This window comes from Urocitellus parryii, chromosome 2 (assembly GCF_045843805.1).
Source record: "Urocitellus parryii isolate mUroPar1 chromosome 2, mUroPar1.hap1, whole genome shotgun sequence".
Taxonomy (NCBI): domain Eukaryota; kingdom Metazoa; phylum Chordata; class Mammalia; order Rodentia; family Sciuridae; genus Urocitellus; species Urocitellus parryii.
The window spans coordinates 150,454,915-150,515,862 of NC_135532.1; the positions used below are offsets into that span (position 1 = coordinate 150,454,915).

General features: G+C 36.0%; 3 protein-coding genes and 1 long non-coding RNA gene across 5 annotated transcripts in view; 2 read left to right on the top strand and 2 right to left on the bottom strand.

Moving 5' to 3' along the window:
• Pcnp (PEST proteolytic signal containing nuclear protein) overlaps nt 1–17,741 on the top strand; it is a 22,186-nt gene extending 4,445 nt beyond the window's left edge. Inside the window, exons 2-5 of the mRNA XM_026403555.2 lie at nt 2,277–2,491; nt 4,102–4,176; nt 13,756–13,811; nt 16,275–17,741. Of these exons, the coding sequence (XP_026259340.1) occupies nt 2,277–2,491; nt 4,102–4,176; nt 13,756–13,811; nt 16,275–16,401 (473 nt within the window). The 3' untranslated portion in view covers nt 16,402–17,741. The remainder of the gene's footprint in view (nt 1–2,276; nt 2,492–4,101; nt 4,177–13,755; nt 13,812–16,274) is intronic.
• An 8,557-nt stretch (nt 17,742–26,298) lies between these two features.
• Nucleotides 26,299–52,622, bottom strand: Zbtb11 (zinc finger and BTB domain containing 11). Of its 2 annotated transcripts, none has more exons than XM_026403544.2 (11): nt 52,073–52,622; nt 43,469–43,704; nt 42,204–42,435; nt 37,382–38,226; nt 36,950–37,126; nt 33,827–34,072; nt 31,562–31,706; nt 30,909–31,026; nt 29,436–29,594; nt 29,150–29,325; nt 26,299–28,458 (listed from the first exon to the last, which is right to left on the bottom strand). In XM_026403544.2, the coding sequence occupies exons 1-11, from the start codon at nt 52,620–52,622 to the stop codon at nt 27,941–27,943; spliced, it is 3,402 nt and encodes a 1,133-aa protein (XP_026259329.2). In that variant the 3' UTR covers nt 26,299–27,940. The 2 variants fall into 2 exon arrangements, with proteins under 2 accessions (XP_026259329.2, XP_026259330.2); XM_026403545.2 differs by lacking the exon at nt 52,073–52,622 and adding an exon at nt 51,429–51,447.
• Nucleotides 52,623–52,653: 31 nt separating this feature from the next.
• On the top strand, nt 52,654–55,654 carry LOC113193161 (uncharacterized). Its single transcript, XR_003302110.1, has 2 exons — nt 52,654–52,738; nt 54,070–55,654. It is a non-coding gene; the product is annotated as an uncharacterized LOC113193161 (long non-coding RNA).
• Nucleotides 55,642–60,373, bottom strand: Rpl24 (ribosomal protein L24). Its single transcript, XM_026403546.1, has 6 exons — nt 60,270–60,373; nt 60,080–60,155; nt 59,422–59,532; nt 57,247–57,383; nt 56,268–56,331; nt 55,642–55,763 (listed from the first exon to the last, which is right to left on the bottom strand). Exons 1-6 carry the CDS (start codon nt 60,272–60,274, stop codon nt 55,683–55,685), a joined length of 474 nt encoding a protein of 157 aa, XP_026259331.1. The 5' UTR covers nt 60,275–60,373; the 3' UTR covers nt 55,642–55,682.
• Between the last annotated feature and the right edge of the window lie 575 nt (nt 60,374–60,948).

The following is a 60,948-nucleotide window of genomic DNA, read 5'->3' on the forward strand; positions in this document are numbered from 1 at the left end:
TGTGAATGGGATTATGTTGTTACCAGTTGATTATGAAATGAATAGTAGAATAGTTCTCCATGCTACCTTTTTCTGAAGCAATCTCCATGGAAATCTCTAGAAAGATTTCTTCTAATGGGATTGGACAGTATTGTAGTCCATTTATTACACATCCAATTTCAGCTAGCTGACACATTTAACATTATAATAAGAATCTTTTCCCTTTTTCTTATTTATACTTTAAATTTTCCAAGTTGCCTGTTCTAAGATTATTTTTAGAAAAGGAAACTAAAAGAAAAGATAGGCTGTAAAAGAATTGGAAATCTTAACTAATTATGGCCTTTGGGTCATGATTCAAAAAGAAGAGTTACACTACAGTCAGTCTAAAGCGTTCTTTATGCTCTTTATTTTAATGTTTTCCAATTTTGTTTGCACACAATTTGTGCCTTTATAGGCTGTAATATGTAAAGCCAATGGGTTTTCTGTATGTTTAAATATGTATAGCCAGATTTCCAATTTTAACTATGCATCATCACAGTTTTGCTTGAGTTTTATTATGAAATATCATACTTAAAACTAACGTAAGGTAAAATTAGTATAAATGCTTTTAGTTGTAAACATAGAATGAAAAACTTAATACTTACATCATACTATTTTTAGAGATTCTATATTTATTAAAAAGTTCTACTTCTCACAATAAAAAAAAGTTCTACTTTTCAGCTATTGAATAACAGTCTTTAACTCTTTAGATGCTTTTGTAATTTCACATATAAATAAGTGAATGGCACTTAAAACAGTATTCCAACACTATATTTCCCTTTTAGATAAATCCCAAGCTTAATCCTGCTTAACTACTCCTCCCTACATTGTCACTACAACTTTCACCCTTTGCCCAAAGAGAATAAATTTCCTTTTATTTTTTTGTCTAAATAAAATCAAAGTTTCTATTCAAAGTGCTATCATTCCAAAACTATACAGATCTAGATCTGTAACTTCAATTCTTTCTATCTTTTGGTCATTGGTCTGTTAATGTTTGGTTCCCCCACCTCCTGCCTACCCCATTCTAACTTTTTGTCCCATTTTCTTTAGACTGTGCCCCAAAGCATCTTCTCTTTACTCACAAGTGAACTCTTTATCCAATGTAACAATACATTCTATGGGGTGAATTGGCATATTAGAGAGAGAAAATAAAATTTTTGATGGTGATGATGAATTGATGAATGATGTCTTACATCCCTGTTGATGTCTTACATCCCCGTTTGGTTTGGGTTGTTGTTGTTTTTGTACCAGCGATTGAATCACATCCCCAGCCCTTTTTACTTTTTATTTTGAGACAGTTGCGGAGTTGCTTCAGGCTTCACTAAGTTGCTGAGGCTGACTTTGAACTTGTGGTCCTCCTGCTTCATTCTCCCACCTGCTGGGCTTACAGGCATGGACCACCATGCCCTGCGTCATAATTAGTCTTCTTATGTAAGAGATCTAAGATATTCTAGATGCAAACTCACAATTGACTGAATACAAATACAAGCAAAATTACTAAAAGACAACATACTTCCAAACCTATATATGTATGCTTTCTACTGTTTGAAGTTATTAGCTCATCTTTGATGAGAAAATGTAATGTGTAAACCAAGACTTGTATTAGTGCTTACAGGTAGCTTAAAACAGATGATAACCATGCTTTCAGAGGAGAATTAAATTACTCAAGAGGAGTTGACTAGACTTTTTGAAGTTCTTTTTCAACTCCTAAGATTGTGTGAGATGTACATGAAGAACACATCAAAAATATAACTAGGCTGTGTTAATACTGAAGTTTGGATAATAATGGTCCTTTACATGACAAGATACTTTGTGTGACTCATACACATTATTGAGAATGTTAGAATTTATTAGCCAAATGTATTATCTTGCCACATGACTGATTCCTCACAGATTAGTTTGCAAAAAATAATTTATAGATCTTGATTTCTAAAAAGCAGAATTCCACAAATAACTATATTATTGTATGATGTCTGTGGTAGTATTTAGTTGAAGGGTCTTTACTTTTTTGTGAACTCTATGTTTATAATTTTAAATTGCTCTGTATTTTATGCTAGTTAATTCATGGGAGCCTCTTCTACTGCCACACAATCTCAGTTCCTGCTATATACTCTAACAAACAGTGGAAGAGACTGTTGGGTCAGTAGGTGACAACTGCAGAGGTATCTTCCTTATAACGATGCTTTTTGAGGTTGCTGCTCCCATCAATCTGCTCAGTAAAAATAGCTCATCTTGGTAAGTTGTTTCGACTTCACCAGGACCTGAAGAAGAAGCAGAAAAACCTGTGAAAACTAAGACTGTTTCTTCCAGTAATGGAGGGGAAAGTTCCAGTCGCAGCGCTGAGAAGCGATCAGCTGAAGAAGAAGCTGCAGACCTCCCAACAAAGCCTACAAAGATCTCCAAGTTTGGATTTGCCATAGGTAGTCAGACAACAAAGAAAGCATCAGCCATATCCATCAAACTTGGATCAAGTGTAAGTTACTTTATGTATGATATTTGTAATGGGTATTAAGGATTTGTTTTGGAAACCTGCTTTTACTAGGTTATGGTAAATTAAGTATAAAAAGTTGCATTTCTCCGGGCTGGGATTGTGGCTCAGTGGTGGAGTGCTCACCTAGCACATGTGAGTCATTGGGTTGGATCCTCAGTACCACATAAAGATAAGTAAATAAAGGTATTGTGTTCATCTACAACTAAAAGAAGTTTTTTAAAAGATGCATTTCTTAATCTTTCATGTATTAACTTATATGTATTTAAGAAGTGATTAGCACTCTTTAGGGAAGATCAAGATGAATTATCTCAATAAAATCAGTTTTTAACAAAGATGTAGGATTTTAGAAGGAACAATATTATAGAAAATGCATGATTTATAAAGTAGTGAGTTTGTATCAGTTAAGACCTCTGAAAGATATTTTGAGAAAGAATTTCAGTTTTTTTTTTTTTTTTTTAATCTTTCAGTTTCAGTAACAATATCTATGGACTAGGGGATAGCCCAGTGGTAGAGCATGTGGTTAGCATTTGGAAGGCTTTTGCTTTTATCCTTGGTACAACATAAAAAAGTAATATCTCCAGAAATCAGTTATTTGTATCTTAAAAGATTAGTTTTAGTAAGATATTGCTTGATAAGAAAAGCTTTCTGATTATCTTTGAAACTAAAACTGGACTTTGAGTACTATGTACTTTAAAGCAATTATCTTTTAAAGATCAATGTTCGATCCCTTGTTTTTAAGATATAAACCTCAAATTAATATTTTTTTAACCATGGAACCTATGGAAAATGAATGAAACTATGGAAATGAATGAAATTGACCTGGGAAGTACAAAGAATGAAAGGTTGCTACCAGTAGTAGAATCCTAGGTATCTGTATTGTTAAGTGAGGAGCAGCAGGGAAGGGGGAGAGAAAACAATAGGTCAGAGAATTAGCAGACTAACCAATTAAAAAAATATATATATTGTTCCAGAAGACATGGGAGAGATGTTTTCAAAAAGAAGCTGGTGATTAGAATCAAATGTAGCACACCAGTTATTGGTGACCTCATAAAGAATAATTCTAGGGCGATGGTAGATGGTTAGGGTGGGAGCTAGATTGTAGTAGGGTAAAGACTAAATGGATGGTGAGAGAATGGAGATAGAATAGTTTATTTTGTTAAAAATTTAGGTCATATAGAAATGATCACTTGTCTGAAGCCCAAAGGGTAAAAAGGATAGATGTAGAGTTTTAGTAAAAAGGGTAGAGGAATATGAGTCATGATGCCTTGTATGTTCTCAAGGCACTTTTAAACTAATTCTTACTATGAGAACATATTATTTATCATTTTGTATCAAATACCCTTTGGCTTAAGTAATATTAAGTTATAGATCCTAGCTGGAGAATTATTTTTTCTAATAGGTAAACAAATGGATATAATAAATAACAAAGTTAAACCTACCCACAGATAACCTGCATTTTCAGACATAGTGCAAATACTAGGTTCCTTACTATATAAATTTATGAAAACAAAGTTGAATTTTTCAAGATTTATATCAAACAGTTCTGTACAAATGTGACTCATCTAGTGTTCTTTTTAACGTTTCTTCTTCAGAAGCCTAAAGAAACTGTTCCAACTCTTGCTCCAAAAACCCTTTCAGTAGCAGCAGCTTTTAATGAAGATGAAGATGTAAGTTAATATCTCTTATTTTACTTTAACCAGTTCTTTTAGGAGAGTGTTAATGACAAATTATAGGTTATATTAATGGTGTTTCTAAATTGTAGCACCTACAAAAACTGGATATTTCTATTTTGTATTTATTTTGTTTGGTTGTAGGATTATTTAAAAATGTTAAGTTTGGGGGCAAGAAACCTGAGAACCAAAACAACAAATGCTTATTATGAATATATGTGCTAGGAAATAGGTAGGATATAGTTGGGGTCTTCAGTGATGATGTATTGTGCTTTCAGGTTACAGAAGGCAGCTGTAGTAACATGCTTTCCATAGGAGATGGAAATAATACAGGTGATTCTGCCAGCACTTCTCAGTAGGCACAGAGTGAGCTTGAGATGCTTATTAGATTGATCAGTTCCAGTTCTCTCATGCCTGTCTTACCATGCTTATGGATAACCAGTGGAGTTTTCAAACACGATTTGATTATGATCTATATTAGGCTGTGACTTGAAAATCTAATCCCCATATAAGATGAGAACCCTGTATATGGAACAATCAAGTATTATACAATATATAAGTAATTGTTTCCAAAAGCTACAAGGATAAACATCATATTATTCAAGCTGAACATGGGAGCATACACTTGTAATCCCAGCTATTCAAGAGGTGATGCAGGAAAATCTCAACATAAAATAAAAAGGGATAGGATATATCTTAGTGGTAGAGTGCTTGTCTGATATTTTCAAGGCTCTGGTTTCAATCCCCGGCACCTGGGCAGGTAGGGGTAGGGATTATACATTCAGAGGGGCCCAAACACTGGGAATAGAGTGATTTCAGAAGAATATATATAAAAGAAGTAATACAAATTTTATATTAAAACATTAGAGTCAGGGTTTCAGTAAATCAAGGAAGACTTATAAACTGAGACATCAGTTTTCAAGTCACAGGTAGCAAATAGCACCATTTGGAGAGTTGTTATTTTGTTTTTGATATTTTTTAGTTGACGTACCTTTAGTTTTTATTTATATGTGTTGCTGAGGATCGAACCCAGTGCCTCAGTGGCAAGTGTTCTGCCACTGAGCCACAACCCCAGCCTCTGGAGAGTTTTGTTAGAGGAGTATTGGACAAGGATAAATGTGGAACCATTGGAGCCTGAATCAATAGGGAAAGAATCACTGTGGTTATTACTGTGTTCTCCTTTACTCATTTACACATTTGATTGCTTTGTATGTACTAGGCACTATGACATTACAAGACATCAGACATGTTCCTCTAGGAACTAGTCTAGTAGAAGGAGACTTACATGTAAATTAGTGAGAGATAAAAATGAAAAATACCTGAAGAGGTGAAGTACTGTGGACATTCAGAAAAGAAATAAACAGGTACTGGATGTAGCAGCATAGAAAGACACCTGGACTAGCAATTGAAAGACCTGAATTGTAACCATGTCTTGACTAGTTATTAACCAGTAGAAACCTGAATAAATCATTTTTATTTTTCTGGAGCCTTAGTTTTCTCAACTATAAAACAAAGACTGTAACTTGCCAGGCAAGGTAGTGTACACCTGTAATCCCAGAGGCTCAGGAGGCTGAGGCAGGAGGATCGCAAGTTCCAAGCCAGCCTCAGCAACTTAGCAAGTCCCTAAGCAATTCAGTTAGACCCTATCTTTAAGTAAAATATAAAAAAGGGCTGGGGAAGTAGCTCAGGGGGTTCAATCCCCAGTACCAAACAAACAAAACAAAAACAAAGGCTGCATACATTCTAGGGAAGAACCTGGGGTCCTGCCCATGCTAAGTACATCTTCTAACACTAAGCTATACTCCTAGCAGACTGTTTTGGTGGGGAGAGTTTGTTTTTTTGAGATAGTGTCTCACTATGTTGCCCAGGCTGATATCTTTCCTTGTTTCTCCTGAGTTTTGAGATTCCAGGGATGCATGGTCTCAATTTAGTTGATAGATTTTTTAAAATATTATTTTTAAAGTTGATAGAACTTTATTTTTATTTTTTTATGTGCAATCCTGAGAGTCGAACCCAGTGCCTCACATATGCTAAGCAAGTGCTCCACCACTGAGCCACAACCCCAGCCCCTAGTTCCTAAATTATTAAAAACTACTCAAGAGTTCTTGGATCCTATGGCAGTTATAGTGGTATGGGAATCTGATGTTTAACAAGGAGGACTCTGGTGTTTTGCCCTTATTTCACTTATAAGTTGTACCTCTATCTGATATTTGGAAACCCAAGTAATTTATTGAGGGGGAAAAAAAGTATTCTGTTGCCCAGAAGAAAAAAAAAATTAAAAACAAAAAACGCTAATCTAAATAATATCTGGAACATTCTTAAAGAGAGTAGGTAGCAGATTATAGCATGGAAAATGATATAGGAAGAAGGAAAAATGTGAAGTACATAGGCTGGAAGCACCTGCATTATATAATAAAACCTTACCTTGAATGCCTAACTATTTGATTATCTTTTAACATTGTTTTACATTCTATATGTCCCTGTGGATTGTACATGTATTCATATTTTACAAATGGAGAAATTAACCATTCATGATTATATGGTAATTCATACACATTTTGAACCTTAGGTTTTCTGGTTTCTTGTCCTATAGTCTTTGCATCATACTTTAATGTCTTTCATTCATATATTTATATATTTTTTGGGCGGGGGATGATATTGGGGATCGAACCCAGGGCCTTGTGCATGTGAGGCAAGCACTGCATCAGTCCCCAGTCCATGTCTTCCCTGTTTTAAAAAAAGTTTTAGAGAGATTCAAACAATATTCTTTCTGCTACAATACTATAATGGTAGTAAACAATAGAGGGCTGAGGTTGTGGCTCAGTGATAGAACATTTACCTAGTATGTGTGAGGCACTGGGTTCAATTCTCAGCACTTCACATATAAATAAATAAAATAAAGGTCCATGAACAATTAAAAAATGTGTTTTTAAAAATTGTCTCAAATATCTAAAATCCTTATCTACTTAATTTTTAAAAAAATATTTATTTGGGCTGGGGATGTGGCTCAAGCGGTAGCGCGCTCGCCTGGCATGCGTGCGGCCCGGGTTCGATCCTCAGCACCACATACCAACAAAGATGTTGTGTCCGCCGAGAACTAAAAAATAAATATTAAAAAAAAATTAAAAAAAAATATTTATTTTTTAGTTGTAGTTGGACACAATACCTTTATTTTTATGTGGTACTGAGGTCAAACCCAGGGCCTCTCACATGCTAGGCGAGCGCTCTACCACTGAGCCACAACCCCAGCCCTATCCACTTAATTTTTTATTCAAGAACATAATTAAGTAACAAAATATATTGTTCAAATATATTGACCTAAGTAGATAACAGTTAATTTGGGCTTTGGGAGCAAGTTGTTGCGTGGATTGAAATCAGGACCTCACACATTCTACCACTGAATTATTTCCTAACCCCAGAGTTTTGACATTTCAAAAAAAATTTTTTTTCAGTTGTCTCCTTTAATTTGGATAATTTCCCCAATCTTTCTGTGTATTTCATGACAGTAACATTTTTGAAGAATACTGGACAGTTATTTTCTACAGTGTCTCTCATTTTGGATTTGTCTGGTGTTGTTTTCGTGCTTGGATTCTCATTGCTTTTGGCAGGAATACCACTGAAGTTGTGCCAAGTTCTCAATGCATCATACTAGGGAGCACATGCTGTCAATATGCCCATTCCTGCAGTGTTAACTTTGATCATTTAGTTAAAATGGTGCCTGCCAGATTTCTCCACTGTCAAATTTTTGTAAAGCTAAATTAAAATTTATCTTATATGCTTTGAGAATATGTAAAAATATATAATTTCTCAAAACTTCACTCACTAATGTTAACATCCATTAGTGATTCTTATCAGGATTAGTTATGATAATGTATGCCAAATGGTGATATAATATATGCCACCATGCCTTGTGTATTTATTAACTGTGTGTTACTAAATGAAAGAGCTGTTTTTAATATCTGTGTATGTTTTTACACATATATTCCTAGGTATGCTTATATTCATTCATATATATACACACACACACACACACACCATTGGTAATCAAAATCATAAATTTTCATACATATTCAGTTACATATTTATAACCTATGTGTAAATCAAATCGTGAACATCCATTTCAACACCAAACCCAACTATATACAAATTGAGATAATAAATATTTTAATATATATTTTACATATATATCCACATTGTGTTTATATATATGGACATAAACATTCAAACCCTAACTCTAATCTTAATCTTTTTTCACAAATAATCCTGACTCTACCACTATGGCTCAACAGAAACCTCTAGACATATAGACCAGATTACTTTACATGAATGTACCTGTATATTTGGAGATATAAATTTTAAAAGTCACATAAAAATCCATAAATATTTTACCTATATATCCATTTCCATAGGCAAACCCAGATTTAACACTTGCTTAAAAATACTATGTAACTTTAAAATAGCCATAGATGAAAGTATATATTTATAAAATTTTGTATATAATTTTAATTCTATATTAATATGTATTTACATAAATATTGATATGTATTCCAGTGGTAGACCCTCATTCTCAACCTAACTCAGGACTAAACCTAACCCTTCCCATAATCATTAGTCTTCTATACAAAAATCATAATTATGACTTTGAATACCCATATATATTTTTACATATATATTCCTTCATATGTTTATAAATATATATTTATGTACCCTAATGCTAAACAAAATCTTACCCATAAATTTTCATATATATTCAGTTACATATTCATAAAATACATCTAAACAACAATGTAAACATCCATCTGAAAATTAACTATATACAAATCCCTGTATATTTAGTATTTTCAGGTACGTTTTTACATAAATATTTATATTATATTCATATATTTGGATAATAATGTTCAAAACCTAAAATAATGCTATGCCTCACCGAAACCTCTATACATATAACCATAACAATTTACATGAATGTACCTATATACTGTGGAATATAGATTCATAAATACTGTTACATATAAACAGTGACACTTCATGAATATTTCTGTATATTGTGAAGTATGTATTTATATATTCACATAAATCCATATATATTTTCATATATGTTCATTTCTGCAGGCTTACCCTATCTTTAACACAAAACCTAACAATTCCCCTTACCATAACCTAATTAAAGATAAAAGCACATATATTTCATGTGATTTTACTTATGTATTTATATTCAGATATATTTACATACATTTTTAGTCCATAACCCTAACCACAATGCTAGTTTATAACTCTGAATTAAAACTGTGTATATCAATTACTTGGAATATCCATATATTTTTTACATACGTATTTATATACATCATTATAAACATTTGTATGTGCATATGTGACTAATGTTAACCATAATCCTATTGCTACAAGAAACCCAAATCTTCTAAACCAGACTGTAACACAAATGAAAACACTAAACATACTGCTGTATATTTATAAATTAATTATTTATGAAAGAGCTATTCTTATCACTTTTAAATTTTAAAATTTTATCATATAAGTATAACTCATATATTTTTATCTTATTCAGTAAAGTATAATTCTCAAATATACCAGATTTGATCAGTGAAAGCCCCCTTAAGTTGTGTTTTTTTTTTTTTTTTTGTGTGTGTGTGTGTGTGTGTGTGTGTTTTGTCATTGGATGGGTTTTTTGTTTTTGTTTTTAAAGGCAGTGTCTGTCTAAGTTGCTGAGGCTGGCCTCCAACTTGCTGTTTTCCTGCCTTAACCTCTCCAGTTGCTGGGGTTATAGGCAGGCACCTCTGTGCCCAGCTTAAGCTAAGTCTTGCAGATAGCATTTTTAAAAATAATATTTAGGGCTGGGGTTGTGGCTCAGTGCACTTGCAAAGCGTGTGCGAGGCCCTGGGTTCGATCCTCAGCACCACATTAAAAAAAATAAACAAAAATAAAGATATTGTGTCTAACAGCAACTAAAAAATAAATATTAAAAATAAAAATGGAAGCTGTGGCTGCACAGGGCAAGGCAAAGAAATAAAGGCAAGATCGCAGACTACTGTACCAAGGAAGACCCTACCCATCCATTCCTTTGTACCTCTCTCCTGCATCACCATACTGACCACATCTGTGGGCATCTTAAGTTGTAGCTGGAGATGGGGACCAGTAGCTCCCACTTTAATTTTAGCATTTTGTCTCCTGCACCCACTCCCTTTGTAGATTGTAATCAGAATAGAAACTCTGGGGTACAGGTTCTCAATCTAAGCCCAGGGAAGGTTCCTCATATCCAAAAGAGTTGAGGTAGTAGTTGTTGGTTTTTTCTTGAGAAGGGTAGGGAGGAATTGTGCCAAGGCATGACCAATGAGAAGAAGCCAGAGAGCCTGTTTGTGTTTCTAAGAGCCAGTTCTGTACTCTTCTGAATTCAGGTCACTGGGAAGATGGGTAGCAGGGGGCTCTAGTCATTCCAGTGGAATACAGAAGTAACCTGCATGGTGATTTAAGAAAGACAACTCCCGGGCTGGGGATGTGGCTCAAGCGGTAGTGCGCTCGCCTGGCATGCGTGCGGCCCGGGTTCAATCCTCAGCACCACATATCAACAAAGATGTTGTGTCCGCCGAGAACTAAAAAATAAAAATATTAAAAATTCATTCTCTCTCTCTCTCTTAAAAAAAAAAAAAAAAAAAAGGAGGACAACTCCCTGACCCCAGAGGAGCTGGCTCCAGAATGTTGGGATCAACCCTAACTTTTGTTACATTTATTTTCACTAAAGAAAAAAAGAAAAAAAAAAAAAAAAAAATATATATATATATATATATATATATATATATATATATATACACACACACACTAAACAAAACCCTTCTGGGTTTTTTCTAGTGGTGGTTAGTCCCACATGTGGTCACCAGAAACTAAGCCATTCCTCACACCAATATGGGATAAGCTCCTTGGCCTGTAAGGTGCAGGAGTGTATCTTGCTATGTATCTTAGAATCTCTCCTCTGCCTTGTTTTGTGGCAGTGAAATGCCTCTTGATCATGTCCAAGCGTGTCTTTTACTGTATCTGATTTCTGAGTCTTGTTCCAGTTGCTTGGCCCTGCCCCAAAGGCCCAGTACTCATTTAGCATAACTGTAATAAATCTTTTTTCCAGATCAGTATAATAAAGGAGTGATGTGCAATACAAAAAAGATATTGTGTCTAACAGCAACTAAAAAATAAATATTAAAAGTAAAAATAATAATAATATTTAGGCATGCCTGGTGGCACACATCTGTAATCCAGCTACTCAGGAGGCTGAGGCAAGAGAGTAGCTAGTTCAAAGCCACTCTTGGTAGGGTTAGGGTTGTGGCTCAGTGGTAGAACATTGCCTGGCACGTGTGACGCACTGGGTTCAATCCTCAGCACCACATGAAAATAAAACAAAGGTATTGTGTCCATCTACAACTAAAAAAGTCCGTCTTAGCAATTTATTGAGACCCTGTCTTAAAATAAGAAAGGATAAGAGTGTATCTCAGTAGTGGAGCTTTTGACTAGCATGTGCTAACTCCTATTTCAATCCCCAGTAGCACAAAAAAAAAATATTATTATTACTAAGCTAAGCAGTAGCTTTTATACTTAAAACCATAAGTCTGAAAAGAACTCAATCTCACAATTTTCAGTAGCTGAAAGTATAGAAAGTAATAAGGACTGAGTTTTCAAAATGTCCTTAGAATAAAAGAGGTACTTTTGAGAAAGAACAGTACAGTAAAGGAGTTAAGGATCTTTGCTTTGGCATTAGACTAGTTTGCTAATCATTAACTTTGTGATCTTGGGCAAATAACCTTGTCATTTAACCTATAAAATGCAAATGATTATAATCATACTGCACATGGGACTGTATTGTTAGAATTTTAAATTAAGATAGTGTAGATAAAAGCATTAAACACATAGTATAGTACATAAATCATTAATGATTTTATTTCTATAATATGGGCTTTTTAAGTTTAATTCTTGAATTTACAACAGTTGTACATATTTATATGGTACAGTGTACATATTTATAGGGTACAGTGTAGCATTTCAGTACATGTATACAGTGTAATGATCAGATTAGGTTGATATGGCTTATCCATTACCCCAGACATTTGTCTTTTGTGTGTGTGTGTGGTGCTGGTGATTGAACCCAGGTCCTTTGCTAAGTTACTTATCTGAGTCCAGAAGCACAAACCTGTAATCTAAGCAACTTGGGAGCCTGGGGCAGGAAGATTGCAAATTAAAACCAGCCTTAGCAATGTAGCAAGACCAGAAGCAACTTAATAACTGTGTCAAAATCAAAAGGTTTGGGGTTCTAGCTCATTGGTTAAGCCCCTCTGGGTTCAATCCCTGGTACCAAAAAAAAAAAAAGATGGTCTGGGGTTGTGGTTCAGCAGTTGAGCGCTCGCCTAGCACATGCGAGACCCTGGGTTCAATCCTCAGCACCACATAAAAAATAAACAAACAAAATTTGTTGTGTACAACTAAAAAATATTAAAAAAAAAGTTATTCATCCTACAAACCTGTCAAACCAAACCCCTATACTGTTATCATCCCTCTGCTTTCCTGACCTCTGGTAACTACTGTTGTACTTTATATTTCTGTGGCATCAGCTTCCTCACCATCTACATATGGGTGAGAACATGCTATATATGTCCTTCTCTGCATGATTTATTTCACTTAATGTCCACCACCCTAATCCATTTTGCTGCAAATAACAGTATTTAATTCTTTTATTTGTTTTGGTTTAACAATATTCATTGTGAATTATGTGCCATTCTCTAACCATTTGTCAGTGGACATCTAGGTTAACTTCATATTAGTCATAGCTATTTTGAATAGTGCAGCAATAAACATGGGAATATAGATATCTCTTTTGTCATACTGATTTTCTTTCCTTTAGATATATACTTACTAGTGGAAGTGTTTGACCATATGGTAGTTTTATTTTTAGTTATTAGGTTTTGTTTAGGTTTGTTTTGTAATTGGGATTGATCCTAGGGATACTCTACCACTGAGCTGTATCCCCAGACCTTTTTACCTTTTATTTTGAGAAAGGATCTCATAAAGTTGCCAAAGCAGGCCTTGAACTTGTAGTATTCCTGCCTCAACCTCTTGAGTAGCTGACATTACAGGCTCCTGCCAGGGTACCTGGTTATTTTTAGTTTTGGGGGGAACCTGTATTCCATAATGACTATTGTAATTTACGTTTTCACCAATATAGGAGACTTCCCCTTTCTATGTCTTTGTCAACATTTTTTAAATCTTTTTGATAAAAGCCATAAAATGAGATTTTGAAACTATGATTAAAGAAAATTTAATTCACATAATTAAACATAAGAGCACAGATTGGTGTTTCATTTCATGTATACAATGTGTTGAATGAGATTTTTACCACATTTTTTTCTTTACTCAAAATCAGCACTCTGGAAAGTACCTTTCTATTAAAACTGTGGTTAAGTCAAATAATTCACTAATTTTCTTCTTTTATAGAAATTTGTAGCCTTTGAAATGTTTTAAAAGATTTAGATGTAAAATTTAGCATGATATTTATCTCAGTTTACTCATTTTTTTCTTCAGAGTGAACCAGAGGAAATGCCTCCAGAAGCAAAGATGAGGATGAAGAATATTGGAAGGTAGTATAGTTTTTTGTAACTATTACAGAAATAGAGGGATGATGGGGATGGAGTTGTGGCTCAGTGGCAGAACACTCACCTAGCATGTGTGAGGCCCTGGGTTCATTTCTCAGCACCACATAAAAATAAATAAATAGGGCTATTTAAAAGAAAATAAAATTAGAGGGTTGAGTTAAGAGTAAGAATAAATTGCATAATTCTGTGAAATGCCTCTCCACAGTACATATGTCACACTTTTTTGTCTGCACATGGCCCTCTTCTTCAAAGAAGGGTCCCTGCCCCAACAGCAGGGTCAGCAGGCCAACCTCAGATGCCTGCTGCCTGCAGACCTGTGGAACCTGATCATGTCAATATCACTCCGGACTCAACAGTGAAGAATTGCACGCCAGTCACTTCAGTGACCAGATGTATGGCTTATGCATTAGCAGTTTATTTAATTATGTTTTAAGAGACAAAGAAGTTTGTTTGACATACAGTTTGATAATCAAAAATGGATCTTGTAAACAGGGCCTCTAGCAAGTCCACTTATGCAGTTGGAGAATTTTATCTGTCTGGAAACAAACGCATTTTGTAGCAAAAAAAAGAATAAATTGCATATAATATTTTTAGTGTTAAGGCTTTTCTTGTGCATATGAGCAAAACAATTTTTTATATTTTCTCTCTACTGGAGTTTAAAGATAAGTAAGAATTAGACTTATCACAAAGAAGAAGGGTGATCTTATTTTCTGTGCTTATTGGAGAAACACTTAACGATAATTTAAAGCTAATTCTTTTTATTTTTTCCTCACCACTGGGAACTGAATACAGGGGTAATTTACCACTGATCTATATCCTCAGCCCTATTTATTTAATTCTAATTAGTTATACATGACAGTAGAATGCATTTTGCTACATTGTACACAAATGGAATGCAACTTCTTCCTCTGGCTGTACATGGTGCAGAGTCACACCAGTACTGTAATCATACATGTATATAGGGTAGTAATGTCTGTCTGATTCAACTGTCCTTCTCATGCTCACACTCATGAGACAGACATTATTACTCTATATACACAATCCAAAGTGCCTTCATTCTTACCTACCTCCCACCCCTATAATCAGTATCCGCATATCAGAAAACATTCAACCTTTGGTTTTTTGGTTTGGCTTATTTAACTTAGCATGATATTCTCCAGCTCCATCCATTTACTTGCAAATGCCATAATTTCATTCTTTAAGGCTGAGTAATAATCCATTGTGTATATGTACCACATTTTCTTTATATATTTTTCTGTTGAAGGGCATCTATGTTGGTTCCATACTTTAGCTATTGTGAATTGAGCTGCTATAAACGTTGATGTGTCTGCATCACTGTAATATGCTGATTTTAAGTCCTTTGGGTATATACTGAAAAGTGGGATAACTGGATCAAATGGTGGTTCCATTCCAAGTTTTCTGAGGAAACTCCATATTGCTTTCCGTAGTGGTTACACCAATTAGCAGTCCCATCAGCAATGTCTGAGTATACTTCTTCCCTGTATACTCTCCAACAGCCCTTTTTATTTTTGGAGACAGGTTTCCCTAAGTTGCCTAAGCTGGTTTTAAACTCAGGATCCTCCTGCCTCAGCCTCCCAGAGAGCTGAAATTACAGATGCCCAAATTAGGATATTTCTTTTCAGATACTTGTAACCTATATTTTTTCAAATAAGAGAAAGATATGAAGATGTTTCTGATTTTAAATTTCAATTTTTTTCTAGTGTAATAGAAAAGTGGGTTTTACTCACTACACTCAAAATGATACAATGATATTCCTACCACTTAATCTTGATCTTACGTGTCCTTTTCCTTTGGAAAATATTTTTAGTATCAGGGATGCATCATGACCAATGTTGGAAAACAGGGTTGGGGGAAAGCAATTTTGCCTTCCTACCCCACCTCAGGCCTACCGAATTTAAAGTCTTTGAACTGGCTGGTGTGGTGATGCACACCTGTAATCCCAGCAGCTTGTGAGTCTGAGACAAGGAGGATTGTGAGTTCAAAGCCAGTCTCAACAACTCAGTGAGGCCCTAAGCAATGCAGTGAGACCCTATCACTAAATAAAATACAAAAAGGAGCTGGAAATTGGCTCAGTGGTTAAGCACCCCTGCGTAAAATCCCTAGTACCTCTCCTACCCCCCCCCAAAAAAAGTCTTTGAACTATCTTTGGAAATAGTATTTTTTAAAAATCTATGTAGAGGTTTTTGGGGTAGGGATACTGGTAATTGAACCCAGGGGACACTTTGCTATTGATCTCCAGGGACACTTTCCATTGAGGTACATCTCCAGCCCTTTTATTTACTTAGAGACAGGGTCTTGCTAAGTTGCTCAGGGCCTTGCTCTATAGAGTCTTTTTTGATGTTCAGCTTGTGTTTATAATAGATACCAAGTAAATGTGTATTAAAATATCTATAGAATGTTAAATAAATTTATTTTCTTTTAATACAGGGATACACCAACATCAGCTGGACCAAACTCTTTCAATAAAGGAAAACATGGGTTTTCTGATAACCAGAAGCTATGGGAACGAAATATAAAATCTCATCTTGGAAATGTTCATGACCAAGACAATTAAATGATGTGTTTTGAAATTGGGTTATGGGGTGGGTGTAAAGTTAAAAGGAACAGTTTCCTTTTTTAAAGAATGGTATAAGACTATCTTTGGAGCCGCTTTTTTTTCTTTTTCGTTTTTGTTTTTGTTTTGTTTTGTTTTTTAAGATTGAGTGGTACACTAATAAATGAGAGTTTGAAATTAGAGGTAATTTATGTTTTATATACAGATTTCAAGACATTTGCTAATTTTGTAGTTTCATGTGATTAGTTTCCAAAGGTTACAGATAATAAAGAAATCAGAAATGGTACCTTTTTAAGAATTGCATATTTTTTTAGGCACAACTATTAGCACATTAAGAGGGAAACAAAAAGTTACTATCTTTTTAAAACTGCAAGCAGTTACTCTCCTAACTTAACTCCCTCATTACCTAAAGTGTCTGGCTCCCAGGAACAGCCTTATAGAGAGAAGGGAGTATTGTACTGAGAGGAAAATGTTACTGGACTATTGACTGATAATAAATTTAGATAAAATTAAAATACAGCTTTTTTTCCTTATGGGCATTTGTTTTGTTTCAAGTCATCATATACTAGGTATTGGCATTGCTATCAGTGGATACAAACGCTTAGCTCTTAAAAATGTTTTTATTTCTTTTTAAATTTTTATGTGAAGTATCGAGTATTTGAAATAGCCCACACACCTTAATGGGTCTTGTCTACCTTCATTAGTCTTCAAAGAACAACCATTTGCTACCAAAGTAAATAAGTATTCTGAATGTGCTTCTCTTGGTTTTTATTCATAACTAGTTCCTGTAGGCATTTCCACCAGAACTTGAGGCAAATCATAAGGAAGCTGTTTCTTTTAAAATACAAACCACCACCAACAATTTAAATGTATATAATACTTAAGCATTTGGCTGGTTTTTATTTTTTAAAATGTATAAACACCAAAAAAAAAAAAAAAAGAAATTTAACATTGTATGAAGACAACATGAGAAGATGCACTTTCTGTAACTTTGTCTAATCATTTAAGTTACTAACTTGTTAAACCCAATTTAAATTGAACTCACTGCAGGATTTCTTATTAGTATAATTCTATGGTTTATTTGAAATATATATATATATATACACACATACACATACTGACCAGTGTCTTCTCAAAAGCACATTTTAGGTACTAAAAATAGAAGGAAAGAAGATGCATCTTCAATTACATTTTATGAAATCTCCCACCACATATACTATTAAGATTTGTGTATCATAAGGTGTTTGTTTTGTATTTTTGTATTGTATATGGACATTATTTTTTAATGTGACAAACACATTAAAAGCATAGTCACAGACAATAAAAATATGGTAATATGATTTCCTTGAAAACTCCTACAATGTTAAATTTGGAGGCAGCTTCAAACTATTTTATTGGTGGTAATTAACTCACTAAGCTCTTTTAATTGGTAATAATTCCAGAGAAGCAGCCTGTATATATTCCTAACTCTTGTTCACTTGCATTTAAGTTTAGAAAGAGCCCCAAGTAAAACAATGGAAATGTATATACAACTATTAGTTCTTAACATGATTTAATTATATCAAGAAACATGAATTTAACTTACTTTTATGTAGGCAGACTATCCATTTTCTCCATTTTACTGTTTGTTAAAATAACATCCCTCTCCTACATATTCTTTTCTTGACCCAAATGAAATATTAACCTAAGGTCAAGATGAGGAGAGAGAAACGACTGAGATGAATGTCTTTACTAAAATACCAATAAATTTTGTCAAACTCAATATAGTGTTCTTATTTTCTATTCCACTCGAATTACTTGTTTTTTTTTTTTTTAATGTATGTTTGTTTTTGTTTAACTGAGAAGTTAAGACAAAGTTACAAGTGTTTTTCTTGTCCAGGTTGTTGGCCAAAGTTAACAGCATTAAAAGTCTTTTAGTTATTAGGGCCTACATAACTCCACAGAGTTCTATAGCCTAACTATCTCAGGTTGGAAAGACTTTATTCAAATCCTTTTCCCCTACCATAGGGTGTCCCTGTGCTTTGGAAAACCCTGCCAAGGAATAATCATGGAAATCACTGAATGTTCAGATTCTTTTACTAGTGTCTTCCATTCATTAACCCTGAATATAGATTTCAGACCATACAAGAAAAAACCCAATCCGCTACTTAGTGGGTTTCTTCAAATATTGAAGTGTTTTTTTCTACCTTCCCTAAAACACCCCTGCCAAAGTAGTAAATATTCCCACTTGTTCTAATTTTTTTTTTTTGGTGTTTTTAAACATAATTTGACATCTCGTATACTGCGTATTTTCCACACATTGCTCGTTTCTGTATCATGAATTCTAAATATCACCTGGGTATTTTATCCTTATTTTTTGTCACTTCTTGGTTCATTCACTACCATGTGTTTAGAGCAGCCTTTTCCTCTACAACTGAGCTATATCCCCAACCCTGTTCATAAAATTAATTTTGAATATGGTGCTATCTGGTATATATCAGATTTCTCCACAAACTAATGAGATTTTCCCGTTTACCAAATGATTTTGTTTCCATCATTTCCTGCTTTAATTATTTGAAATTCTACTGAGAGGAAGAGTTTTTGTTCCCCATTATGATTGATACTAGATCCACATTTTTATATTATTTGATGGTATATTCATTTACTATCATTATTTATTGCTCAAATTCTCACATATTTGGCCACATGAGCCCCTTTCTGTTCTTTTCACATGTCCCTGTCCTTTTAATACTTTTTTAAATTCTGGAAGCACAAAATGTAGGAGGCTTATCTCATGTCTACTGTAGCCTTGGAATCTGATTTCTTTCTTCAAGCATCTGCTTTGAAAATACATTTTAAAAAAAAGTGGCACTGTGTGTACTCATTGATACAAGGTGGTTGTTTTTAACCTGTTTTACAGAGCTAGGAAATATACATCTATATCTATTTCTATGTATATATTTTTAATACCAGTTCACACCACAGAGTTCACTTTAGTCCTCCTTATTTGTACTTCTTTTGTTCAGTAGGGAGACATCTGGCTTTACACATAATATGTTTGCTTATTTGCCTAATTCTAGAACATACATAAAGTAGTTTCAGAATTGCTATTTTTTTTTTTTTTTTTTTTTTTTTTTTGCCTTAAGAGAAACAAACTACTAACTAGTGTGTGGTATTTATAATTTGTTTTTGGTCTTACAGCACATAACCAAAATACTGTTTTACAAAGTTACATAGTTCTTTTCTCTGCTTCCCGTTTCAGCATAGTTATATTACTTGTTTGTAATCAGTTAATTTGGTTTTAATAAGTCTACAGTTGAGAGTGTAGCTCAATGGTAGAGGGTAAGCCTACATGCACAAGGTCCTGGGTTCAATCCCCAGCACCAGAAAGAAAAAGAAAGAAGGAAAGAAAACACACACATAAGGGGTACCTGCCCAACCTTGTTAACTTTTTACATATATGAAACATAGGTAAAGAATTACAGAAAAAGCTTCAGTTGTCCATATACTTTCTGTTCTACTTCTCCTGTTCTTTCCTGTTTGCACCTACCCCCAGAGGTGACCTATCTCCAGTTTCTGATTTATCCTTGTTGCTTTTTCCATGCATTATTTATTGAGGCCAGTCTGGGCAAATTTAGCAAGCAAGGCCCTGTCTCAAAAAATAAAAAGGAACTGATTAGAACTAATACATAATTTTTAAAAAATCCTACATAAAGCCTTGTACGTATGTATGTGAATATGTTAAACTTGTCTTCAAAAAAGAGAAAAAAGGACTGAAGGTGTAGTGGTAGGTAGTACTCCTGGGTTAATCCCCAGTACAAAAAAAAACTATCCTTCCCAGCCCCCCCCCCCAAAACAGCTACATACCACTAAATTCTCAGAATATTCCATAGTTTTTTATTTTTTCCTTTCTACCAATTGAGCTATATTCCCAGCCTCCATAGTTTCTTTTTTCTGCTATTCTATATGTGAACATTTAGGTCATTTCCAATATTTTTCCATTACAATGCTGTAATTGAATTGCCATGTGTATATGAATTTTCATAAAACTAGTATGTATATTCAGGTAAATTGTTAGAATTAGGATTGCTGGGTCAAGATATAAGTACTTTTGGTAGATATTGCCAAAACAAACAAATGCAGTTTGTTTTCCCATCAGGAATATGTAAATGCCTGTTTTTCCATAGTCTTACCAGTAAAATGTGTTTGCCATGCTTTTATGTTTGTCAAGCTGATAGGTGAAAAAAGGCACTTCATTGTAGTTTTAATTTGTATCTCTCTACCTATGAAGGAGATTGAATATCTTCATCTGATTAAGGGCTACTTTAATCTCATTTCCTATTGTTTATGGTCCTTTCTTAATGTTAAGAATTCTTTACATATTATCTATCTGTGAATATATTTTCTCCCAATTATTACTTATCTTTGGCTCTGAATATGGTGTGTTTTGCAATAGAAAAGTCATTTTTCCCATGGTTAACTGTGTTAATCTTTTACTGTCTTTTGATTTTAATAATTAGAATTTACATATGCTGAGTTTAAAGATGAACTCACCCATGTTTTCCTAGTGCTTATATTGTTTCATATCCAAAATTTACAGGGAATCCCTGATCCATTCTATCTCAAAATTAGAATACTACCTCAAACTATATAAATATATGGATGTATATATTTATATAGTTTGAGGTAGTGTTCTAATTTTAGTTAACTGATATCTTTATATTAATTCTTTTTTTTTTTTAAAGAGAGAGTGAGAGAGGAGAGAGAGAGAGAGAGAATTTTTAATATTTATTTTTTTTTAGTTCTCGGCGGACACAACATCTTTGTTGGTATGTGGTGCTGAGGATCGAACCCGGGCCGCACGCATGCCAGGCGAGCGCGCTACCGATTGAGCCACATCCCCAGCCCTATATTAATTCTTAGTAATGAAGAACAGTCTGCCTTTGTGTCTTTGGGGAGCATTTTAAAATTTTTATTACATACAAATTTTACACATTTCTTGTTGAGTTTATCCCAAAGTATTTAGTCTTTGTTGCTACTGAAATGAGGTTTTCTCTACCATTATGTGCTGGTTATTGTTTCTAGATCTAAAGACGATTAATTTCTATATTTTGTGTATCTTGCTATCAATTATTTTTGCTCTCTTTGTTATCATTTATAAATACTTACTTTGTTTTATGTGCTTTAGACTTACAAACCTATAAGGTGGATACTGTTATCATTATCACCATATTAAAGATGAGCAAATTATTAGAGAAGTAACTTTCCCTGTGGCATATAGCTATGATTAAGTGAGGAAATCAGAATTTGAATTCAGGTGTTGTAGTTTGGTTTAGAGTGCTGCTGTCCAAAAAAAAGTCATCTGCAATACCCACATAAAGAAGAAAAGTAACACAATATATCTAAACACTCAACTGAATTTTTTTTTTTTTAGTATTTTGTTTTAGTTATTGTTGGGCACAATATTTTATTTTTATGTGGTGCTAAGGATCGAACCCAGCGCCCCACACGTGCTAGATGAGCATTCTACCATTGAGCCACAACCCCAGCCCCCTGAATTTTTTTTAATCACTGATTCTGTAGGATTTCAGATGCGCCCTGAAACCTACAAACCAAGACGGTTTAATTTCTTACCAATTGTGCCTCTAATTAATTTTTCTTCTGTTTATATTATTTAATATCTAGTACAGTACTAAATAATAGTAGAGTTTCATTGCCTTAGTCTTGCTCTGAATTGAAGCTTCCCTTGTGTTTTACTACTAAATAAAAGGACCAAAATAAACATTGTATAAAATGTTTCAATTACCAATTCCTGTTAAGGGCTTTTGCAGGAACTGGATGTTGAATTTTGTCAAAGGCTTCCTCAACATTGTTTTAGCAAGGGCAAACATGAGGTATTAACTTTCAGGAGAAGCTGGTATACTCTTATACCTAAGAGTACTAAGTACTCTTACCTCTTAGGTGTAAGAGTACTAACTGAGGGCTGAAGAAATAAGTGAATAAGAGAAATACTTAAAATCTTAGAAAAGAGGGCTGGAGTTGTTGTACAGTGGTAGAGAGCTCATCTAGCATGTGTGGGGCCCTGGGTTAGATCCTCAGCACCACGTAAAGATAAATAAAGGTATTATTAAGTCCATCTACAACTAAAAATATAAATATTAAAAAAAAATCTTAGGAGAGGCCCAGAGGCTGAAATTCAAAAATTTGAGAAGGTGTGGCTGCTGCAGGAAATAACAGCACACCAAGCTGTCCACCACCACAATGAAGACATATTTTGGAAAACCCAATTCAATCAATGTATGAAAAATCCTCGGTGCTATGTAGCCCTCCATTTGCTTGGGAGTCCACTGTTGATAATTATTGTTCTTATATTTTACTCCTTTGCATTTTCCTATATATCACAGTTTTTCTACATAGATCCCACATTTCAGAAATGAGTGGAAAGTAGAGGTATCTCTCAACAAGGCAAATTAAACTGGCTATCATGTTAGGGTTTAACATGTATGAAACTTTCTCTGACCAAAGACCTCAAGGCACTGTAGATATCCACCTAATTATTGCTCATGGACACAGAACATTTATTCATATTTGTTCACTTTTCTTATGTAATACAAATGAACTGTTATCCTAAATCTCCCCCTCCCCCCACCAAGAGGACTCTTTGGGGGCATCTTATTTGGAATATCTACTAAACTCCCATTATTCCGAATTTATAAAAAAATACAAGTTTGCAAGTTCAAGGTCAGAGTCAGCAACATAGAGAGACCTTGTCTCAAAATAAAATAAAAAGAACTGAGGTGTGACTCAGTGATACAAGTTCTCTGGGTTCAATCCCTGTACCACCAAACAAACAAACAAAACAAAACAAAAATGTGCAAAAAATGTAAAACTTGAGTATGTTTTTCTTTTTTTAATATTTATTTTTTAGTTGTAGTTGGACACAATATTTTATTTATTTATATGTGGTGCTGAGGATTGAACCCAGGACCTCCCATGTGCTAGGCGAGCACTTTACCACTGAGCTACAACCCTAACCTGGAGTATGTTTTTCTATTTATATATATACCAAAACAAACTGAAAAGTAAAAAAGGCAGTACCATTCACAGTTGCACAAAAATATGAAATAACAAAAATCTGACAATATTTACAGACTATATTAAGAGAGGAACTGACGGTACCTAAATAAGTGGAGAAATATGCCATGCACAATGTTATAGATAAAAATGCTCCCCAAGTTTATTTTTAGAGCCCATGGAATTCCAATCAAAATCCAAGCCTATTTTTATTATGAAAATTGACAGACTAATTCTAAAATTTACATGGAAAGAATAGCCAAGACAAATAAAGTGGGAGGACTCTTACCAGGTATCAAAATTATAAAACTTCCTTGAGTGTTATTGGTGCAAGGACACAGAAAAAAAACAAAGAGGCAGAATAAGAAGTCCAAAATCAAGCCCACAGATGTATGTACCCATGATTTATGACAAAGATGGCAGCCTGAACTTCTTTGGAAAAGTCAGCATATTTAGAAGAAAATTATAGAGAGACTGACTCAATAAAAAGGGCTGGAGATATATAGCTCAGTGGTGGAGTGTGTGCCTAGCATGCATGAGGCCCTGTTTAATCCTCAGTACTAGGTATTACAAAAAAGAAAAAAGAAATATAATTTTGGAAAGGTCAAAAGACAAGTGAGAACAGTTGAAAGAAAAAAAAATTTAAAAACTCAAGTTGGGATGGTGGCACACACTTACAAATCCCAGTAAATTGGGAGGCTGAGGCAGGAGGATCACAAGTTTAAGGTCAGCCTATGCACTTAGCAAGACCCTGTCTCAAAAGAAAAAAATAAAAAAGAGCTAGAGAGATGGGATAGGGGGATTCTCCCAGGTTAGCAAGAAGGGAAAAAAAGGAAATGAAAAAGCTTTCAAAAGTAAAACTATCAAAATATATAATCAGTGAGAGCAGACTGACGAAATATAATTCTTAAAATGAAGAGAGTAACCATCTTTCATTAAAAATAAACAATAATAATAATAATAAACACTACTACTTGACAGTTTCCATCCAGCATTTAGCAGACTAAAATACTCAAAAATCTGTTTGGCAATAACAACATCCTTTGAAAATCATGCTATTATGTTTGTTAAAGAAGGTTGTAGAGGCCTCTAACAGAGGAAACCCAGTTAAAATTGTGGTAGATGAGACTTACTAGTCTTAAAGGGACTGGCATTTGACACTCAAACTGGTGACAAGAAGATTTAGGTCCACAAAAACTGGAACTGAGAACTCCACACAATGCTGACACCAGTGAAGGGTTAGATCTTCAGTGAAAGCACAAACCAGAAAAACTCCATTCACCAGCTAAGATAAAGATAAACTCTCAGGCTGAGCTCCAGGTGGACCAAAAGCCTCCACTGAAGATTTAGAACAAAGAATTTGTCCTTACTTGGGTCTAGAGTTCAAATTACATTTCCTTACCTGGGAAGACACAAGCTGTTAATACCACTCTATAATTTATAAGTCACAAACATTTATTTTCTAAATTTTGGAGGCAGGAATTCCAAGATCAAAGCACCTTCAGACTTGGTGTTTGGTGAACACTGTCCTTCTGCAGCCGAGATGACACCTGTCGTTGCATCCTTGCATGGCAGAAAGCAGAAGAGCAAAAGAGGCAAAAAGAACCTAGCTGTTTCTGGCCAGTGCTTTAAAAAAGCACCAATATATTAGTGAGGGTAGGGTGGAGCCCTTATGACCGAATGACTGTCCAAAAGCTACACCTCTTAATTTTGCAATGGGGACAACGTTTCAACATAAACTCTGGAGGATCAAAAACTTTTCAACATAGTAAAGCCCTTTTGGAGATACACTCTAAAATCTGTAAAACTCGGGCTGGGGATGTGGCTCAAGCGGTAGCGCGCTCGCCTGGCATGTGTGTGGCCCGGGTTCGATCTTCAGCACCACATACAAACAAAGATGTTGTGTCCGCCGAAAAATAAAAAAAAATTAAATAAATAAATATTAAAAAATTAAAAAAAAAATTTGTAAAACTCCCTGAGGAAAATTCTTGACAGTAGTATTAAACATCAAAACTTCAAATAATAGACTATAAAATAAGCATGGTATATTCAAAAGGGTTAAAGAAATGAATTATGTATCTTGTTTTACACAAAAAAACTGATGAATTTGTAGCATCAACAGAGGGAAAGGTTTTGACTTTTCCTGTATATGTGCAAATCATTAGATTTAAAATCCATTAGAAAGCTCCAAGAAGATTACGGGTTTGAAAGAATCATAAGTACGATGCATTATGCACAGGGTTTATACCAATGCTATAAAAACAGTACAGAAACAGAAACAAAAACCAACCCTAAAAGTTTGAATTAGCTCCAAATCCAGTACTTTAAGTAACATTTTGAAATTTTCTAGCCATTGATCTTTAATAAAAATGAACAGAAAAAAACTCAGGTTAAAGGATTACTTAATTTCTGATAATAAATGCATTGTAGTGATTAACAGTAGTGATTCAAATTGTTTAGCAGCAATAGCTTTAACAGGTAGATAAAAAAGAGTTTCTTAAAACACTAATCTGATCAGGAGCCATCCAGTTTCTTTTAAGTCAACTGATCACAACAAAGCAGTATGAGTTTCTACGGAGAAGGAATTTCCTGCATGGTGACATTAAAACTGCTGAATTTTTGGAAACTTCATATATTTTTTCACTTGAACTAATTCTACAAAATTAAATTATCCAAAGTTGACACTTACTTGCCTTATATTTAATTTTCTGGTAAGATTATATTTAAGACTAACAAGTATTAGATGTTCCTAGTTATTTTTAATGTATTCGATTCTCTTACTCTTTAACTTTATTAAATGACACTATGATTTATAGATTAGAAATAGTGACAAGCTCAACTTCAAACCTTATGCTGTTAAGCAAGAGTCAACATCTTTTATTTACATATTTATGACATACATTAATTATCTTATACAATTAACTAAATCTAACAATAGTGAAAATGGAACATAAAAGACACAATTCCAAATTTTAATCGACTGAAATACTTTTTCACGAACTGAAAGATACGATAAACAAGCAGCCATTGTAACATATGGACTGTATGTTGATTCACTTCTTAAAACTCAGCCACACAGCTATCAAAACAGTGAAAAATTTGCAAATGCAAATATTACATATCTAAGTATAATGCATGCACAGCTGTCACACTTATTCTTTATCCTTAAAGCCATTTTAAAAGTAAACTGAAATAAGCATCTTAATAATATATGTACATCAAGGCACATTCTTTTCTTGTGCTTTAGGAATGATTTACATATAATTTGCTTATATCTTAATTTTATACCTTATAACAGCTCTAATACCTAAAAGCTTAATTTTAACAATTATAGCTTGAATGGTAGTTTCCTAAAGAGAAATGTGGCATTTCCCCTATGGTCATTTAGAAAATTAGAAAGTTGGATAGCTTAGAGAGGTGGGAATTCAAAAATCAAACACATGAATTAATTTAGTGTTGAGGTAACTTTTCAAAATATTTTCAACAATTTGGAAGGACCATAATCCATTAATTTTTTCAAGTAGTATACTATGAAGAGGGCAACATTGAAGAATTTTCAATATTCTATTCGAAAATTACTTGACAATTATGTCTATATTGCTGTCTTCTCAACTTCAGTTTTTCAACAAAATGAAACAAACATGATGCAAAAGTTAAAAACATATGAAACGTAACTTGTTCATTCTTCAACAAAAGAATGAGGGTTTTTTTTTTTTTTTGGTCTTTATTTATGTTCCTACATTATCAAGGAGAAATTGTCCATCAACAATTTTTGACAGTACTCTTTTCACATTGTCAATTACCTGCCTTGAAAAGATAGTATAGTAGTATAGTAAGGCTTTAAAAGGCATCTCATGCATTTTAATGGCATATTAAAATTAGCTATTCATTTATGGGTTTCCCATATCTTTAAATATATTGTGCAAACTTGATTACAACATGTAACTCATTAAGTGCTTTAAAACAGAATAAAGAACCCCTGACATGGGGTTAAAATAAATAGCAAGAATCACAGATCTTAAAGCATTTTAAAACTGTAATACACCTAAGCATCCTATTGAAATGCTTTATATTAGAATTGGCTTTTTAATTCACAAATAGGGCAACTGAAATCACAGAACCTCTATATTTTCAGAATAAAACAGAAGAAAAGCCAACTGGTGCAGCCTTTTATAAACTCAAAATATATAATAATGCCAAAATACAAATGATACTGTACAGCTTTAAATTTAGTACAGTTGTTGATAAACATTAATTCATAAAGGGCATACCATGATAAACTACTACCATCATATAGATTTGTTTTCAATTTCTTTATAGTAAATGGACTTCTATGAACTCATTGGCCAGACAAAGAGTTTAGAAATGTCACCAACAGCCCAGAGCCTTGACATACATAAACTCTTAAGTGGATAGTCACATGAAATTGTAAACAAATGTTCTGTGAGTTCAGTATAAATATGCTCTTTTTTTGTCACTACTATATTCATTCTGCTTCTGATATATGTGCCACCTCTACTTCAACAGTTTGAATAGCTTCTGCAACTTCAGATAGCTTCTGTCCTTGCTGTTGTGCTAACACATAATTAACCACTTGCATAATACTTTGGTCAGAAAGCGTAGATACTGATGGACACTCTTCTGTAGCTGCAACAGCTTCAAGAACTTCCATGGTTTCTCCTGTTACCACCACAGTCTCAAGTTCTTGAGGACCACTACTTTCTTGTTCCTGCATGTCTGCAGTTAAAATGCTAACTGCATGTTCCACTTGAGTTCCTTGGTTATGAAACTGAAGGGTGTCTTTTTCCAGCATAATTTTGCAAGGCACATAGTCTCTGTGGAATTTAGTCATATGTTTACGAAGTGTTCTAGCATCTATGTAGGCTTCGCTACACACAGGACAGACATAAGGCCTTTCACCAGTATGTGTTCGGACATGGCGTTTCAGAGATCGGGCATCGGCCCAAGCTACTCCACATGTTAAGCATTCAAATGGCTTAACTCCTAGTAACAAACAAACAAAAAAGTTTATGTTTGGTGAGGAGCAAGTACCACAAGAAAATTGCCTGGAAAATAATTTTTTTTAAGTCCAGTAGTCAGTAAATCTTTTGATCTTGAACCACCAATGAGTTACATCCTAAGTATTTTTCCTTCCTTCCTTTTTCTTTTTATTTTGAGATAGGGTCTCCCTAAATTACCGAGGGTGGTCTCAAATTTATAATCCTCCTCCCTCAACATCCCAAGTAGATGGAATTACAGGCATCTATGGCAATCTTTTTTTTAAAATATATTTTTGTTGTTATTTTATTTATTTGTATGTGGTGCTGAGAATCAAACCTAGTGCCTTACACATGATAGGCAAGCGCTCTTACCACTGAAACATAATCCCAGCCCTCTATGGCAATCGTTTATTTAGCACCTGATGGTTTTCCTTAGAATAAGCAAGACTCTGCACTATAATCTCACTAAAAATGTTTCCATGGATAGAAGTTACTAGAAAAAACCTGAGTTTCTATGCAAAATCTCATTTTTTCTTTTGCAGCAATCCTATAATCTACATAAGGAAGCAGCTTTCAAGTAATTATATTCTCAGGTGCAGGATCACCTCTGTCACTTGAATAAATCTTCAAAGATAGAATCACTACTGGATTGGCTTTTATTCTATTTAGATGTCTATGGTATCACATATAGTTACCTTCATGGTTGTTCATGTGTCTCCTATATTCTCTCAGCTGAGTGAATTTTCTTCCACATTGTTCACATATTCGTTCCAGGTTTTGCTTTGCTCTCCCTTTTTTCCCATGGGTGGCTTTCTTTACATGTCTTCTGAATAAAGCTTTTTCATAAAATTCTTTGCCACATATATTACATCTAAAATAAGGGAAAAGACCTAAATTGCTTTTTCCAAAGCACCGGAAGCCCTAAGAATCAAAATACATGTATTTCTCGATTAATTTCAGTTCCTTTTCAAATTTACCCACCTGTAAGGCTCAGTGACAGAATGAGACTTCACATGGGAATACCAATCTTTCTTCCAACTATAACACTTATCACAAAATTGGCACTGGAATGGCTTTACACCAAGATGTTTGTTCATATGCTGGCGAAGATCTCTTGCTTCAAAGAAACTTTTCTCACATCTGCAATAAAGTTTAATTACCCAATTGGATCACCTTAATCCTTTAAAACAAGTTTCTACAAATTCAGTATATTCCTAAGTTTCCAAGAACTCCACAAATATTTGTCTGTCTCTCCTCCTCCCACTTCTTCTGTTCCCCGCTTTTATCCCTTTTATTCTCTGTCCATGTGTTGAAGGTAGGTTTCAACCCTAACCCTAGGGATGGAATAATCAGGCCAATGTAAACCAGAGCATAGCATTCCCTTGGCCATAGTGATTGAGAGATTTCTCAGTGACTTAATTTGATCCAATAACAGTGAACTTCAAGGATTTTGTAGAAACTACCAAGAAAATCCTTCACTCAACCAGTTTTGGTTATTTTTTTCCCACTTGTAATGAAAAATGTATTGTTTTAAAATAAGACTAATTAAGGTGCAATCAACAATCAGAATCAGCTTTACTGGGATCTTTAGAAACCCATCAAAAGTAGCAGGGCATGATGGTATAAACCTATGATGCCAACTACTTTGGAAATTTTGGCAGGAGCATTGCTAATTTTTGTAAGGAAGAACATTTTTGTTGAAATAAACAAATTGAAAGCATAGAAATAAGATGTTTTGAGGAATATGAACTCTGAAAATCTCTCATCTCTTCTGGGTATCTAGAAGTCCATATGCTTACTTAGGTTGAGCCCATGCTCAGAAAAGACCTGAAAAGACCTCTGGGCTAAACTTGGGGATCTGTACAAACAGGAATCGAAAGCTAAGGCAGAGTTGTAAACTATTTGGCTAAATATTGGAGGAATTCTGGAATTTAGTGGTGATATTTGCACAACATTGTAATGTATTAAACTCTTCCTAGTTTAAAGTGGGTAATTTCATATGAATTTAACTTCAATTATTAAAATATATATATATATATATATATATATATATAGAGAGAGAGAGAGAGAGAGAGAGGGGGGGGGGAGAAATTTCAGCAAGCTTTGGAAAATGAAAAGAAAGGGAGAAGAAAAGAATGGGAAGGAAGGAGAAACTAGCAGGATGCTCAGCATTTCAGAGGAACTGCCTAGAAAGTAACTCTGGTTGGCTATGAACTTTTGTTTCCTATGTCTCACCCCCAGGTAGTTCATATAAAAAAAAAATCTCTAAAATGAGTGGTCTGTATGATATATGATTCATACATCAGTGAAACATTTAGACTGATTAAAATCAAGAGTAAACCAAAATTATAGTTTAATATTATCTTTGAATATTTTCTTTTGAAAACAACTTTCAAACAAACCAAATAACAAAAAAATAAAATTAATTGAATGCTTCATATATCAAATACTTACTGAGTACAATGATAGCCTCGAACCTCAGGCTTTGGTTGGTGTTTCTTTAGGTGCTTGCTGAGTCCAGAGCCCCTGTGAAAAGACTTTCCACAAACTGAGCAAAAGTACTTGGACTCTCCTGTTAAAAAAAAAAAAAAGTCATGCCACATATACAACAATCAGGTCTTTCTTCAACACAAGTCTATATATGTCATATTTCAGAAGTTGTTTTATTAAGGGGGGTATGAAACTATTAACATTTGGTAAGGATTTTATAAAAAGTTTGTCAAAACCTCTACTACCTCTCAAATCTACAGAACTGTCATGCGGTTCTATAGTACATATAGACTAAGAATTCTAATAAAATTATAAGCCATCTACCATATTGACATTTACATCCGTCTATCACTTAGGTTTTTAAAAGCATGACCATTTCATTGACACTAAATACACATTTTTCTACACCAAAACAATGATCATTTTTACACACATAAGATAGCTTTGTAACTAGACTGAAAAAAATCTTTTTAACTTTATTGTCCAAATTTTTAAAAACTGCACACATACAACCATCAGTATCTCAATGTAATTCCTGGTACAATTAAGGCATAATCAATATAATAGCAAATTAAAGCATATATAAAGTAACAATGTTAATATAAATTTCTCATTACCTGTGTGAATACTCATATGTTCTTGAAGACTCCGTTTGGTAACAAATGACTTAACACATAGTTCACACTGGAATTGCTTTTGTGATTGATGGAGACTCTGATGTAATTTCAGACCATGTTTATAGATAAAAGTCTTTCCACAGACCTAATATAGGAGTGTTCATGTCAGTAAAACAAAAAAAAGAAATAGGTGCTGTTTCTAAAGAATAACAGAGAAACTAATACAATGTGTCAAATCTTAATTTAATTAAAAATATAAGCAAAATGAAAAAGTAAAAGTTGAAATCTCAAATGCCAAAGACATTAGCTCATACAGCCCTTTTCTGATTCAGTATTTAATAAAATATTGATGTCATCTTTCTTAAATCTCCAGTGTGACCACTAGAGAGCTTAAAAAAGTACAAACAAACTTTGTGCTATCCTTGTGAGATTGGTAAACAGTATACATAAAATTTAAGAAACATGGAAGTCTAATTAAGAACAATACATTCGCGGCTGGAATTTGTAGCTCAGTGGTGAAGCACTTTGCCTAGCATATGTGAGGCTCTGGATTCAATCCTCAGCACCACATAAAATAATAAATAAATAAATAAAGGTATTGTGTCCATTTCTATCTTAAAAAAAAAAAAAAAAGAACAATACATTCACTGGGGGCATAGTGGCATACACCTGTAACCCCAGCAACTCGGGAGGCTGAGGCAGGAGGATGTCGAGTTCGAAGCTATTCTCATCAACTTAGCAGGGCTCTAAAGCAATTTAGCGAGACCCAGTCTCTAAATGAAAAATAAATAAATAAAAAGGACTGGGAATGTGGCTCAGTGGTTAAGTGCTGCTGGTTTCAATTCCCAGTACAAAAAAATTAAACAAACAACAATAACAACAAAAACATAATACTTTCATTTCCTCCTATACCAAACAAAATAATGCCTTTTTTTTTTGTGATGAAGAACCAATATTTTTTCTTTCCCCAATCCACTAGGGAGGCATTTTTGTTAAAATATTACAAAAATGTCAAAACAATGTCAAATATCTATACATTTCTACTCTTTACTCTCTAATTCTGTACCTTTTTTCTGTGGTCACACATTTTGAGTAGTGTTACAATGGAAGACAAGAGGTCCAACTAATACTTGATATTTAAATTTGTAAATGATTTTTAGCACTTGGATTCAAAGTAACTGGGGTAGCAGGGAGAAGAACAGTGACAGTATGAATAAAACAGACTTGACCATGAGCTGATAATAAAGTATGAAGATGGGTACATGAGGATTCACCTCATTTTCTTTTTATTTTACTTTACTGGTACCAGGCATATCGATGCTGGGTGCTTTACACTGAGCTACACCCATCCCAAGTCCTTTTCTCTTTTAATTTTTATTTTGAGACAGGGTCTCGCCAAATTTCTCAGGCTGGTTTGAACTTTTGATCCTACTGACTCAGCCTCGAGAGCTGCTGGGATTACAGGAATGTACTACCATTCCTAGCTGTTCATTTCATTTTCTTGTACTCTGCTTTCATATAATAAAAAGCTTAAGAAAAAAGAAATAATGAAAATTTTAATGGTTCAAAAATCATTCAATAATAAAAAATAATAGGTCATGCTTACATGCAAAACAGCAAATGTTACTAGAAACTTCACTGTTCCAAATGGCACAAAGCTGACTAACCATGGGATTCTTTTATCTAGGAGTCATATTTTGATATTTAGATACCCTCAATCCTCAGCAACAGGGAAGAATTAATATCTTGGGCAGAACTTTTTCTAACCAAGGAGATTTGTTTAAGCCATCAGTTTTATTGATTGATTGACTGATTGTAGGTGAACAGCATGCCTTTATTGTATTGTTTTTATTTCTTTATGTGGTGCTAAGGATAGAATCCAGTGCCTCACATGTGCTAGGCTAGCACTTTGCCACTTAGCTATAGCCCCAGCCCCGAGTCATCAGCTCCTTTTTAGTCCAAGTTGGTCCTATAGGGCTAAGGGATGATTAGGGTGATGAATCGGCTAATCTCACCCAGCAGATCCTCCAGATCCTAATAAATTTCACAAACATCTTAAATGAATTTCTTTCAAATGACAACTTTAAAGAATCAATTACAGAATACAATATGGAATCACCCTTAATCTTGGCAACTTAGGAAAATATACATCTTTCCTGACATTTTACAAGAGTAAAATGACTCTAGAATACACATTGACCAGACTCATCACCATAGTTCATTTTCAGCATTCTTTAAATAACAAAATAAATGTCATGGCTTTACCTGACATGCATGTGGCTTTACACCCGTGTGCTTTAACATATGTATTCGGAGAGAATATAATTTAGGTAATGTCCTTCCACATATGGAACAAATAAATTCTCGTTTGGTTCTGCCCTTCTCAGATGATGTTCCTGAAGTTTCATTAGATGTGGAATTGGATGATGATGATGCTGGTGCATCTTTTCTGGTATGTCGAATAAGGTGTGCTCGCAATGAGGCACTGTACTGGAACTGTTTTTTACATAACTAAAAGAAAAAGTAAAAAAAATTCTGTCTAAATATATTTCCATTAAAAAATATCAAACAAAACAACTTATTCAACCTTCTATTTCTGATTACAATCATTCAATTATAAACAAATATTGGGCAAAAGACAATATGCTAGGTACCAGATTATGATGATGAAAGATCCACATATAACTAAGGACCTACTTTGGGGAAGTTTAAAATCTAACTATAGCACAAAATATGTATCTTTAAAAATTCAGAATTTAAGATAAAGGAATAATCAGAGCAAATGAGGAAAGACTGGACTTAAGTTAGATCTTAAAGAAATAGCAGAATATGGACAGATGGAATATCATCACAATATGAATGAACAGTAATAGAGCAGAAATAGAGGCTGAAAAAAGTAAAAAGATTAAGACAGTGATGGTCCTTGAATTTTATCTTGCAGTTGATGGGGAGTCATGAAAATTTTTGTTTTTGTAAAAATCAAAGTTATATAGCCTTATCACCTATGAAACTTTTTCTTTTATTGGAAACATGGGGGATTAAATCCAGGGGCACTTTATCACAGAGTTATATCCCCAGGCCTTTTTATTTTGAGATAGGGTCTCATCAAGTTGCTGAGCCTAGCCTCAAACTTGCAAACCTACTGCTTCAGCCTCTTAAGTATCTGGGATCATGTTTTAGCGAGGGTGGGAATGGAAACAGAACCCAGGTCTTGCACAGCATAGGCAAGCACTCTACCACTGAAAAACACTCCCAGTCCAAAACTTTTTTTTTTTTTTTTTTTTTTTTTTAACTAGGGATGGAATCCAGAGGTACTTTACCATTGAGCTACATCACCAGCCCTTTTTATATTTTGACACAAGGTCTTCTTGTCAAGTTGCTGAGGTTGGTCTGGAACTTGCAAGCCTACTGCCTCAACTTCTTAAATTGCTGGGATTACAGGCATGCACCACCATGCCCGGCTCAAAACTTTATCTATCTACCTATCATCTATTTATTTATGTATGTATTTTGGTGCTGGGGATTGAACCTAGGGGCGCTAAACCACTGACAGCAAACCCAGCCTTCTTTATTTAGAAACAGCGTCTTTCTGAGTTGCTTAGTGCCTCACTTCTGCTGAGGCTGTCTTTGAACTCGCAATCCACCTGCCTCAGACTCCCGAACAGCTAGGATTACAGGCTTATGCCACCACGCCCCGCTAAAACTTTTCTTTCTTAAAAAAATAAATAAGGGGGCTGAGGTTGTGGCTCAGTGGTAGACTGCCTGCCTAGCATGTGCAAGGCACTGGGTTCTATCCTTAGCATCACATAAAAATAAATAAATAAAAATAAAAGTGTCCAACTACAACTTAAAAAAAAATTTTAAAAATAAATAAATAAATAAGGGCTGGGGCTACAGTTCAGTTGGTAGAGTGCTTGCTTTGAATGAATAAGGTCCTGGGTTCAATTCCCAGCACCACAAAAACAAAGAGATAAATAAATAAATATAAAAAACTGGTCTCCTGGCCCATGATCTCCATCACATTTTACTTCTAGAGTTAACTTTTCCCCTCATTTTCTCTTAATGCTTATTTTGCAGCTTAAGTAACACACATAATTAAAACTGATTTTTCTCCTTCATTTCTCTATGTATGTGCATTATATCCATTTCCCTACATTCAACAATATAGTCATATCACATTAAATCTATTATATCTAGTGAGTTTATAATTATATCTAATGAGTTTGTTTTATTAGAAGGCAAATGTTATTAAAGTTGGGCTACCTGATATTCTATGATCCTTTCTTCCTTTATTTTTTCTTACCCCTGTACTGGAGATTGAACCAAGGGCCTCCTGCAGGCTAGGCAAGCACTCTAACACAAAGTTACAACCCCAGCCCTTATCATCACCAAACTCTTCTTCCAATTATCTACTGGCAGGAAATTTAAAACACATCATCAGCCAGGGATGGTGGCGCACACTTGCAATCTCAGCAGCTTGGGAGACTAAGGCAAGAGGATTGAAGTTCAGCCAACCTCAGCAACCAAGCAAGGCCCCAAGCAACTTAGTGAGACTTTCTCAAAAATAAAAAATAAAAAGGGCTGGGGATGTGGCTCAGTGGTAAAGTGCCTCTGGGTTTAATTCCCAGTACCAAAAAAAAAAAAAAAAAAATTTCACCATAGAACACATCATAACTTACTAGAAATCTGTCAAAGCATTATGTTCTATTTCAACCTGCTCTGGCTGTTCCCTATTGCTTGGTACATGGCTCCATCTGGGATTTTCTTTCACTATTGTCTTGATGAATCCCTTATACTGTGGAATCAAAGGTGAATCACTGAATATTTTTTTGGGGGGGGGGGCATGTAAATGAAATGTATGAATCAGAAGACGATCCTTGCAGCAATGTAAGAGAAGACAGCACCAGGCATGGTAGTGTACATCTGTAATCCCAGCGGCTCAGGAGGCTGAGGCAAGAGGATCACAAGTTCAAAGCCAGCCTCCAGCAAAAGCAAGGTGCTAAGAAACTCAGTGAGACCCTGTCTTTAAATAAAATACAAAATAGGGGACTGGGGTTGTGGCTCAGCGGCAGAGCACTCGCCTAGCACATGCGAGGCCATGGGTTCAATCTTCGGCACCACATAGAAATAAATAAAATCAAGGTATTGTGTCCAACTACAACCAAAAATTTAAAAATTAAAAAAAAATATACAAAATAGGGCTGGGGATGTGGCTCAGGGATCAAGTACCCCTGAATTCAATCCCCAGTAGCCCCCCCAAAAATAAATAAATAAGAGATACATATATAGAGAGAGTACCAGTGTAGAAATAATAACCAAGCATTAAGTAAGGTAAGGATTCTATTCATGAGTTTAGAGCCATCTTTGGTTAGCTTTTCAGATACTTACTGGACATTTGTACTCTCTAGCTCTTTCATGTTTCAGTGTGTGCATTATAAAGGCATATCGTCTCTGAAAAACCATTCCACATTCCCCGCATTTATGGGACACTTCTTCAGCATTCTCCTTAGAGTCCCTTTTTGGCTGTTTCATCTTTTTCCCTCTTTGAACCAATTTCTGGGCTACCTGGTTAAGGAATAGAAATCAATCTAAGCAAATATACATGTTTTGGTTTCTAAAGTCAAGATTCATGCTATAAATTTCTGATCAAAACACTTCAAATTCATATTATCTCATTAATACTGTTTTTTCAAACATTAAGTTGCTGTCTTGTACCTATCTCCCTTCCCAAGTTATTTTTATGATAGATTTAAGTTCATCATTAGAACACTTTCAACTTAAAGGTAACACTACAAAGGACAACCCCTTTTTACATCATACCTGTTGAACTGCTGACTTGGGAATGGCTTTACGTTTCTGTAGCTTTTTCTCAATGCCTTTGTGAAGTCGGACATACCCCCCTTCATTAACAGAACGCTGCCGAAGCCTGCTTCTATAAGTATCATCATCAGGTCCAGGGTCTGTCTTTTCTGTTGGTGTAACTAGATTTTCCTCATCTTTTAAAGGTTGACCAAAGTTCTGCCTCTGTTTCAAAATGTCATCAACACAGATTTCTTCAATTGATGAGTCATTTCCCATATCATTGTCCTCTTGAGAGCTACTGATTACATTCTCTTTTGAAAGTTTAGGATGAAAATTAGAAACCATGCCATCTTCTTTGATGTCTGAAGTTTCTAGTTCTGACTGGTTGTTTTTAGTTACTAAGTCAACAGACTCCATTTTAGGATGGGAATCAGTTATACATTCTACAGATGACAGAGCAGATTCAGGTGCAGAAGAAACTTGGGGCTCAGGCTGTCGTACTAGCCCTCCGTTCTGCTCAGCTTCTGGCAAGTCTCCATTTACCAGTAGTACAATTTCACAATCCCCAAGTTCATTAGATAAAGTAGTTGTAGTTCCTTCATTGCTAGCCACTAGAGGTGCTGTACCTCCACCTTGTTCTGATAAGTCCTGGGTAGATGCAACTGTCTGTACTTCGCCCTTCTTGTATACAGTTAACTGCTTCTCTTCCATTAGTTTATGTACACTTTCACAAATTTCTAAAACTTCTGACATGAAAAGATGACGAGCTAAAATGGCCACATCAGCCATGCTACAGAAGTCAAAACTTAGTACAGAAGTATAGGCAAATTCCAGCAAAGGAAGGAAGCTTGCCTTACAAAAACCTATATGAGACAAGAAAGGTAGGGGACAAAAAAGTCAATCATAACTACACCACTCTATAAAAATAATATAGAATTATGACAATATAAAATATAATAAAAGGTAATTATGGCCATTTGTTCTGCAATTACCCCTGGACTCACTATCTATTCTGGCTGCTTATTAAGCTAAGTCATTGACTAAGTCACTTCTATGAGCTGAGTCTCTTAATACCTAATGCAGAAAATAGTAGACTTACTACCTCAAGAGATGCTGTAAGGCAGTCATTTTCAAACTGTACTCCTTAGAACCATGGGGGTTCCTTAAATTTCATTCAAGAAACAGCTGCTGGAGAATGGAGGGTTAAAAAAAGCGGGGGAAGAGGTAGGCAAGTAGGCAGGGTTCAACCAACCTGTTCCCTAACCTCGAGTAAGTACAGCTGTATGTTAATAATAGTAGCCCATACAGAAAATTTTTTTTTGAGAATTTTAATATTTATTTTTTAGTTTTCGGCAGACACAACATCTTTGTTTTTGTATGTGGTGCTGAGGATTGAACCCGGGCCGCACGCATGCCAGGCGAGCACGCTACCGCTTGAGCCACATCCCCAGCCCCTAGAAACTTTTGAAGTTGGGCATGGTAGTATATACCTTGTGATCCCATTTGAGGGAGGCTGAGGTAGAAAGATCACAAATTCAAGGTCAGCCTAGGCAACTTAGTAAGACCCTGTCTCCAAATAAAAAATAAAAAGCACTGAAGATGTGGTAAAGCACCCCTGGGTTCAATCTCCAGTACAAAAAAAAATAATAAAATGTTCCCACAACTAAAAATAAAGAGCAAGATCTAAAGCAGGAGTTAGCAAAAAATGTTCTGAAAAGAATCAAATAATAAATATTGTAGGCCATAAAGTGCCAAACTGCCTGTTACAAATGCTCAGCCCTGATATCATAGCTGGAAAATCATATGTATACAATGGGTATGGCTGTGTTCCAATACCACTTTCTTTATGAAAAGGGAAAAGGATTTTGGCCTATAGGCTATAGGTTGCTTATAATGGTTCTAAGGAATGAAATAATAATGATATACATGAAGCATATACGATAATATGCTTAAGGATTTACTTTCAAAAGCCATTTTAAATTCTTAACAATCATGATTTAAAAAACTAGATAAACTGGTGGGCTGGGGTTGTGGCTCAGGGAGTAGAGAACTTGCCTAGCATGTGTGAAGCACAGGGTTCAATTCTTAGCACCAAATATAAATGAATAAAAAATAAAGTCCATCAACAACTAAAAAAATATTTAAAAAAACAAAACAAACTAAATAAGTTGGGCTTGATGGCACACGCCTATAATCCCAGGTGCTCAGGAGGCTGAGGCTAAAGGATCATAAGTTTAAAGCCAGCCTCAGCAACTTAGCAAAGTCCTAAGCAACTCAACGAGACCCTGTCTCTAAATCAAATATTAAAAAAAGGCGGAGGGGCTAGGATTGTGGATCAGTGGTAGAGTGCTTGCCTAGCATGCGTCAGGCACTGGGTTTGATTCCTGGCACCACATAAAAAAATAAACAAATAAAATAAAGGTATTAAAAAAAAAAAAGGCTGAGGCTATAGCTCAGTGGTTATGTGCCCCTAGCTTAGGTCCCTGATACCAAAAAGAAAAAGAAAAGAAATTAACAAAGTTGACCTAATTCACAATATATTGAACACTGCACTGAACTAAAAAAAAAAAATTGCACTTTTCAAGCAAAATTGAACCATATATAAAACTGCTATATTCAAAAATAAATTGGAAATTATACAGTTTTAAGAAAACATGAAAATAGAACCAAAAGGTATAAAATACTTTGGAATAAATCTAAAAAAAGATATATAGCACCGTATGGATAAATTTCTAAAACTTTACTAATTCTATATATCCCCATAAAAATACACTCATTCTTTTCTTTTTGTTGGAAATCAACAAGCTGACTTTACAGTTTATGTGAAATACCAAAGGGTTATGAATTGCTAAGATCCACCTGAACAAAACAGATGGGAAGCAAAGCACTGTGGTGCATGCCTCTAATCTCAGCAACTTGGGAGACTGAGGTGACAGGATCACAAGTTGAAGGCCAGCCTCAGCAACTTGGTGAGACTCTGTCTCAAAATTAAAAATAAAAAGGGCTGGGGACATGGTTCAGTGGTAAAGTGCATCTGGATTCAATCCTCAGTACCAAAAAAAAAAAAAAAAAAAAAAAAAAAAAAAAAATTGGGAGACTTTTCTTACTACTACATATCTAAAGTAATTAAGACCAAATAACAGTGCAGGAAGAGAAAACCAAAGAACAAAACAGAGGATTTAGAATTATTCCCAAACATAAAAATGTGTTATAGTACAATGTGCATGACTAATGAATGGTAGAAGAATAAGTTTTCACTAAATGGTTCACAGACAAGTGATTTGTACAGCAAAAATGAACACTTATCTCAAACAAAAGTGAATTCCAAATAGATTAGATGTTAAAAAGTGAAAGAAAAACTATAAAACTTTTAAAGAGACAATATGTGAAAATATCTTTATGGTCTTGAATGGGAGAGAACATACAACAGTGACAAATTCAAATACATTAACTAGCTTTAACTATATTAAAAAACAGATAGCTGGGTATGGTGGCGCATGCCTGTGATCCCGGTGTCCTGGGAGGCTGAGACAAGAGGATCATGAGTTCAAAGCCATCTTCAGCAAAAGTGAAGCGCCATGCAACTCAGTGAAACCCTGTCTTTGAGTGCCCCTGAGTTCAATCCCCGGTACCAGAAAAAAAAAAAAAAAACCCACAAACCAACATTATACTGTACATGTTATATAGTCTATATATATTTTATCTTTATTAAGTAGATAATATATTTTTAAATAGTATCTAATTCACCTGTTACAGACTTATATTACATTTGCTGAACAATACATAAAAAGAAAACTAAATTATTCAGATAGTTCAGCAAAGGGCATATTTTCTCCTTTGAGTCACCAAACCCTGGGAGCAGGGAGGACACCAAATCTAGAATATAATCTTGAGTTTAGGCTAGTTGCTTGCACAGAATAAATGCTTAACCGAAAACTTCTGCTTTATGTAATCATAAAGCTACTGCTAAGAAAAAATGTTTGTATTTGTCTTCCTAGGAGAGATTTAAAAAATGTAAGGCAAAAATAGTGAAACCAATAATATAAAAACTGTAACAAGTTTATATTATGATGAAATGTGCAAATGAGGTTACCTGTTTTAATTCTTCCCAAAGATTCATCTGTTGATTCATAAGCTAATATATATATTCTATCACGGCCAAAAGAAAGGAGAACTATTCACTTACAATAATAATAAAAATAACCAAAAAAAAAACTTATCTGGAATTTTTATTTTTATTTGACAATTTAATTCTGATGATTAATCTTTTGGGGACTGAATCCAGGAATATTTTACCACTGAATTACATCTCCGGCCCTTTTTTATTTTTCAACAGTGTTTCCTTAAGTTGCTGAGGCTGGCCATGAACTTGAGATCCTCCTATCTCAGCTTCCATGTGACTAGGATTATATGCATGCACTACTGTGCCTGGCCTAGTTTTAAAAAGTCTTAAAAAGCAAAAACTAGACTTACAGAAATACTCTATGTACAGTCACATGTCCCACAAAATATATATAAATAGGCAACATATTCTTTTAATGTAATAATACTGATACAGTTGTGGATTTCCCCCAAAACTATTTAACAGTTGAAATCCAAGAAATAATAATTCTGGCACAACTGTCTGAACTAAGAAGCAGTGATAATACAAGCTTTTCTCCTAATTCTATCTTAAAACCCTTGCTAAAAAGAAGGAATTTTTCAGCTGATTAGGGTCTGCTTTTATAAATAGGCCTTTACTTTAGTATAAATCCTGTTTTTGGAAGACACACAGATAAACACACAACCCTCTTCTGGAATGTACTAATTAATAAAAATCAAGGAATTACAAAATTCTTACCAGAAAGATCCACCACAGCTTCATGACTTGAAACAGCGCCTTTCTCAATAAAAAGATCTCGAAAATATTCGCTATTAGCAGACAAAACAGATTTATGAGCTTTGTACTCTTCTCCTTCAATTAACAAAGTAACATCACAGAACTGATTGGATAGTCTCTGTTCATTCAGTTGTTTTAAGACAGCTTGGCAATGTTTTGGAGAAGATCGTTTTACCACTCCTTTGGTATCAACCTGTCAAAATAAGATGATGTCAAGAGGTGTATTATGAAAATATAGCTCAGTGGTAGCATGGTTGCCTAATGTGTAGAAGGCCTTGGGTTAGCCACCAGCACCGGAGCAGGGTGGGGGTAGTATTTTATTCATATTATACACACAAACACACACAACACTATATATATGTGTACACACATGTACACACACACACACACACACACACACACACACACAAGGTATTACATATACATATATGTATATGGGAATCATCTTTACTTTTTACTGTTTTAACAGTTAAGAAAAAAATAAGCTGATATTCTTTCTCTGTTACCTATATATTTAAACAAAAAGGTGTCACTATGTTCTACTATGTTTATGCTACTTAACCTAAGAAAAATGTATATCTCACTTCTTGCTACCTCTTCTTATTTATCAGAAATTTGGTGATTTATAACACTCATGAGGCAAAAAACAAACAAAAACCCAGAAAACTACATCCAAAAACTGAGCTAGGGGGCTGGGGATGTGGCTCAATCGGTAGCGCGCTTGCCTGGCATGCGTGCGGCCCGGGTTCGATCCTCAGCACCATATACCAACAAAGATGTTGTGTCCGCCGAGAACTAGAAAATAAATATTAAAAAATTTCTCTCTCTCTCCTCTCTCCTCTCTCACTCTCTCTTTAAAAAAAAAAAAAAAAAAAACTGAGCTAGGTAATTTTTACCTTGCTGCATGACCCAGAGATTGCTCCCAAAAAGTATTCTGTCTACCTGTGCCAATATTATCATAACAAAGGAAGTGAAGTGGGGGAATTAACAACAAATCAACAGGATACTAAATTCATTCTGGAGAATAACAAGAATATTTATAATGAATAAAAAGACAATACTAATATACTTGTAGCTTATATAACAACATAGTATATAACCATTTTGTCTTACTCAATTAGCTCTACCTCAGACATAAAGACCTGTTAAATCTTCAACATCAGTGCCAAGTCAAGCAGTAATACATCAGTTAAAAATGTTAAAGCTGAATGGAAAGTACCACTTACAAATACAAGTTCATGTTTGGAAACTGGCTTCTTTTTTGAAGATCTAGAGGCTGTAGATGGAGGTGAAGTAAAGTTGCTCAGGTCATCTTCTGATTCATTACTTTCTTCTCCAGATTCAAGGTCTAACCCCAATTCTTCCAACATTTCTGAAGCATCTGATATTGGCCTGGAGCGATCTAGTTTCTCCTGGCATTTGCTACACTGTTTAATGTAATCTTTGACTTGCTTTAATATCCCTACAATAAAAATAAAAATTAATAAGTCAAATTTAATACTGTTTTTTGGAAAATTGAAGAATATATCATTATTTGTGTATACCATGTATGTTCAACTGCATGTATAAACACACTCATGTCCATAAAGAATGTGGAATTCTTTAGATACTTTTTTTTCAATAGATATGATAGTGACTTCCATGAGGTTTGTTTTTTATTCCTATTCATTTCTTCCACCATAAGATAATTATATCACCATACCCAACTCCATATGCATTACAATGCATCCATGTGACAAAAACTACAGTCATAAACTGCATAAAGATGTTTCAGAGGTGGGTGTGTGGTGGTGCATGCCTATAATTCCAGTGACTTGGGAGGCTGAAACAGGAAGACCACAAGTTCAAGGCCAGTCTCATCAACTTAGCAAGGTCCCAGGCAACTTAACAAGACCAGGTCCCAAAATAAAAAACAAAGTTGGGGTTGTAGCTCAGTAGTTAAACACTGCTGGGTTCAATCCCTACTACCAAATTTTATAAAAAGGTTTCAATCAACTTTGATCCACATAAGATTATAATATGGCCTAGGTATGCCATAGGATATACTATCTAGATTCATAAGACACTCTGTAATGTTCATACAACCAAGAAATTGCCTAACAATGAATTCCTCAATTCTCAAGAATTTATCCCTGTTGTAAATCAATACATGACTATATGTGAAATATTCAACTGTTTTTGACCTACAGAAACAATTTCATGCAGCTCAAGTATAATACTTCTCCATCCCACTGACATCAGATTTGACCACGCATTTGGTTTTTAGCCAGTGGAATATGAAGCGATATGATGCGTGCCATATCTGAACAGAAGCTTTAAGAGGACTTAGTATTTCTCATCACTTCCCTGATCTTTGTCCCCTTTCTCAAAAACTAGGATGATGTCCTCACAGGATGCTGTTCCTTAACCTATGTCACAGAGAGACAAAGGGGGGTGTGTGTCAATCTGCAGCCTGGAACAGGACTACAATCAAAATGTAATAAGGACTGGGGCTGTGGCTCAGTGGCAGAGCACTTTCCTGGGAGGCACTGGGTTCAATCTTTAGCACCTCATAAAAATAAATAAATAAAATAAAAGGTATTGTGTCCATCTACAACTAAAAAACAAAAAACAAACTTATATAGTGAGAATGTAAAAGGAATCTTTTTAAATTTTTTTAAAATATTTAGTTAATTTATTTTTTTATGTGGTGCTGAGGATTGAACCCAGTGCCTTACGTGTGCTAGGCAAGTGCTCTACCACTGAGCTACAACTTCAGCTCCCAAAAGAAATCTTTAGTTTTTGAAAGTTATGAGATTTTAGGGGTATATGAAATAACAGCAGCATAAGTAACAAAAGTTGATTGTATACAAGTGACTGACAAAAGCCTGTTCTGAATTTCAACTTTCAACTCAAAAGGCTAGGGTAGAGTGATTGGGCAAGCAGGAAAGACTTTATATACATTTACAGACACAAACCCAATGTCCTTATAGGGCAGGTACAACTGATAACCATTCTACTGAAGAGAAGAACGAAGCCCTAACAGGTATGTAATTAATCCCAAGTCATACTAAGTAAATGGCAGAGCTAGTAGTTATGCTACTTACACAGGAACACGTTTGTACAACCTTGTGGCAGAAACCTATCCCTCTCATACCCAAATAAATCAAATAAAAGTTTATTTTCTGGTAATAATGATACAGAGGTATATAGCATAATCCTGAAAAGTTTTAAGATGTCCAATTATGCCAAATTCCTTATACTTTCAGTCTTTGGATAGTATTCAAACAGTATTTCCTAAGCTATATTGTATCCCATTCTTAAAAAAGCATTCATTTACTGAACACTGGGTGTGATGGCTCATCTGTTATCCCAGCTACTCAGGAGGCTTAGGCAGGAGAATCAAAGTTGGAGGCCAGGGGCTAGGGCTGGGGCTCAGGGGTAGAGCACTTGCCTAGCATGTGTAAGGCACTGGGTTCGATCCTCAGCACCAAGTAAAAATAAAACAAAGGTATTGTATCCACTCACAACTAAAAAATATATATTTTTTTAAGTTGGAGGCCAGCCTGAGTAACTTAGAGACCCTGTCTCAAAAAAAAAAAAAAAAAAAAAAAAAAAAAAAAAAAGCCAGACCCAGGGGCATATGCCTATAAACCCAGCAACTTGGGAAGCTGAGGCAACAGAATCCAAAGTTTTGAGGCCAGCCTCATCGATTTAGTGAGACCCTTAGCAACTCAGTGAAACCCTATCTCAAAATAAAAAATAAAAGGACTGGGGATATAGCTCAGAGATATGGTAGAGCACCTCTGGATTCAATCCCCCATACAAATTAAAAATAAAAAGCGCTTGAGAATTTAGCCCAGTGGTAGAGGGCTTACTTAGCAAACTTAAGGCCTGGGTTTAATAGACACACACACACACACACACACACACACACACACACTGAGCCAGGTGTGGTGGCTCATGTCTGTAATCCCAGTGACTCGGGAGGTTGAGGCAGGAGGATCACAAGTTCAAAGCCACCTTTAGCAACTTAGCGAAGCCCTAAGGAACTCAGTGACTGATGTCTCTAAATAAAATATCAAAAAGGACGAGGGATGTAGTTAAGCGCCCCTGGGTTCAATTCCTGGTACCTTCCCCCAAAAAAGTATTCACTGAACTAATAAATTCAGAAAAGTATATTCTCATTTTAAAGACACGTAACTTGACATCGTGTTAGAAATACTAACTTCTATAAAAAGAAATCTATTCAGCCTAGGAAACTGTCAAATTTATTGGTTCACAGAAGACTTTCTTCCCCCTGAATGTGTTGTCCCAAATTCATGTGGTGAAAATATAATCCTCAATTAATTTTGTTAAAAGGGATAATCTTTAAGAAATGACACGATCCTCAGCAAGGTTCATTATGGTGACAACAGGTCTGATATATAAAAGGCATAGCTCTAGAGACCAACAGAAGTTGTATTTTTGTGTTTAAGAACAAATCAATTTGAATAAAAGGTATAATAGCAAGTCCATGTGTGAGGCACTGGGTTTGATCCTCAGTACCACATAAAGGTAAATGAACAAAATAAAGTTTAAAAAAAAAAGTAAATGGGTTAGTTAAATAAGACTAAATGAGTTAGGATAATGAAAGATTCTGGAGATAAACAGTGGTGATTATTGAACAACAATGAGAATGTATTTAATGCCAGTGAACTATATTTCCATTATTTGTACTTTATCACAATGAAAAAGAATGGGTATATGAAAGAGAGAGAAATATGTAAGTGAAAACATAGCCTTGGAGAATAAGAAGTACTGCTATGGAAATTTCCATGTCCTAGTTGGGCATGGTGGCCCAGGCCTGTAATCCCAGCTGCTCTGGAGGCTGAGAAAGGAGGATTGAGATTTCAAAGCCAACTTCAGCAATAGCAAGGCACTAAGAAACTCAGTGAGACCCTGTCTCTAAATAAAATATAAAACAGGGCTAGGGATGTGGCTCAGTGGTTGAGTGCCCCTGAGTTCAATCCCTGGTACCAAAAAAAAAAAAAAAAAAAAGAAAAGAAAAAGAAAGAAATAAATTTCCATGTCTTAAATTTTAAAAGAAGAAGTTTTTTCTAATTAATCTTGGATATATTTCTAAACATTTTACAATTCTTCACATTTAAGTATATTCTACATAATCTCCATAATCAGAGGTCTGATTAAATTATTAACTGGCTGAGTTCAGACTGTACTGGAGAAAATACACAGAAGTCACTAGAATAAGGATGAAAAGTAACAAATAGGAAAACCTACGGACATATGGCCATATCCAACTGCAAGGAAGCCTGGGAAATGTAATAACTTCAGCCTTAGGATCAACTACTAAGAAAAGAAAGGGCGGCAGGCCCTGGTGGCAAATGCCTATGTCAGCTGAGGTAGCAGGATCACAAGTTCAAGGCCAGCTTCAACAACTGAGTGAGGCCCTTAGCAACTTAGTGACACCTGGTCTCAAAATAAAAAATAAAAAGGGCTGGGAATGTGGCTCAGTGGTAATACACCTCTGGGTTCAATCTCGGTACTAAAAATTAAAACAAAAATAAAAAATTAGAAAGAGGGCCTGGGTTGTGGTTCAGTGGTAGAGCCCTTGCCTAGTATGTGTGAGGTACTGGGTTTGATCCCCAGCATCACATAAAAATAAACAAATAAAATAAAGGTATTGTGTCCATCTACAACTAAAAAAAAAATATTTTAAAAAAATTAGAAAGAAAGAGCAGACAGGTAGATGGTAGTGAACAAATAGCTCCACCACTGGGCAATAGGGAGGCCCAATAGTAAAATCTGCTTAAATATGTTCACCTACTGTTTTCCAAACTTGGTTCAGTATAGGATCACCTTAAGATTTAGGGCTGGGGTTGTGGCTCCGTGGTAAAGCACTTACTTGCCTCACATGTGTGAGGTCCTGGGTTTGATCCTCAGCACCACATAAAAAATAAATAAAGGTATTGTGTCCATCTACAACTAAGAATATTAAAAAAAAAAACACTATTTAAAAAATGCTAACCTAGGGCAAAATTTTTACTCTGTATCATACCCTTGGAAGACCAATAATATCACAGTGTTCAAATCCCAGAATTTACAGATGTTATGTATAAGAGCCATTTTTACCCATCAGATTTAGTCATTTTACCCATCAGATTGTTGGAGAGCTTCACCTGCATTTAGAATCACTCACCCACATTTTCAACCAGAGCTTTTCTATACCATAGATAAGTTACTTTTTCTTACTATCCAAAAAAAAAAAAATCACATAAAAATATACAGCATACACTTTATGAAGGCATAATATAACTCACTGCAAGAAACATGCCACTTTAGGCAAAAAGCAGATCTGCTGGTTAATATTCTTCTGACGTTTCTCCTAAATAACTTCCTTACTCAATGAGAAATGTTTTAATGATTTAAGAATATAAAGATGAGGTTGTATTTATATCTAGATTATGTTTACTGACTTTAAGTCCTTTTGCTATTTTTAGAAAACTAAAAGGTTTTATATTCTACAATTCAAGTTTCTATATTTTCCCAAGATGGTCCCTGTGATAACTCTTTGGATGTCAAGCTACTAATAAAAGGTTATTTATTTACTGAGTAATGAGACATAAATTAGGTCAAGCATCCCTAACCTGAAAATCCAAAATTGAAACTTTTTGATTGCCTAGAAGTGGAAAATACTACACCTGATTTCATGTAATAGGCCACATTCATCTAATGTGCACCAAAAATATTGTATAAAATTACAAGGTATGTGTATCAGGTGCATATAAAAAATAAGTTCTGCATTTAGACATGGGTTCTATCCTAGATATGTCTCATTCTATATATGCAAATATTTCAAAATTTTAAAAATATCTGAAATAAGAAACACTTCTGGTCCAAAGCACCTTGGATAAGAGATACAACCTGTATTTTAATGGATCATCAACCTGAGGAACAGTTTCTCACTCAGATTTTCCAATCTCAGAAGTACAGATGCTCAACTTACAACAGGTTATATGTTCCAATAAACCGTCTTAACTTGAAAATGTCTAAGTAGAAAATGCTTTTAATACACATAACTTATTGAACATCACCGCTTACCAACACAGCACACTTTAGAGTCTTGGTTGTTTAACATAATGATCATTATGGCTGAATGGGATCTTCTACTTACCACTGCTGCCCAGCAATGACAAGAGCATATCATACTAGATATTGCTGGCCTGGGAAAAGGCCCAATTCAAAGTATGGTTCCCCATGATTGGTTCCCAAGTTTCCAGACAAAGGGGGAAATGAAAAATCAGCCTCTACCTCAGAGCAAAGCCTGTCCAAGGAAGGGACATGACTTTGTCCTTGGAAAGACCCATAGAGCAGTCCTAGGCACATTCCCATCCTGATAAGTTGTTTATCTACAAATAAGAGGAGAGATCTGCTGCACCAGGTGTCCCTGACTCAGTCAGGCTAGGTGGGGACCCATAGCAACCCCCTAGCAGCCACCAATCAGCATGAGACAGGGAAATACCTGGAATGCCAGATGACCCTCCCAGTAGTTTATGGTGTAGGGAAACCATGTGGTTCATTAACAAATGTTAGTTAGAAATGCTTATTTTGTCAATTATCAGTTCTAGATCATTGCCAATACCTGTTGTAAATGTCACCTTTAGATCTAGAATCAAACTTAAGCTTTCTTCTTTGTTATTCAGAAACACGCTATGTAAGTTGCTTAAGATTTAACAAATTTTGAAACTACATAGGAAGAAATTGACTAGTGAAAAATATATCCATTCCTCTGTAGTTTTGTTAATCTAATAAGACTATGATAAGGAAACATATAAACAAGCAAAATGTTAACAAACATCAAAAATAATAGCTAAGGGCTGGAGCTGTGGCTCAGTGGTACAGCACTCCCCTAGCATGTGTGAGGCCCTGGGTTCGATTCTCAGCACTGCATATAAATAAATGAATAAAAGAAAGTCCATCAACATTTAAAAAAAATATTTAAAAAAAATAATAATAGCTAATAATTGAGGATACACTGCTCTTATGCTTACTAGCAATTCTGATTTTAAATGATGAAATATTAAAACAAAATAGCATGATGATCAATAATGTAATAAACCCATTATACATTGACACAGTGGCATTTTTATGGAAAAAACTTCTAAAAAAGGTTCAGAAGAGTGGCACTCCTACATTTTTTGCAAAATCTTTTAAATGTGTGGCTTAACAAAAGACTATTATGGGTGTGTCTGTCTTCAATCTGTTGTGATATAACATCATTCATGTAACCTATGGAAAACTCCACTGTATGTTTGGGAGAGAATGCATTAAAAAATGCTTTATTAGTATAATAAAATAATTTTAACCTGGCAGATTTTAACCTTCTTTTCCTCCAGGATTTCCTATACTTTGAGAATAGCTAGCTGCTCTAAGTGTTTGGGGATTTTGAAATTCCACATTACTACAAATATAACTCTTTCATTTTAAAATTAAGCTAACAGAAACATAGTCTCAGGGTCCTGCCCCCCACCCCGTCTTTTAAGACAAGGCATACTAAAACCAAAAAACAAAAACTGGATTAGATACCACCAAGATAATCAATTTAGAATTTAAAAAATTCTGAATGAACCTAACGGTGGCTTGCATTCACCCTACATTTACTCTTCAGAGTAATTTAATTCAGATATTCGTTTAAAATAGAAAAGGGAAAGCCTTTGAGAATATAGATCCAAACTGTTTTGAAAACGAGAAAGAACTCTCTAAACAACAAAAGTTCCTAAACGAATAGTTTTTATGCACAAAGCTCATAAAAAAACAATAAAACAAAACTTTAGAAACTAGGACCATAGCCTAATTTCTTTATTTAAAGAAAAAAAAAAAGATTCATGATTTAATTTTTCCAGAGTCCTACAGAGAGTAGCAGAATCCTTCCTTTTTGACAAAGCGTCTTCAAGCATGAGCCTATAAACTAATTCTGAGTGGTTTAGTATTTTCCAACTTGTGGAAAGGGAAGGTGGTTAAGAACCCAAGGGCACCGGCTCTCCTCTACTAAACTGGTTTCCAAGGAGTTAAGAAACTTTAGAGATTAAATTCTGACAATTAAGTAAAAACAATTACAGTATCCTCATCTTATCTGTGTATACGAAGTGCCGCCATAGTTCCCAGAATCAGGGGGAAGAACACTAAAACATTCGGAATTAAAAGTACCTGATGGTCTTTATATTTAACTATCGAAATAAACTTGAGATTCAAAATGACTGTTCAACGATTACTCTTTTTCAGTCTACAGACAAATTGATTATTCCTTATGTACGCCATAGAGGGAGAATCTTAATAAGGCCAGTAGATCCAGCAAAATTCAAACCCATTCTCCAAAACGCGAGCAGAACGCACTGGAAACAGCAGCCAGGTTTGGGCTCCAGCCGTCCCTGACCAAAATCATCTGCAGACTTTAAAAGGCAAAAGCCGCAGCATCCCGGGCCAATCACCACAGCCACCTCTCGAGGGACCGCGCCACCGCCTCCTGGGCTGCCTAGAGAGGCGGGGCGGCCCGGCGCCGGCGGCCCGCCCTCCCTGCCGCTGGCCCGGCCCCCGGGGAAGCCCCCTTGGCCCCACCCCGGGCGAGGGTCCGCCCCCAGCTTCCCGGCCTTCTTCCTGTGGGAAGTGCGGCTCCTTTCGCGTCCCCCACCCTCTCGACGCCGCCTGGCAGCCGCTCCGATACCAAGCGCGGGATGGCCCGGCAAGAGGCGTCCGAGACCCTCCAGCTCGTGGTGGGCCAACAGGCCGCGCTAGCAGGCCTTGCCCGGGCAACCAGCCGCCGTCCCGCACCCTCGCCGCAGGTCAGGTCTAACCTCGCCACCAGTACGTCTTGGACAAGTCGTGCCAGGTCTGATGCCGGGTGTGGTGAGTGCCGCCAGGGCCCAGGTGTGCAGCCTCGATGAGGCCCCGGCGCCGCTCCGGTTGCAGCACTACCTCTAGCTCCGCAAAGGTCTTGCGGTGCCGCTGCCGCCGCTGGTAGTACAAAGTCCCGCCGCGCACCACGTAACAGGCAGCAGCCTTGCGGATTTTACGCTTGACATTGCCCTCGGTGCCCGGCGCGTAGGGCTCGCGCTCGTTCGTCAGGTAGCGCAGGATGGCCCGGTAGCTTTCCTCGCTTGACATCACGGACGACGGCTCCCTGAGGGCTCCTGTCAGTGGTGGTGGAGGAAGACAGCGCACTAGCCCCTGGTAGATGCAACAGCAGTGGCCGCACTCTGCGGAGGAACGGCTCCGCCTTTGGTGAGCGCTCTTAGACAGCGCCGGGAGCGTGAAGGGAGAACGGACGAGTTGGTAACCAGGGGGAACTGCACTTCTACAGCGCGCGGGATCCTCTCGCGACTGACAAAATGGCTGCTGCACCATCGGAAGTGACGCAAGCCAAGGGCGTGGACTGAGCCCGGATTGGAGTGTTCTCGCTTTCTGGTTTGAGGGAGCGGATCAAATGACGTCAGCACTGCGGGCAGACATTTTGGAAGCGGGTAGGACTTTCCTAGGAAATAGAAGGGATTTTGAGCAGCCATCTTAAGTCCTGGCAGTTTCCCTTTTTATTTTTCCCTTTCCCGTGTTCCGAAGAGCCACTTGTAGGAGCTGGTGGGCAGTTCTTATCCCTCCCGAGACACCCCAAAGGGTAAATGAGTTCGTTTTGTCTACCTTGAGATACCTGACATAAAAGCATCAGATATTGAAGCTTTAGCAAATGTCACTGGACACATTCACATGAAAATGCAGGCATAACAAAGATTATAATACCTAAGGCATTCAAGGTTAGAAGTTTTCTTTTCTGTCTATAAAACCCTGTCCCACCCCCACCTCCGCCTCCGCAATTACCCAAGGAATAAGCAGGATTTTTCTGGAAGGATCCGCATGTATGATGAGCCAATCGTGTTGGAAAGAAATGGGAAGGGGTAGCTAGTGCCATTTAGCTTTATTTGCATATATTTTTACATAAATTTAGGGGGAAGGTCTCTGTTTTACACTTAATGTATTATAAGGGCGCAAGAGGCTAAACAGACTTCAACTGCATTTCCCAATGTGCGCTAAGGGTCCTAATTAAGATTTTTTTTTAAGCTGGTAGTACAGTGTGGTTTTGGGTACCCTTTCCTGGGGTAGATCTGCTGTGCTTACAAAAGCCTACATTCCCTGTCGAATTGGATACCTGCATTACCTTGCAGAAGCCAATAAAAATTCCAGACTTCCCAGGGAGATGGCTGCAGACACTGCCAACTACGTGGTTCTGGGATCTTAAAGACTGATCCTTGTAAGGGTCATATAGTAGCTTAGTTGCAAGGGACAAACAGCAAGACTGTTAGGGCTGGGTTCTATTTAGAATTACTTAACTTGCAGACTTCTTGATAGTAATTGGGAGAAATTAGAAGATGGTAATGCACCCCTGGAGTGGAACAGTGAAAAAGGATATCAAAATCTACCCTCAGAGGAGCTGGCTTGTTTATGCGGTGAGCCTGCCTCAGCACTCTTGTGATGTCAACTAACTCCCTTTAAAACTAAATATGAAAAGTTAATAGATTATCCCACACCCATGGCCCCAGCTCCTAGGGAGGCTGAGAAAGGAGAATCCCAAGTTTGGATAATGCCTAGAAAATTTATCCAGACCTACTTAAAAACAAGGGCTGGGAGGAGGCGGAGTTGCGGCTGTGGCCCCGGAGTAGAGTGCTTGCCTGGCATGTGAGAGGTACTGGGTCCAGATTCTCAGCACTGCACATAAATAAATCAAGGTACTCAACAACTTTAAAAACAAAATTGTGCTCTACAAGCAAGGAAGCTAAGGTGTTTTTTTTGTTGTTGTTTTCAGAAAAGCATGGTGGAGCAAGATGGCAATCCCAGCCATTAGAGCATCTAAGGTAGGAGGATCACAAAATCAGCATTAGCAACTTAGCAAGGTGTTAAGCAGCTTGGAGAAAGATCCTGTCTAAAAAAAGAAAAACAATACAAATGGGAAGTGGCAAATACTATTTAAGAAAACCAAGTTATAAAAACATCCCTCCACCAGTTCAGTTTTGTGTTGTTGTTACACATTGAGAAGTCCATTGATTCTCCAAATTCTCCTTTGGGACAATAAACAAGTATTTTAACAAAAGTGGTTTCTTGTGGTCAAGAGTGTCTTCCTGAGGGAGTAAAGCTAAAATTTGTACTGAGAATTGGCAATCAAGTGTTTATTTCTAGCTCATTCTGAGCTCCCTGGGACTCCAGGGCAATTACAATTGGTAGATCCATCTGACAAGGGAAATGACATTTTACAAGGGGAGATTTGGTGTCCAAAAATGAACAACACCTCAGCATTCATTTGGATATTTTGGCTTTTAACTTTCCTTTTTCAGCTAGTGAAAAAGGAAACCAAAAGGCTTTTTTCCCCAAGAAAAACCTTAATCTTCTCACTTATGTTTATCAGTATATCTTATTCATTGCATAACACTGGTTACATATAAAAATTATTTTTCAGGTTCTCTGCAAACCTATTTACTATACCCAACAATTAGAATAATGCCTGAATTCAACATTAACCAGGGGAAGAAAATTTGTAATCCATTATCGTGGATAAATGGTGATGAAGGAAATGTTGACATGGACCATAATCTCACCTTGAGAAACCTTAAGACATGGCTTATGCATTTTTGTATCCTTGCAACTCAGCACAGGTGGGCAGTTAATAAAGTCATCTATAGAGTACAAGCCTGTTCACAAATTATAGTATTTTCCTTATCACATTACACATCTCTTGATCATCAGTCTACTGAGCAATTTTATTTGGCACAGCTCAACAAATTACTCTGGCAATAGTACAATATACTCTTATTCAGTGTCCCTGGGTTCAGAGACAGAATAATATAGCCAGAATAGAAAGGGGGATGCTATTTTCTGGGAGCAAGAGATTATACAGCTGATAATTTTTGGGACCATCAAATCAGCTAATAGCTAATGGTGGGAGAAGGGGGGGTCCCAATGTATAAGGCAAACCCAATAAAACAAATGTATCTGTCATGGATAGAGAAAAGAGTATTTGAATAGTCAACTTGGGCTAAATCTATGCAACACTGCAGTACTTTCTGTCTGTGTAATGTGTCCTAGACACATTGAAACAAAGCTAGCATTCAACCATACATCTTTATTGCCTTATTTTAACATTTCTCCAATTAAAAGGGTTACATCAGAAGGCATTATTTCTGAGAAATGAACTTTCATTTTATTTTGGCACAGGAAATCAAACCCAGAGCACATGTATGCTAACCAAATAGTCTACAATTTTGATCAATACCCCCAGCCCCAAGAAATGAACTTGAAATTGTCTTAAATTCTCAACTTTACTGTACACCTATTACCATGTGGACCCAACATGCCTGTTTAGGAGCAGAAATCCAACACCATCTGAGTTATAGACATCTTTATTTTAAAATCTCATCTGCCAATTTAGCGTTTTCCACCAACTCGGGGAGCAGAAACCTTCACAGGTTTCACAATCTTTTGCTTAGGTGCTGCCTTTGTGGGAGCCTGTAAAAAGATAATGACATTATATGACATTACTTAACAAAACTTTTATCAAAATTTTATGTAACTCCCCATGTTAAAAGTTCATTTCCATCTTTATAATGAAAGACAAAGATACTGTACAGATTGGAGAATAAGGAGACACAATTGGGATTACTAACTATATCCAAATAGAAAAAGGATGCTATTTTTATTAGTAGTATAGAACCAATGTTAATTTCTAGTTTAAAGTTTACATCATGGCAACAAAAAAGCTGTGTAACTCTACACTGTTACCAAAACTTTTCTAAGAAATAAAGTTTAAAAATCAAAAGCCACATTTATTTTCCCCATTCCCAATACCTAATATTAAAAAGACGCCTTGACTCCTAGAAAGACAACTTCAGAGACCTGAACCAATCACCCAGAAATCCAATAAAGTCTCAGTATCTACTTTCACTTACTACTCTTTGGCTTAAAACAAAAACTTGGTTATATTAAGGAATTCAAGAAAACCCCCACAATTACCTTAGCAGCAGCCATTGCAGTCTTTTTAGATGCCTGCTTAGCCTTTTTTGCTTCCTTGGCAGCCCTGTGCAGTTAAAGATAAATTTAGACAAAGTATTTACTCCTTAAGAGTACCACTAATTAAAGATGGAGCTACAGTTTTAGAACTATCAAATTGCTTCCTTCCCCCCATTTCTATTTTTCATTTCTAGGCTAAGTCCCAAATCCAAGGGGATTAATTTCATCATCAAGTCACTTTTGTTAACATGTATTACAGAGTACAGTAAATTTTACTGCACATGCCATTTTATTTTATTGTACGGGAACTGGCTTTACCACTGAGCTATATCCCTAGACCTTTCAACTTTTGAGACAAGGTCTAACTAAGTTGCTGAGGCTAGCCTCAAACTTGCAATCCTCCTGTCTCAACTTTCCAAAGTTGTTGCAACAGGATTTTTACTTATTAAATATATTTTTTTTAAAGTTGTAGTCCGACACAATGCCTTTATTTTATTTGTTTTTATGTGGTGCTGAGAATCGAACCCAGGGCTTTGCACAGGCTAGGCGAACACACTAATGCTGAGCCACAACCCCAGCCCCTCCACATAGGATTTTTTTACCACTTTATAAAAATTTTTAATTTGTTATAGGACAGCAGAATGCATTACAATTCATATGGCACATAAAGAGCATAATTTTTCATCTCTTTGGTTTGCACATAGAATTTCAACACAACAGAAATTAAAGCCTGGCATGGTGTCAATGGCCTATAAGTAATCCCAACTACTCTGGAGGCTGAGGCAGGAAGATCCCAAGTTTAAGGATAGGCTTCAGGAACCTAGGGAAACCGTCTCTCTTAATTAAAAATCAAATGGGCCAGGGATGTAGCTCAGCAGCAAAGTCATCTGGGTTCAATCCCCAGTACCAAAAAATAAAACAAATTAGACTGTATTGTAAATATACCCCCAAGAGTTGAAATGTTCAGTGAACCATTTCTTACCTAATAGCTTGCTCTCGTTGAGCCTTTCTAACTTCTGGTTTCTGATTCCTCTTGGCCATGATATCAGCAAGGGATGCACCAGTGATGGCCCTCTGAAATTTGACTGCACGCCGAGTTCTCTTCTTTTGAATTTCTTCCTACAAAACAAAAACATGGGAGCACACTTATTAACCTAAGTCTTTTAATAAGACTTAAAGATTTTTAAGAAAGGGCTAGTGGGGGGAATTGAATTTATCAATGTTCTTAAGACACTAAAAACAAAACTGAGTTATAAAACAAATTAATGAAGTCTTTTAAGACTCATACTCAACAACAAAAAAATTAATGCCAATTATTTGAAATGAAATAAAACGTGTAAGCTTTCTACTTATGAACTATTTTTTTGAGAGAATTTTTTAAAAAATATTTATTTGTTTTTAGTTTTCGGTGGTCACAACATCTTTGTATGTGGTGCTGAGGGTCGAACTCAGGCTGCATGCATGCCAGGCGAGCGTGCTACCGCTTGAGCCACATCCCCAGCCCCTTATGAACTATTTAAATCATCTATTTTGAACTTTTTTTATGCACCTCAAACTGTGCAAACACTAAACAATATCTCCCCATTCTTTCTCCCTATTAACCAGCCTACTCTAGATAACTTATAAAAGTGGAAGCATATTGTATTTCCACTTGGCCTATCTTCAAGGTTCATAAGAAGTCAACTAGTTATTAGCCTTTTTTTAAGCCTGTATGTAACAGGCTGAGCATCTGCAACCACAAAATCCAAAATTTCTTGAGCAACCACAATGGAAAGGTTGTTAAAATATCAAATTACCTTCAGGCTATTTATAAGAACCGTAATGAATTAGATTTAGGTCCCTCAACAAAATATTTCATTATAAATATCCAGCTAATCCAAGTTCCTGAAACATTCCATTCCAGAGATACTTACTGCTTCAAGCATTTGGAATGACAGCTATTCAACTGTGCATTTTGTTATCCATTAATCTTCTGATGGACATTCATTTTTACCTTTTGGCTATTGTGAACAATGGTGTTATTAACATCAGTATACAAGTTAAGGGAGTACCTATTTTCAATTCTTTGGGGTATAAACTTAAGAGTTGAAATGCCAGATCATGGGCTGGGTTTGTGGCTCAGTGGTAGTGCGCTCACCTAGTATGCATGAGGCACTGGGTTCGATCCTCAGCATCACATAAAGATGAAATAAAGATATAAGAAAAAAGAAATGCCAGATCATAATGACTTTAACAATGAATTAAATGATTGTTTCCATAGTGGCTGCATCATTTTATATCCAGCAATGAACAAGGGTTCCAGCTTCTCCATGTCCACACCAACACCTATAATATCCCATTTTTTGACAATAGTCATCCAATCCATTTTTAAAATGGAAGTAGAAATAATTCCCCCTCACCCCCACACTGAGGATTGAACCCAGGGCCTCCAACAAGCTAGGCAAGTACTCTACCACGGAGCTACATCACCAGCCTGTTTAAATTTTCTTTTGAAACAGGTCCTGGCTAAATTGTCCAGGCTGGCCTGAATTTTCGGTCTGCCTCCCTCAGACTCCTAAGCAGCTGGGATTATAGGTGTGTACTACCATGCAGGCAGCAGGCACTTTCCCTCCTCTTCCACACAGGAAATGCTCACTAAATAAGCATAAATATCCCAAAGTCTTCTGAATAACAGATGTAGTTCTACCATCACAATCAAAACTTTTTTCCTCACAAACCTTGTCATCTAGCTAAGGACACAGCCCCCCAAAAAGCAAGGTTCCCAAAAATTTATTTTAGGTTTCAGGATGAACCAGTACTACAAGTTGGGAAGCTAAAGTGATCTACGTTAATCTATGTTAGTGCTAATCCTATGGGGACTATATTAAAAAGTAAGCTATAAGAAGACTCAATCACGCACTGGAACTGCATTAACATCTCCATCATGCTCTATAACCCAAATGTAACTAATGTAATTTGTACAAAGGGATATTTTCAGATTTCAACTTCTTACTACTAAGCCTAAAATGTACATCATCTCTTTTCACTTCACTGATGCTTTTACAAGCACATTTCAATAACTCTCATTTAGTCAAAAAATTACATGACAGAAACCAATGCTCAGGAAGCTAAATTTCTTTAGAGATTGCCCCACAACACCCAAGGGTATTCCACTCACCGACTGGCCCTTTTTGTGCTTCCTTCTGTAGAGGACAGTCCAATTTATCTGCCGAGGATTCCTCTTGGATAGGAAAGCCGACTCGCATTTTGCATTAAGAAATTGGAAAACCTGTTGTCACAAATCCAAAGTCATTACCTACCTAGCTATACAAATAAAGGACGCTGAGCTTAAAAACCCGTTAAAATATTTTAGAGCTATTTTATGAAATTGGGGCTCACAGAGACCAGAAAACTTAGGTCATATAACTGTTAGTAACTGAGTTAATACCCCCAAGGTCGCTACGTTTGGTCGGTACTCCCAAGGAGGCAAAGCTATGCTTTAAGCAAAGGTGGGGTATCAAATTCCGATAATTCTGCTCATGTCCCTCCTGAGATTCCAAAAGGACCTGTGGCCGTCTAACAAGCAGATATCCGGGTACCCTGGTTACTTCGCTTACGCTACGTCATTAATTACACAAACCGCTCGTTTCCCACTTGGCTCACTCTACATCAAGCCTCAATGGTTCACTTAGAAATTCCTGATTCCAACCATCACTCCACACAAGACTCCCGAACCCTTTCAGAAGCCAACAGACTGGTAAGAAATTAAGCCATTTACACTGAAGTAGGTCGGTTTTTCCTTTTCAGAGGAAAAAAAAGCTAATGCGGCCTTTTACCTTTCCGTCGGTCCTGGCGTAGCGCCTCCCGTGTCCGGGGTATATCTTGTACCCACTAAAACTGCACAGCTCGACCCTATAACGAAAAGTGAAAACCCATTAAGGGGGCTGTTTACAAGTAATAGCCATGCCCAGGACGCCGCAGAGAGGTTCTGCGCGAGGATGGAAGCGGATTGGAATCCAAGCTTACTTCATGGCGGCGGCTGCTGGGATAAAGGGACGACAGCGAAGAGAAGGAGAGAATTATGGGAAAAGACCTTATAAGGTCGTGGGGGGAATCCCCACCCCTAATCCCTTTCGCTCACTTGGGCGCTTGGTGATGACGTCACGTGGCGGCGCAGAATCGCGGCTTCCTTGGCTACGGAGGGCCTGGGGAGGAATTCCACTAGACTGCGGAGCGCTCTGTGGAGAGGGGAGGAGGTGGCCCGGTGAGCCGACTGGCGGTCGATTCTAGGTCATTCCTCCAGGGGCCAAGTGTTCTAGAGCCAACAGTTCTACTGCAAAGAATGTGAACGAAAGAGAAGGGTGTCCTGTGTCCTCGCTTTTTTTCCTTTTGTACAGGCCCACAGACTTACACCCCGCAGGTTAAACGCAAGTCACATTTTGCCTTCCGCATTGCCCATTTCCAAAACTAAAGTTAAATTTTACGGGCCAGGATGTAGCTGTGTGGTAGAATACATGTTGCTCGAAGCCATGGGTTTAATCCCCACCACCAGAAGGAGGAAGTGGGGAGCTTTACTATTAACGTTAAAAAACGGAGAAGGGGTCTGGGGTTATAGCTCAGCAGCAGAGCGCTTGCCTCGCACATTTGGGGCACTGGGTTCAATAAAGATATTGTGTCCATATTAAAAAAATCTTTTAAAAAACAG

What these genes read in the sequence shown, in the direction of transcription:
- Zbtb11 (XM_026403544.2), bottom strand. Translation starts at nt 52,622, where the DNA reads ATGGTGCAGCAGCCATTTTGTCAGTCGCGAGAGGATCCCGCGCGCTGT. An exon ending in CTAGAGAGTACAAATGTCCA is followed by an intron (nt 34,073 to 36,949) that starts GTAAGTATCTGA and finishes TTTTTCTTTTAG; the next exon opens with TTATGTAAAAAACAGTTCCA. An exon ending in CGAGGCTATCATTGTACTCA is followed by an intron (nt 29,595 to 30,908) that starts GTAAGTATTTGA and finishes ACTTTATTGCAG; the next exon opens with ATGTGAGAAAAGTTTCTTTG.
- Rpl24 (XM_026403546.1), bottom strand. An exon ending in AGCACAAAAAGGGCCAGTCG is followed by an intron (nt 57,384 to 59,421) that starts GTGAGTGGAATA and finishes TTTGTTTTGTAG; the next exon opens with GAAGAAATTCAAAAGAAGAG. An exon ending in CAACGAGAGCAAGCTATTAG is followed by an intron (nt 56,332 to 57,246) that starts GTAAGAAATGGT and finishes TTAACTGCACAG; the next exon opens with GGCTGCCAAGGAAGCAAAAA.